Source organism: Mercenaria mercenaria, unplaced genomic scaffold, assembly GCF_021730395.1.
Source record: "Mercenaria mercenaria strain notata unplaced genomic scaffold, MADL_Memer_1 contig_1619, whole genome shotgun sequence".
NCBI classification, from domain to species: Eukaryota; Metazoa; Mollusca; class Bivalvia; order Venerida; family Veneridae; genus Mercenaria; species Mercenaria mercenaria.
In genome coordinates, this window is record NW_026459609.1 from 1 (window position 1) to 50467 (window position 50467).

The 50467-nt window shown below is 34.8% G+C and overlaps 2 protein-coding genes across 2 annotated transcripts; both read right to left on the bottom strand.

Annotated features, from left to right (window-relative positions):
• Positions 1-1315: 1315 nt before the first annotated feature.
• Positions 1316-5033, bottom strand: LOC123542071 (ficolin-1-like; the record flags this gene model as incomplete). Its single annotated transcript, XM_053532658.1, has 3 exons — positions 4761-5033; positions 1980-2076; positions 1316-1474 (listed from the first exon to the last, which is right to left on the bottom strand). Coding segments are annotated over exons 1-3 (529 nt in total), but the record flags the coding sequence as incomplete, so codon positions are not given.
• Positions 5034-19377: 14344 nt separating this feature from the next.
• On the bottom strand, positions 19378-40330 carry LOC123542368 (SCO-spondin-like; the record flags this gene model as incomplete). Its single annotated transcript, XM_053532659.1, has 8 exons — positions 19378-19778; positions 21351-21515; positions 26073-26243; positions 27114-27284; positions 28363-28485; positions 38190-38319; positions 39107-39169; positions 40252-40330. Coding segments are annotated over 8 exons (1303 nt in total), but the record flags the coding sequence as incomplete, so codon positions are not given.
• Positions 40331-50467: the final 10137 nt, after the last annotated feature.

Below are 50467 nucleotides of genomic sequence, written 5' to 3' on the forward strand. Positions count from 1 at the left end.
ATATATTTACAATTTTTTGTTACTTTAAGATAAATTGTTATAACGACCTTTAAATAGATAAACAACCTCATTTTATTCAGTATAAAAACATAGATGATATATAACATTGAACATTTTAAGAATAGTAAAACAAAAAGGATCTGTTAAACTTTTCAATACAAACATTGTTTCCACGAAAATCCATTACATTGAATCATTTCCCTTTTGTTTTCCACTTTCTTCGCAGCATCATGCTCGATGTTTTCATACACAAATTGCCCGAAAATGCATTATGAATGAGGCCACACGCACCTCTCTCAGCCAGAGCGACATTGCACACAGTACCCGGTATACAATAGTATCCATTTGTAAACCATGATCAGCTTGAAATAATATATTCAGATATGTACAGTAACGTGCGATTTGTACATACAAAGAGAATCTACGGCTCATTAGTTGTGGGCAAAAGCGTCAGATTAAAACATTCTATCTATAAGTTCAACTAAGCAAACGTATATGCAATATTTGGTCCTTAAGAAATTCTAATACAGAAAACATCACATGACCAGCGACTATTTCATTGCTTGATTATTTGGCGGGAGTTTATTTTGAGATCATGCATATTCATTAAATTAATCTCTATACTACATTAGCAAATATTCAACGCACGGGTTAATACTCTATACGAATTATTGTTCCTTGTGGCCCGATGTTTAATTAATTTCGTTTTACAATAAGTTGACTCAAAGACACATGAACACACATTCAGTTTAACTCAGAAGTTATATATAATGAATATGTATAAGTCCAAGATGGAGGCGCCCAACTATTAATCAGATGTCTTTGGGCAGTACCCTTGTGTCCATTGACTGCTCAGTCAAGTGTGAAATGTAATACGTGTTCCTTGAGAAGGAACATTGATACGCATGGTCATGAACTTTAACCTTTAGCCTGCTAAATTTCTAAAATGAACTGGTCCATCATTGAATTTGGGCAATACCATTTATTATTGGAAGAGGTGTTCACTGAAATTTACTTACTGAATAGCGAACAGTGCAGACCATGATCAGCCTGCATTGATCGCAAAGGCAGAATTACTTGCCGCCAGCAGGCCAAAGGTTAAAAATCCACTAGACCATTTCTGTCGCGCATTGTTCGCCATATAGGTAACATGCATACAAGGCACTTTTAGATAATATATCTCAGTCATGCAATGTGTTTAATATCGCAGAGACCCTCTAAATGTTTTAAGCTTTCGTCAAAGTACACAAAGTCCCATAGTCAGTATTGGATGTATTAACAATTACTGTTCCATCAATACAAAAAGTGTTTTTACCTGTTGAACCTGTGCGCGACCCAATGTTGAGTGTATAGCTAGTTCCTGTCAGACTGAAGTCTTGAAATGTTTCATATGCTTCTGTATCGTCTGCTTTGGACATGTCCAGCCTAACCTCCGTTGCCCCATGTGCAGCTAGTTCTTGTATGTATTTAAGACCTACGTGAAAAGAAAACAACAACAAAAAAAAAAAAAAAAAAAAAAAAAAATAGAAATAAAAAAATAATGAAATAGAAAAAAAAATAAATAAAAAAACGTGTTACATCATTTAGTAAGTTTTAGTTTTAGCAAACGATCTTTTTTGTCAATTATTAGATAAGTTCTACATTTTAAAATTATCACTCTCGACACCTCGTGGCAGATTCAATAAAACGTTCTAGTATATTTAGCAATATTCAAACCTTTAAACAATGTTCAAGAAAATAATGATCAGAAATAGGATTTTACTAGAAATTAATGTATTTTATGTTCACAACTGAAAATATGGTAGCCACATTTTAAACAAAGACACTATAAGCCTTATTGTCATTTGATTATTGTAAAGTCAGCGGAGGATTACAGTGTATGGAATAACGCACTTTTGAACGTGCACATGTGCACAAAAAGAGTGCCATATAAATTTAGGAAACCACAAAATCCCTTGAATTTTGCTGAATGGACCTACCTAGCCAGAATTCTCCATCTTTTGCACCAAAACCATTCTCGTATTCCGAAAAGTTTCGATAAAATTCTAACATCCCATCGAATCTCTTCTGAAATACCTGGGATATTAGTATAAATAGTATGTTAGCATACATGTTGCTGAAAAGATCTCTGTATTTTCTAATTGTAGAACCTGATATTTATTTACCTAAATGTGATACTAAGCTTCTGTATAAAATCTGTAAAATGATCTTTTTGGAAGCATAGAGTGCAAACAAAGATACAATAGCGATTTTGTTAAACCAAGTCTGTTCATGAGAGGTAAAGTTATGTGCAACGCCCTTCACCCCTCTTAGCAGAACTCTTTTATAAATTGAATATTTGACGCTAAGATCTTTAACCCTTAGCCTGCTGGCGACAAGTAATTATGCCTTTGCGTCCAGTGCAGACCAAGATCAGCCTGCACATCTGCACAGGCTGGTCATTGTCTGCATTGTTGGCTGTTTAGTCTATAAATTTTCAGTGAACACCCCTTCGAATAATAAATGGTATTGCCCAAATTGAATGATGGACCAGTTCATAATAGAAATTTAGCACGGTAAGGAATAAAGAAATAATAAGAATGTTCCCAAGAACGGGCATTCTAGCCGCCATACAGTTTTTAAATATTGTTGCTGTGACAGTTGAATATATTTTTATGTGTACAATAAAACCAATCAACGTAGTGGCAGATTTTTTTTCATGAGAGTAAAGTGGAAGTGGTACACTTCCCAAGCCCTTGAGACCGTCCTAGCGGAACTCTATCATAAGTTAACACTGAATATTCTCCCTGATTCTTATTATTCTTTTTAACTCTTACCTTGCTAAATTTCTACAATGAACTTGTCCATCTTTCAATTTGGACAGTACCATGTAGCAACTACACGACACTTTGAGAGTTATAATATCTTGGACTCACTCTTTTCAAAAACGGTAATTGGTATAGGTCAAAAAAGAATTGCGCAGCACGCTTCCTTTGCTCTACATAATCTTTTTTCAATATTCAATAATATAGAACTGCCGATTTTTCAGAAATTGTTTTTTATGTAATAAACATGGTTTATACAGAAATGAAATAAATGGTCATCTGCTTTCATTTTCGATTCCTTAGGTCTACCTCTAGTAAATATAGAACTGAGTCATGTGACTTATAGCTTAATATTCATTGGAAGCGGCACGCATATCATTACACGCGGTTTATTTAACGATTTTGTCAGTTGCATTTCGAACTCAAGAGGCTTGTAATATTAAATTTGCACTTTTCTTATCGATAATCGTAAAGTACAATGTGTTTACTGGATATCTAAACAGTGTTCACTTCAATAAATAGTTAATTGTATATCTATATACTTAATTTCGGAATATTTGTGTTTCATTATAAACGATACCGAGTCAAAGGAATGTGTCTCGTAGCAGAAACAAAACAATAAAGGAACTTAGTAAATGAAAAACAAGGAGAAAATTCTATGTATTTACATGTGCTCCTTGTCTTCACCAAAATATTCGCACGAAATGTTGGATAGCGGAGTAGAAATATGTTCATCTTGTAGATGATTTGTTTACTGCGCAATGCCCGGAATGTAATGGCTACAGCTGGCATACGACAGGTTAGGGACTGAAGCTTATATTCAATAAACTAAAAGTACTTCTTTCAAAATCGAAAAACTGTGGGCCAACTGCAGTATTAGGATATATACTATTACTTGATTCAGTTACGCAGAAAGCAAGAATTTCGAGAGATGAATTGTGTGAATCATTCAGTTCTTAGATGGATTACTAAAAGAAAAATCTTAGAATTATACCATCATGTGCATTTGAGTAAAGAATGTCCAGAAGATCTTTATTATCTGTTTCTATTTCTATACAAGCGGAATGGTGTGTCTATGTTCTATGAACACAAGTTCTCAACGTCTGATGATAGGGAACTTTATCTTCCTGTGATAATGACTCTTAACATTTTGAACAAAGGTCAATCCAAGTGTCTCAAAATCATGCAGCTTGTGAGAAAATTAACTTGGGTAGCATTCAAAAATAATTTCACCTTGAAATCGAAACATTCCGTGAAAAATAACGTAATAGCAGAGGCCCTTTACTTATTTACAGTATTTGATGCAGCTGAGACAAAGCACCGGCCCACTTGTTAAACGTTGACATGAGAACCGTAATGACCGTAAAGTTAATCATTCTTCGTTTCTTCTCTCTTAGCTATTTCTATGATCAATTACCATTATCATACATATGCATTTTTCTTTCACTAAAGTTAACAATTGTTCGCAATTTCATGAAGATATACCTGTATCTTATATTTGTATATATTGGGATGTAGCGTATATTACTATTTCATTTATCTCAGCAATCAGATATTTAGTTTATTTATTTATTTATCTATTTACTTATCTTAGTTGACTTCTGTGTCCGTTGGCTCTCACTGTTCCCGCTAAAATAGTTATTTCTACCAAATCAGTTGTCTGCTGTGATATTAATACAACTTTAGAGTGTTCCCTATGCAACTGCTTACTCAAAGCCTGGAATTATATGGTTATGCATATACACATCAGTCTGTCGCTAACATGTCTGCATCCGCTAGCCGTTGTCTGCCCTCGTCGGCTTTACAATCAAGTCTTCCACTGTGGACTACCAGTTGACTTTCTAATCAGCTCTGCCTCCGCAGCCTGGCATCGTCTGCAATGAAGTCTCAGCACTACCTTTTGCATCCGTTGCTCGCAGCCTGTCACATAAGGCTTAACATGGAAGTCTGCCATACTTTGTCACCGTTGAATGTATTGCCTGTATAATTGGCCAGCAGCCTGCCATCGTCCGCTTCTTCAATGGTGTTTGTCTGTCGTAAACATCGTAGATAGTCCGCTACTTTATGCATATTTTTGGGAGTCTTAATCTGCCATCGTAGACTGTAGACTTTACCATCAATTGGACGCAGCTTGCAGTCATAAGCTATTTCGGTAGGTCTGCCATTGTAGACCTCTGCATCCCTTGTCCTTAGCCTGCCACCGTAGGCTATTTCAACCAAGTCTGCCATCGTAGACTTGCATCCGTTGCCCGCAGCCTGTCTTTGTAGGCTTTTACAACCAGGTCTGTGATCGTAGACTAGATTATGAATCCGTTGCCCGCAGTCTACTACCGTAGGTTTTTGAAATCTGTAATAGTCTGTCACCGAAGACTGTAGACTTCAACATCATTTGCCCGCAACCTGCCATAGTAGACTTTTTAATAAGGTTTGCTGCTGTAGACATTTGCATCAGTTGCCCACAGCCTGTCATTGTAGGCTAATACAATCTAGTCTGCCATCTTAGACTTTGCATCCGTTGCCCCAGCCTGACATCGTAGGCTATAACGACGTAGTCTGCCATCGTAGACTTTGCATCTGTTGTCCACAGCCTGGAACCGCATGCTTTTGAAGTATGACATATCCTGCCACCTTGAACTGTAGACTTCAACTTCATTTGCCTGCAGCCTGCCATCGTAGGCTTTTTTAGTATGGTCTGCTATCGTAGATCTATGCATCCGTTGCCTGCAGACCGTCATCGTAGGCTATAACAACTAAGTCTGCTATTGTAGACTTTGCATCCATTGCCCGCAGCATGTCACCGTAGGCTTATTAAAGTCTTCCATAGTCTGTCACCGTGGACCGTGGACTGTAGATTTCAACATCATTTGCCCGCAACCTGTCATGCTATAACAACCAAGTCTGTCAGTGTAGACTTTTACATCCGTTGCCCGCAGCCTGCCATAAAAGGCTATTACTTTTAAGTCTGCTATCAGAGACTTTTGCATCCGTTGTCCGCAGTCTGCCGTGGAATGTAGACTTCAACATCATTTGTCCGAAGCCTGTCATCGTACGCTTGTTCGATAAGGTCTGCCATTGTAGATCTCTGCATCCGTTGCCTGCAGTCTGCCATCGTAGGCTATAACAACCAAGTCTGCCAAAGTAGACTTTTGCATCCGTTGCCCGCAACCTGCCATCGAAGGCTATAACTACAAAGTCTGCCACCAGAGATTTTTTGCATCCGTTGCCCGCAGCCTGCTACCGTGGGCTTTTTGAAGTCTGTCATAGTCTGCCATCGTAGACTTCTACATCATTTGCCCGCAGTTTTCAATCGTGGGCTTTTTCACTAAGGTTTGCTATCGTAGACCTATGCATCTTTTGCCCGTACCTGCCATCGTAGGCTATTACAATTAAGTCTGCTATCGTCGACTTTGCATCCGTTGCCCGCAGCCTGTCATCGTCGGCCTTTTTTAAGTCTGCCATAGTCTGGCACCGTGGACAGTGGACTGTAGGCTTCAACATCATTTGCCCGAAGCCTCCCATCGGAGGCTGGTTCGATAAGGTCTGCCATCCTAGACCTCTGGATCCGTTGCCCATAGCCTGCCATTCATAGCTATAACAGCCAAGTCTGCCATCGTAGACTTTTGCACCGTTGCCCCCAGCCTGCCATCGTAGGCTATTACTACCATGTCTGACATCGTAGACTTTTGCATCCGTTGCCCCAAGCCTGCCACCGTAGGCTTTTTGAAGTTTGCCATAGTCTGCCATCGTAGACTGTAGACTTCAACATCATTTGCCCGCAGCCTGCCATCGAAGGCTTTTTCAGTAAGTTCTGCTATCGTAGACCTATGCATCCGGTGCCCGCAGCTTGCCATCGTAAGCTGTTACAACTTAGTCTGCCGTCGTAGACTTTTGCATCCGTTGCCCGCAGCCTGACAGCTGTAGGCTCTTGGAAGTCAGCCATAGTCTGCCATCGTAGACTGTAGACTTCAACATCATTTGCCCGCAGCCTGCCATCGTAGGATTTTTTTAGTAAGGTCTGCCATAGTAGACCTCTGCATCCGTACCCGCAGCCTGCCGTCGTAGGCTATAACAACCAAGTCTGCCATCGTAGACTTTTGCATCCGTTGCCCGCACCGTGCCACAGTAGGGTATAACAACCAAGTCTGCCATCGCAGACTTTTTCATCCGTTGTCCGCAGCCTGGCATCGTAGGCTTTTGGAAGTCAGCCATAGTCTGCCATCGTAGACTGTAGACTTCAACATCATTTGCTCGCAGCCTGCCATCGTAGGTTTTTTTCAGTAAGGTCTGCCATAGCAGACCTCTGCATCCGTTACCCGCAGCCTGTCATCGTAGGCTATAATAACCAAGTCTGCCATCGTAGACTTTTGCATCCGTTTCACGCAGCCAGCCACCGTAGGCTATAACAACCAAGTCTGCCATCGTAGACTTCTGCATCCGTTGCCCGCAGCCTGCCATCGTAGGCTATAACAACCAAGTCTGCCATCGTAGACTTTTGCTTCCGTTGCCCGCAGCCTGCCACCGTAGGTTTTCTGATGTCTGCCATAGTCTGCCATCGTAGACTGTAGACTTTAACATCATTTGCCCGCAGCCTGCCATCGTAGGCTTTTTAGTAAGGTCTGCCATCGTAGACCTATGCATCCTTTGCCCGCAGCCTGCCATCGTAGGCAATAACAACCAAGTCTGCCATCGTAGACTTTTGCATCCGTTTCCCGCAGCCTGCCACCGTAGGCTTGTTGATTTCTGCGATAGTCTACCATCGCAGACTGTAGACTTCAACATCAAGTCTGTCATCGTAGACCTATGCATCCGTTGCCCGCAGCCTGCCATCGTAGGCTATAACAACCAAGTCTGCCATCGTAGACTTTTGCATCCGTTGCCCGCTGCCTGCCACTGTAGGCTTGTTGATTTCTGCCATAGTCTGCCATCGTAGACTGTAGACTTCAACATCAGGTCTGCCATCGTAAACCTATGCATCCGTTGCCCGCAGCCTGCCATCGTAGGCTATAACAACCAAGTCTGCCATCGTAGACGTTTGCATCCGTTGTCCGCAGCCTGCCACCGTAGGCTTTTTGATGTCTGCTATAGTCTGCCATCGTAGACTGTAGACTTCAACTTCATTTGCCTGCAGCCCGCCACCGTAGGCTTTTTGATGTATGCCATAGTCTGCCATCGTAGACTGTAGACTTCAACATCATTTGCTTGCACAGAGTCTGGCTTATCAATGTAGACTTTTTGCATAATTAGCACTATTTATATTGTTACATATGCTTTGTTATGTAAATAATTTTGAGATAAATTACAATTCAAAAAGCTCTCAGGAATTTGCAAGTTTATTAAAATTGATTTGCATTCCTTTTATATTGCCATATTGCAATAACTATCAGGAGTTCTCCTGGTAATATTTCTCAGTTTATATACATGTAGTTTTATCTTTTAAAAGGAGAAAAAGGAGTAATGATAATTGCTATTTAAGAGAACAAAATTTATAACAATGTACGTATGGCTAAAATTATGAAACCTCTAATAATTTAATCATTCCATCCACTGTAGTATAGAAGCACATAGTAAATAAACCGAAATGGCCATTGCCAAAAAAAACCTTAAATGTTCGGACTGCCAGATGAAAATTTTGGTAGCCCAATGGGCTACCAATAAATTTGCAGATTTCTGAAACCCTGTATGTTATTCTTCTTTTGTATTGCTCAGTGGGGTCTTAGCAACCTTTCTTGGGGCTGAACTTCCTGTCGCTTCCAACTGCAGTTGGATGAGGCCACGGAGGTTCTTTTTGGGCATTCGGCTTTTCATTTATAGCCTCGTACCCAAGAAAGATTGCAGCAAACTGGCTCGATTACACCAGACTTATACTTTCAATTACTTCAATTTATGTTACCTGCAATGAAATTTAGCATATTGTTTTAGTCATGGTGTTTTGCCAAATAAATAAGTTAGAATTACTCGTGTTTTGGTTATTCCTCGCCTGCTTATGTAGTTTGAGTATAAATTGTTGTTTATGTAATAAACATGGTTTATACAAAAATGAAATAAATGGTCATCTGCCTTTAGTTTCGATTCCTTAGATCTACCTCTAGTAAATAAAGAAGTGAGTCATGTGACTTATAGCTTAATATTCATTGGAAGCGGCACGCATATCATTACACGCGGTTTAACGATTTTGTCAGTTGCATTTCGAACTCCAGAGGCTTGTAACCTCCATCCATCCCCACCACCTTACCTCATTGAGCAATGCCATACTGGCTGTCACGGGTTGGTCTGCACTTTCTGCGGGCATTCGGTTATTCATTAATAGCCTCGTCCCCAAGAAAGATTGCAGCAGACTGGCTCGATTACACCAGACTTATACTTTCAATTACTTCGTTTTATGTTACCTGCAATGAAATTTAGCATATTGTTTTAGTCATGGTGTATCAAGCCAGTTTTGCCAAATAAATAAGAGTAAATTATCCGATTCACTTGTGGGATCAATATTTAATTTCAGTTCTGAAGTATGGGGCAATCACGAAGCCACCGATATCGAACTAATTCATACAAAGTTTTTACGACGAGTTTTAGGAGTTAAAAAATCGACAAATCTAGCATCTTTATATGGAGAATTGGGACGTTTTCCCCTTTTTGTATATCGTAAAATAACATTAATCAAATACTGGGTAAAGATATTAAACCAAGAAGAGTCATCATTAATTAAAAAGATATATCAACTTTTAAAATTAGATGCTGATTCCAATAGAACTTATAGCGGTAAAAAGTGGGCGTCTGAAATCAAAAGCATTTTATCAGACTATGGAATTTTGTATGTCTGGCAAGAACAAGCTTCTATGGATATCCCTATAAACGCAATTAAACAAAGAATTATTGATACTTATCTTCAGAAGTGGTATTCAGATATATGTAACTCTAATCGACTACAGTCGCTATACATTTTTAAATATAATTTTGATTTTGAAAAGTATTTACAAATAATCCAAGAGAATAAGTATAGAATTGCATTACCTCGCTTTCGTGTTTCTTCTCATAGTTTGTTTATTGAAACAGGAAGGTATAATAATACTCCTCGAGAACAAAGACTTTGTAAATCATGCAATTTACTACAAGTGGAAAATGAGTACCATTTTTATTGGTTTGTCCCCATTATCGTGATTTAAGAACAAAGTTTTTTAAACCTTATTACTGTCACTGGCCCACATTGAATAAATTTGAATCTATGATGTGTGCAAAAACAAAAAAAGTTATTTGCAACCTGGCTAAATTCATATATTTTGCTAACAAACTTCTAATTTCTTAGGGTTTTCCAAAATAGTAATAATTCTGATATAGATCTTGTTGTCTTGTTAAGCATTGAAACATATTGCTATTGTATTACTAGTAATGTTTCACTGAATATATCTCTCCTGAAAATTCCCTTTGTACCATCTAGTTCCAGATTTTGGTAGATCTATGTTTACACAGTACATATTTTTACATAGGCTATAAAAATTGTACTAAGCATTTAGGAGTGACCTGTCGCTTTTATTAATAGATTTCAAAGGTTATTGGAATAAACCACTTCAGTAAGGGGGTACCCTACCTTTTTATAACTTATTTCTATAATAAATATTTAAATGACTGCCTTCTTCGGCAATTAGACGCCGTGGTGCAGTGGTAAGCGTGACGGCTCTAGAATCTAACTTTTGTTAGTTCGAATTCCAACGGAGATCAATATATATTTTTTTCATTTTATATTTTGCTAACATACATTTTAAAATGATGATAATGTTAAACATGTATTTGAATCGCATTATTTGTATCCTTTTGCTATTTTCGCATATAACATAGGTTTTTCAAATATCTTCTTGATTATGAATTATTCAACATGGTTGACATAGCCTTGACAATTTTGTCATTCAACTAGCTGATGACACTGATTCTTAGGAAACCGACACCGCTAGCGAGTGTGAGGATGCTCCACTGGGTGTTTGAAATGTATTGAATTTATTGAAATTGTACGAATGAAATTAAAAATGAAATTGAAATAATGAAATAAAAAAATCATGAAAAATGTAAATAAAACAAATTCAATCATAAAACAAATCGCTCTGTGTGGGATTCGAACCCACAGCCTCCTAATCGCAAAAGTTGAATCACTAACAAGATTCCTCAATTGTACCAACTGAACTACCGATGCAATTTTAATCTTTTTATTTCCTAATTCGATTCTCTCAAACGGAAATAAATCATTTATCCCCTATTTAATAAATCATTTGTAGAAATAACAACAAAACACAGTGGTTAAATAGGAACAGTCTCGTATTGTGTAATATATCGAAATTTTGTATTACAACATAACAATATTTCATTACATATATATCAATAGCAGTGTCATTATATCATAAGAAAAATAATCAACTTTTTTATATAAAGTTATTCAGTCTGTGTATTAAACACTCAATGTCATTCAATCTAATCGTGAGTTAACCTTTCAATGTTCATTCCCAGTGCATTACACAAACACATTTATAACAGTAAAACTGTCGTTACTCCTAGTATATTGTCCAACATAAACGAACCATCATTTGTTTTTCTAGTTAATATAAACAATCACTTCAATCATTTTAAAGTTCAATGACTATCACTGATTATTCTAATTACTGATATCATCCATATTATTATTTCCAATAATAAACAATGTTTATTCTATTCCATTCAACAATACTACCAGTCCCCTTAAAATAACAAAAATGAGATGTTAAGACTAATATACTAGAAGATAAAAAACGAATTTCTAAAGTAGATATGGGAGGGAGGGTAGGGTATCTCTATGTACGTAACGTTTAACACAATACGAAGACTTCAAATGAATAGAAAACCAATATTTGGAGTATATAAACCTTATATGCACGATAATCTCGTGCAAAATACTACCTGAATGATTTAATAAACCTGGGATAAATACATTTATTTCCTAATTCGATTCTCTCAAACGGAAATAAATCATTTATCCCCTATTTAACAAATCATTTGTAGAAATAACAACAAAACACAGTGGTTAAATAGGAACAGTCTCGTATTGTGTAATATATCGACCAACAAAGAACGGGCTGTATACTAAGGCATAAGCAATTAAGAACGCTAATAATTAAATCAATACTGAACTAAAAAAAAAAATTAAGACTACTTTAACTTTCGAAAATATTAATTCTAAAAACATTTCAAATATAACGAATAATGCACGCTTTGTGAGAAAATGACAACATTAAAGTGAAAACTTTCATTCAAGAGAAGTCATTAAGTTATACTTAAATTCCCAAAGACTTAGAAACTAATAATCTCTTACAAATATCATCTTTCACGTAACCATCTTTGGCCTTTTCGCTCCTCCACCTACCATGTCTTTTAAACAACCTATCCGGTACCCCCATATTTGCCGCTGCCGAAGCCCCTCCTGCGCGTAAACTATGAAGACCAAAATGCTTCGTGTTTAGACCAATAGATTCAAGCAATTCATGTAAAAGTTCCCTAGAACGGGTATACGATAAAGAGCTTGAACCTCTTAGCTTATAACTTTTAGTGCGCTTGCAGTATGACAATGAACGAAAAACAAATTCTTCTGAATCTGGCTTGATGTTTGCGCTATTCAGATATCTTTCTAACATGTTTACTGGACAAGACTCGCACCCTGTCTTAGCAATCAAACACCAGTTACTATCCCGGTAAACATCAGTCTTACTCTTAGCAATGAAAACAGCAATATGATCTGCATTAAAAACGATATCAGATCTTCTTATATTAACCAACTCAGAAAAACGAAGAAAACCCGCATAAGCCAATAAACACATTGATATACTTCTTAATTTATAACAATCTGCGTTCTCAAATCCATAAATAGAGACTAGTTGTTTCAGTATTTCTGGAGTAATCGGTTCCTTTTTAGAAACAGAAATACCTAGTATCCTGCGAGCTGCCTCCCTGACTGACTGAACGAAGAACGACGTACAAGGATTGTTTTTAGAAAAACCAGCTAGATCATGGGCCCATTTAATGCCATAAAATGCTTCGTCCACACTTGAAATTGAGTTACACTTTTGAATTAAAGAAACTAGGTAAATCGAAAGATCAGATTCTGATGCCGGAAGTGGCGAAATACCATACTTAGACGCCCAACGTCTCCAAACAAGGAAGGCTCTTTCATAATTTTTCTTAGTGTTCGGTGCTTTCGACTGTAGCACTATATCAGAAACTGTGGCAGCCAGGGAAGACAACTCCGGATTCTGGTATTTGCTTGTATGTAACGTTGAATCAACCAGATCTGCAAAACGTAAAATAAAGAGAAAAATGTATTCGGTTTTTCAACAATAAGGAAATAATAAACTAGCCATTCGGCTCACAAAAATCATGCCATTCGGCTTAAACAGAAAACTTGCCATTCGGCTCACATAAAACTTGCCATTCGGCTCACATAAAACTTGCCATTCGGCATAAACAGAACTTGCCATTCGGCTCATAACAAACTACAAATCAGCTCAAATACAAAAAGAAAAAACTTGTCATTCTGCTCAAACGTAATTTACCATTCGGCACTTAACAACATTTGTCATTCAGTTTTAACAAGACTGCCATCCGGCTTTAACAAAACTTGCCATACGGCTCAAAACAAAAACACCAAGTATTGCCATCTGGCTTAAACTTTCAATTCAACTTATCTATCCAACCAAGTGTAACTGGCCATTTGGTTCAAAACAAAAAACTTGCCATTCGTTTAAAACAAGATTTCCATTCATCTCAAACAAAACACTTGTCATTCGGCTAAGAAAGAACTTGCAATTAAACTTATATAGAACTGTGTCATTCATCGCATACACAAAGTCGGATCAGCACAAAAAAAAAAAGAACTTGCCATTCCGCTCAAGCGTAACTTGCCATTCAGATCATAACGAAAACTTGCCATTCGGCTTAAGCAAAAACTTACTATTCGACTAATAAATAAAGTTGTTCTATAGCAAACTAACAAATCAACTAAAAAAATTAATAGAACTTTTACATTTAAACTTCTGTAAATAATCAAAATGGAATGTATTCAGATAATACCTAATACATAAAACATCTTGTGTCATTCCCCTTTTCATCAAATAGAGGAATTTTAGTAAGGAAAAACATAATGAGAAACATCTATAATAGTATTCAAAATAATGATGTATATCAATAATCAATCATAAAATGATTTAATCCCCGTGTCTAGCATTACGATACATTGTCAACTGAAATACCATCCATTGATAAAATGAACTCGTAGTAAAAATCACGTGACGTTTGTAAATAACCAGATGTTAATCAGCCGGGCGGAAAAAAAATGAATAATCCGAATAAGAATTTGATAACACTTCCGACAAGAGACTTTTGATAGCTTAATTGCTCTACTGTGTCAGAACTTTAAATTTACTACAAATTTAACTTTCACAATCAAATCTAATAGCCAAAACCTTACTACAAAAATCTGGCCCAAAAATCGTTCTCTTGTTGGAATGCTGAATAAAAATGTTTTGCCCTGCTGAGAAAAGCAGAATATCCAAAATAAAAGATTTTTGGATGCTACTTTCTCCAAAAATCATAGGCCAGAAAGGTGCCGACGGCCAGTTTGGAACGATTAAAGTGCCTTTAGCTTTGCACTTCACCAAGTGGTTGATTACACGTGGAACTAGACTAACAGGTGGCACTAACCAGTTATTTTCTCCCTTCCAAGAACAGGAAAAAGCGTCTACTTTTTCACTATTTGGAACCCAGAATCTAGAATTGAACCTAGCTATCTTGTTATTGTAGTGATTAGCGAACCTATCCACTGTGTAGGGTTCCCAGAGAGAATCCATAAATGAGAAAAATTCATCTGAAACACCCCAATCATCTAAATAAAAAAATTTGCTGATAGAATCTGCAATCTCGTTTTGTTTTCTTGGAACCCACTCAATGTCTAAAGAAATAGTTTCTTTAACACATAAACTGAAAATCTGAAGGGCAGTTTTATGTAAACTAGACTTAACACTCCCCCCCTTCTACAATACGTACACAATTCTGGTTGTCCGTACACCAATGTACAATTTTCCCCCTTAACAAGGGCAGAAAACTCTGTAGAGCAAAATATATACAAGTCAGTTCTCTCCAAGTAGAACTCTCTTTTTGTTCTGCGAAAGACCAATTTTTATGACAAACTTGATCCTTATGGCTTTCAATAAAGGCGCCACAGGCCAAGTTGCTAGCATCAGAAAATATAGTGAGAACATCCGGGTTAGTTTTAAACAAATGTTTTACAGGATTCTTACAAAGGTGATTTTCCCAGAACAGTAATTCTTCATAACAGCCAGCAATTTTTGAAATATCTATCGCAGCATCCCAATTTTTCCTAGACTCACTAGCCCTATGTAAATTCTTAGTCATTAATTTGCAAATGTTTCCAAAAACTGGCATCATGGAAACTACCTTTCCTGTAAAGCTAGCAATTTCCCTTGCGGACAAAAAAGGCAATTTGACTTTGTAAGACTTTAACAAATCCAAGGCGCTGTGTAAGCGTCTCTCTGGAATACTGAGAAAACTTTCTAATAAATTCCAGATTAAACCCAGCCATTCAAGTATTTGAGTAGGTACAAGCACTGACTTTTTAATATTTATAAGAAATCCTGCCTGTACCAGAACTGACTTTACAAACTCTGCATCCCTGAACGCAAGGTCGTACGTTTTGTTAACACCCCACCCATCATCTAAAAACAGCACAAGCCTGACACCATTTTCCCTAATGTATTTTACAAGGCACCTCAGGCATTTTGTAAAAATAAAAGGGGAAGTTGATAAACCGAACGGGAGGACTGTGAAAAACATAGTATTTTTGAACATTATTTTCAATCAATGAAAAACCCAGAAAACTATGCTGAGAGGGCGAAATGTCAATGTGATGATATGCTGAAGTAATATCAAATTTAAACATAAACCCCTTTTCAATCAAAAGTACTTGAGCAACTTTCCAATCCTCAAATTTGAAATGATCTTTCCAAATATATCTATTTAAAGTACTTAAGTCTAAAATAAGTCTCTTTTTTCCAACACTGTTAACTGCTACTGACAAAGGACTTACAATGTAAGGTGCAAATGGAACTTCCAATACCGCACCGGAAGTGACTAAATCTTTTATAGCCTCAGTGACAAAATCAGAATGACACATTGCCGACTTATTGTTTTTCATGAAATAACTATTCGGAATCTGAAGGAATGGAATTTTATACCCATTCTTTATAACGTCTAAAATATAACTGGACACCTTTAGTGTATTTTCCCAAAATTCAGCGTGATCATGTAAACGACCTTTAACAAAAGTAGAATTGCTTACAGAATGAGCATCATGAAAACGTATTTTCTGGTATTCAAAGTATCTACTCTGAAATAAAATGTTTTCTAAATTATTCTCCATATCTGTGCAAAATAAGTCAATAAACAAATACTCATCTTTGAACTCATTATTTTGCGGCAGACTTCTGTTCATTATCTGTCTTGAATGACACAAACTGGGGCGGTTGCTGCTGTAGGGATTGTTGCTGCAATAGCTGTTGCTGTCTGTGCCACTGGTTGCCGGAGACTCCGGAAACGGAATTAAAGGCAGTTCCTGGGCCTGAGTATTGAAGTGGACATTCTGGTCTAGTGTGTCCCCATCCGCCGCAGGCGAAGCACTGAACGATTTTATTGTTGGATCTCTTGAAGCCACGAAAAAAGGGTGTAGCGTTGTTCGGGTCTGAAGCTTGTGTACCGAAAGGAACAACAGGAGAGTAATTCCCGCTAAAGCCGGCGGGAGTAGGACTCGGCGAAGGAACCGGTTTCCTGCCCTGTCGGCGAGTTTTCTGTTTGGCGAGTGCTCTACTCTCCGCTCGTTTGAGTCGTTTATCATCGTCGCTGTCACTTGCCAGGTCGTCCGATTCGTATTCGTTTACAGTGTCCCACCCTCCGGCGGACTTGTCGGCAATTCTAATCAATTTATTCCTATGGGCAACTTTCTTGCTGACAGAACTCACGACTTCTAAGGATTTCAACTGTTCGCCACGACTGACTGAGTCCTTTATTTCGTCAAGTCCTTCAATGACTTCTAAATTAAAGTTAAATTGCTTTTTGTTGCCAGAGTAACGAAAATCCTTCGAATAAGTAACGTCCTTGAATCTTTTGAGTGTGGACGACGAAGTTGAGTGTACTTCTTCTCGTAACTCGCGTTTCAATGATTTAAACTGCTGGTCGAAATAAGATCTCATAAACTGAAATTGTTCAATATCTCTATCATCTCTAGAGCCATCAGAATTCACAGTATTAGAATTATTTGAAAAAGTCCGACCACGTGCTCTTTCTTCTACTAATTCCTCCGATTCAGCCATTTATCTCTATGTACGTAACGTTTAACACAATACGAAGACTTCAAATGAATAGAAAACCAATATTTGGAGTATATAAACCTTATATGCACGATAATCTCGTGCAAAATACTACCTGAATGATTTAATAAACCTGGGATAAATACATACATTATTTGAAATATATTTATAGTTTTAAAAACGTCAAATATCTTTCAAACCCTTATTTAATAAATGGAACAGTCTGGAAATCCAAATCTAAAAATAAAAGCGACAGGTTACTCCTAATTGCTAATAATGATTGTTTTATTCTGATACGGCAAAACATACTACGAATTAGATTGCATGTAAAATGAAACAAAAAGAGGTTATTATGGAAGAAACAAGACGTAGATACTCGGTGTCCATCTGCACTGGAAGCATTTTAAAAATAAGAATTGAAATTCTTAATACACGATTTTTCTCCCGTTAATGCATGGGCGGATTCAGTGAAAAAGTAGTACTTATGCAAGAATTTAATGATAATTATAATATAATTAGCATGTAATCTGAGTTTGTTTTCAGTAACATAACAAAAACGACGTGACATGGGTCACATAGTATAACCTCGCTTATTATGAAAATTCAGTTTTAAATATTCCTAGACAATTGGAAAACTATCTGAAGATAATCCATGATAAAAAGTTAAAATGATGGAAAAATAATGTCATCACTTGTCCTCGTACCTGTAACAATTTTCTGTTAAAATACGCTAACGTTGACTGACATCACGTTAAAGGTCAAGGAAGTCAATGTTTTTGTTGCGACAAAGAAAGAAAGCTTCTTTATTTTATTTTCTCTTTTGATAAAGGGCACTTACGCTAGAAGATAGCATTTACACTGTCTCACCTAACATGTTGAACTAAAGGTAAGTATAAGTAAACATTGCCCACAAACGCATGTAAGTTATTAAGCCCGTCATGACAATCGGTAATTTACGTGCAATTTCGTACTCTCGAAGCCTCCGCTGGTCTAGTCACATGTAGTCCAAATAGAAATAGTACTAATCGTTTTTTTCATTTCCTAGTGCATTTTCTCGACAGCAACATGCTTACTTTTACCCTACCGCGTTTCAGTATGTTTCACTTTGCATTCTATTGAAATCGGCATGTTCCTATCGCATGCTAGGTAGAAATGGCGGCGTAAGAATTTAATGTCTCGAAAAGAGAAATTGAAAGAAGCGAAAAGTAGTAAATTCTGCGGGTTGTATTTAACGAGCTGTAGTTTTCTTATATAAAAGTTAACATCCCCTTTTCTTTTGGTTTTTCTAAAGTAGCGATCTAGTTCTTTATGGGAATATAAGTCTCTGAAAATCTGATATACTAGAAAATGTCGAAAAAGTGTTATGAAGTAAGTGGATTTTATATGAAATAAAGAACAGCTGGATTTAGTGGTATTCAGCCTCGAGCAACTGTTATGATAATAACAGGAGAATGACGCAATCACATACTGAAAGAAATGTATTTGAACGGAAATTACTGATAGTCATCACTAGTTTTCTACCTTAAACTCAGAGGTCCTTTGGCAAATGTGTCTGACCATTTCTAAGCCGTAGAAAATATCATCACTTCAATTTGTTTTGTTTGTTCTGTTTGACGTTTTTTTTTTTAATTTATCGAAAGTGTTTACGTTTTCTGTGCTATGTGGTTCAAGTGATTCTGTTTTTATTTTGTTATATTTCAAAATAATGCATTTGTGAAAAATATGATTTCGTTTGCGTCGAATATTTCTTAAATCACTTAAATTTCTGTTTAAAACATTTATAAATTACATGAATAATTCTTACTGCATAATCTGTCTTTGCTGCATTAAAAAAAAAAAAAAACTCACACACACAAATAAATAAACAACAACACATTTTTCGATATTGTCATTATTATCGATTTTTACAATGAAGCGAAGACATTTTTTTTGCCATAAAATTGACATCCTATAAGATATTGTAAACAATATGTAAAAGTCCTTGCTACCACACTCGAAGACTTTAAGAATAACTGTGGTTTAATTCTAGATCTTGGAAATTAAGGCCGCAATTTGCGAAAAAAAAAAAAAAAAAAAAAAAAAAAAAAAAAAAAAAAAACTGCTGCGAAGAAGTGTATCAGTTGTTTTATTTTATTCTATTGACATATCATGCGTTTAAAATGACAACCTGTAAACATTACAGAAATCTACTGGTGTACAAGATATCCCGAGAAGGAGTTCATAAATTCACTATTTTCAAAGACAGCGTTTCCTGAAGTAGTTTCAGTAGACTTGACCCAGACTTTTGATTGTGCATGAAGCACAGCAACTGTATCTGCTGTATCACATGCGACCGCGTCTGTTTTATATAAGAATATAGTAGCATAGGTAACTCCATCTACTATAATAGCTATGTACAATCCTTTTCGATTATAAGCACACATTTGTGCACTGAAAGAGTAAGTGCCATTGACAGGCGCTGTGAAGATTCCAGTCGATGTGTTGTAGGCGTGTCCCTCATTCACGAGTGTAGTTCCAAAGATCATAGTCTGTCCACTGGTAGGTGTTATATCGGTGACGCCTTTAGCTTTGAACACGATATTCGGAACTGAAATTATTTAAATGAATTGAACGAATTTTACTTTAATATACTAAAATATGAACAACTTCGAAACAAATGACATGATTTGCTTCCTGGATTTTACATAGCTCTTATCTGAGCCATATGTATCAGACATCAAAATACTCGTATAAGCTAAATATAAAGTTGGCAATCAAATCATATAATATAGGTTATAAAAGACATGTCTTCATTGGTTTGCTAAAAATGCATGTTCTCTATTATATCATGAATTGATATCCTTTTTGGTGAATTGAACATGTAGATACAAATGTATGCTATTTAGGTCATACAAACGTAAATATAAATATCCATTACAATCTATTTAAATGAATATCAATTTTTTTATGTTATGCTGTACTTAAATAAAAGAAAAGAATTGCCCGATGAGACAACGTAACACAAATAACGCAGTAACAAACACCAAACTGACGTCAGGCACTCGATATGTATACGTTATAGATCATTTATTGACTGTCTAATGTAATTAAGTTTGCCGGAACGGAGCGCAGCGTAGTGAAGGCAAAACTTAATGCCTTTTCGTCAGTCAGCAACATCTCCGTCTCACATAAGGAACCCTTCTTTGAAACTATCTTAAATTAGTAGAAAGATATTCTTTTAAATATGCACATTTGTACATAGTGACTTTTTACAATATCTTATTAAAATCGGTTTCTGTTTTATTTTGCAAAGGTGAATTGTGAAAAAAAGTTTAAGATTTGAGCTTGAATTTCCCTGGGAGGTGTGGCCAACATTGTCTATACACAAAATCATGCGGATGACCTAGATCTAATTATAAATATAGTAGACGACTCACTTATCGAGTAGTTTGTAGAACACAATATCACATTCTTATTCAATGAAAATAAATATGCAGGTTTAACTTTATGCACTCTGGTTTATTTTAGACCAGTAGAGGTTAATTGACCTCCGATTTACATTTGAATTTAATGAACAATAGGAAAATTTGGATATATATCAATAGTAACAATTAGTGCACTTCCAGGTCAATGCTGTATTTAAATCTTGGAGTTAATACAAAGGGTAAAAGGCGCAGAAAAGTAAAACTTGAACTGCGAAAGTACAGCTTGCATTTATAAAGACAAAAGAAGAAAAAACAAAACAATTTGATATGTATACTGATAAAGACATATCATTTCTTGAATACAGTCCCTGTTTTGGCAGTTGCTCCGCCTCCCTGAATAAGGGAAATCCATAATAGGCGGAACAATGGATACTCATTAATTTTGTACCACTTCGTGATTAAGTAGAACATTTTTTTCAGTTATGAAATAATATGAAAATAAGTTGGTAACATTTTTGAAAATCCCTGGCTTGTCATTGGATAAAAAAGATGTTTGAACTATAAAAAAACTCGGTGGTCAATATGAAAAAATATTAACTTTTCCGGTTTCACTGCAATCTAACGAAGGGAAAAACGAATATGTTATAATCATAATCATAATCATAAGCATTATGAAAGCATTAAATAGACTGGCGCTGTACCGAGTAGGATAGGACATCTTATTATTTGTATAGTCGATTGCAACGGATACATACTACAGGTATCTTTCCTACACGAAACATTTTCTAACGGGTCTCCCTCACAGTTTTTCCCCAGAGGCGAGGGGCGAGGATTTGTACATGTTCGTGATCTAGACTGTATACCGTCTCCACATGTCACTGTACACGTGCTCCACTGTCCCCAGTCAGACCAGCCGCCATCTTTGATGAAAAACAACATTACATTGAATACAGTTCCATAAGTTTCAATACTTGCTGTTTATTACTTTTATGTTTATATGTGCTCATCAAATAAACAGGTTCAGAAAAATACAGTCGTTGAATAAATCTTCATTTGAAGTTCAGATGCGAAAGAATTTTGACGTACAAACTGTGTGTTATCATGCAACAGATGCACAGTTTGTACGTCATAGCGTCAAACGTCATAGCGGCAAACTGGAAAAACAAAACACACAAAATAGGTAAATATGTGATGTGTATCTTCAAAAACATAGATGATAATTATTGAGTTCTTGATATCGTGTTAGGATCGAAATGATTTATAACATACAAGAAATGCTCTTGAATGAAATCATTGTTTGTCTTGCGCACCAATGATATAATTCTTTCGCATCTGAACTTTAAACGAAGATTTATTCAACGACTGTTTTTGGATATATTATGTCTTCATTAACCATTTACTACAAGGTAACCTACTCAAATTAACTATGCTCGAGTCGCGATATTGTGATAATTTTGCACAGGCTGATATCTCTCCTTCACGTACAACATAGGAAGGACCTTCCTGTGGCGATTCTACGCTGCGATTTTTAAATCTCATTTAACCACTAGAAACAAAAAAATATTAGTGGAATTTTAAAAAACCTGGAAAGAATATCCATTTTTTTCTTTCCATTCAATTGATGTTTATTTTAATAAACGGCAAAACATGAGTTAGTCACTGTTTTAAACAACGCACCCTAAAGTTTACACATATTCTACATGTCTCCGCTTTGTGTCACGTCATTGATAACGAACACCGCACTGTCAGCTGTACTGAGTGTAATGGCGGACATGTAAATACAGCGAGGTAGCCAAATGAAACATATAGAGTTTACGCCTTATTAACGTGTTTTACTGTTATGTTTAAACCATAAAATGATTCAGTTTTATTTTGTTTTACGATTTCATCGTTTAAGTATATTGCCTGGTCATGTTTTTACCTAAATCTATTATCATCACAGAAAAGCTCTTTACTGGTTTTGACGTAAAGAGAGGGATTCTGCCAAATCACAAAAATATCTCAGAATCAGTTCTGACGTCAAATTATTTGGACTACAAGGTAACCATAACATTTTAAATACTGCAAACTTAGCACTCACTCGTAAAATATACTTGCGGAATTTTTCAAATATCTGTTGAGTAAATTATCTAATTATAATGGTATTTTGAGTTTGTTACAACCAACCATTTCTTTTGAAAAAGCATGATTTTGGACTTCTGATCTTTTGATTTCTGGGTCACATATTGTAAAGTGGGAAATGTGCTTCTTTTCACGTGCCCTCACTGTTATAGGTAATAGAAAATCAAAACACATTTAACTTATATTTTGTGGATAATCCCTATAAGTTTTGCTCCTTTGTTTCGAAAAAGTAATTTAAAACAGTGGCAAAAATGTCTTGTCTTTTACAACTATGCGCCTCTCAGACAGTTAGACTGTGTGTATAACATGAACCATCATTGACAAAAAGATCAACAGGTGTTTTATCAATTTGATGATGCAAAGATTGCATGATATAATTAGATAAAATGGCGGTCATACACACCATTAAATGTCAAATTTATTAACAATTCTAACCAGATTTTTCTAATTTTGACGCCATGAGTCTTCTTACGGATCGTTCGTTGATTGTACCATTGTTAGCACTGACATTTAAAGGTGGTCAATCACATTTAAACAACATTTAATGACATTTTTTACTTTTTGTATATTCTGGTAGAGAATTATTTAAGGAACAAAAAGACCGATTACATAGCGTTAGATTCCTATTTGAAATGTATATTTTATTTTTTTTATAAAATTTTGTAATTACTCCCCTTTAATATGAAAGTATATAAAAAGCTGGGTATTTCTTTTTATTTCGATACAATGTGTAGTTTTACATTTGCATTTGATAGACATATCAACTATTGAACAGTCTGAACCAAAAAATGCAAGTTTAAAAGCTGTGTGTAGCTTCTGAATTCATTTATTTCCAATCTATCTTGGTTGCGCAACCAAGATAGGCAAAGGGAGGTAATAATAATTTTTCAAACTTGCGTTTCTAATGAAATCCATCTAAATACATAATTTTTAATGCAAATATTTTACAAATATATTGCAATATGTCTAATATTTATACATTTCCTTAGGCAAAGTATGTTTATCAAATTTATACTTATGATAAAATAACTTTATCTTGGTTGGGCAACCAGGATAGGAAAATGAAATTTTAAAAACACCTCCAGTGAAAATCTAATTTGTATTAAGTGTTAAGTGAACATAAATGAGTGTAAATGATCAGATGCTAAAGTTTCGAACAAATCCGTTACATGGCCAAAATCTGATTATCCACCTTTAAAGAATGTGAGTCAACTACTTTAGTCTTTTAAGCTAAATCTTCAGGAAATCTGCCTGCCATATGTTTCGCTTACTTTATAAAAAAGGGCCTAGTTAGAAAGCCAACAAGAAAACTTGTTTTATAGATTTGTTCATAATTTTATTGATAAAATTGATAAAAAACATTATCGATCCATTGTTACATCTTTACATTCTGTCTTTGCATAAAGAACCACAAATTAAATAAAATTTGTGAAAAGATCCGTTGGAAGCATAAAACACAACCAAGCAACCAAATAACAGATTACGTCTGTCATGGTAGGTAATGAAATGTGCAAAACTCTCACGCCCCTAGCATTGGCTTAAGCGGAATTCTGTTATACCAAAAAAATAAATATACTCCATGATTCCAAAAGACCAGTATATATAATAACACTGAATCCAAGTATGGCGATACTTTTACAGCCGCCGCGCGGCACTTAAAGACTGCCGTATCGGTAGCTGGTAAAATATGTGCAAATGTAACACCTGACCATGCTCCAGAAATGTATACTTTCCGTTTGATATTCTTCAAAACATTATAGCCAATGCATTATTATTTGAAACATACTAATGTAAATTCCGATTATATAAAACTACTTTAGAGAGATACTTAAGAAAACAGTTACAGTGCAACCTCTGCAGAGCAACACCCTTTGGGAGATGCAGATATTGGCCTCTGTTGAGAGGTTGTTGCTCTATAGAGGTTAAATTGATAGTAAATTTCAACTATGGGAAATTTTGATGATGCTGTTGGGGAGAGGTTTTTGTTATAGAGAGGGTCGCTATGGAGAGGTTGCACTGTATATCTGTCTTATCATTCCATACACAGGCTATTACTTCCTTGTGTATAGTGACCAGCTCGGAAGTCTTGCACATAGACCGACCATATACGCACTTATTGTTCCTTCTTGTGACTTGGAAAGAAATGCCAATATTCGTAGAACCTACAAACCAGGTACAGAGATTAATCAGTTATGTCTTTCTATGCCATCACAACTTCCGTTTGTTTCATTGATCGCCTCCGATGAGGCCGCGATCATATTGAATAGGACAAGTATTTGCACGATGGGGAAAATATTTCATGATGGACCTGTCAGTTCTTTACTTATGGGTGAAACAGGTCTCATAAGCGTAAATACGACTAGCTTCTACTGATTATAAAACATACCGTACGATTTGTTGTGAATCAACTGTTGTTGTACTTTTAGTAGTTCAACCGCCACCCTTGTTTAAGAGCAACATTTAAAAAACACGTTTTTTTTCATCCTCAAGTAATAAGTAAGTAGACTCGCCCAGTTTAATCAATCTAGACGCATAATCTACATAGAGCGCTTACTTCACCCGATTTACATTCGGAACATTTTCACGCGTTTCGGGCTTTATCGTATGTTTAACATGGGATTTTTGAACCGTCCAAAGATGTTGGAAATGTTTGTCTCATTGTTTATTTTTTTTTAGTAAAAATGTTACTGCTTTCATTGTCTACCACTTTTTTTCCACCCTTGCCTGAAAAAACAGTAATGAGTTTGTACACTGTTCAGACAATTGTGCTCTGTTGAAATTTAACCAAACACAAGTTTACCTGCATAAACAGAAACCATGATATGTCACCATGCACGGATCCAGATGGGGGGTGGGGACCGGGGGTCCGGACCCCCTCTGGAAAATCTTTAAAAAAGGAAAGAAGACAAGAAGGAAATAAAATGTTTTTCGAAAAAGGTAACATTAGGACTGCATGTAAAGTATATGCGGCTGCTGTTACATACGACCCCGACATAATTCATATTATTTATCTAAAAGAAACTAAGAATTTTACCTTCAAGAAAGCTTGATTTTATCATTTTCGCAAATTTAACAGGTTAGCCCATAAAACTGTTCCAGAATGCAATAAATGAAGTGCCAAATTGCAAAATTTCCAGGGCAGGTGGGGGGTGGGGGCAGGGGATCGGACCCCCTCTGAGAAAATTGGCTGTGTCCGTGCATGGTCACTATACCTGTCCAGTACTGGACATTATGGTAAACGCTTCATTCCTGCACAAATGACAATTTCGCAACTTCTGTCCGGTTTGTACAAATTTCTGGCCGCGATAAACCATTTGACTTGTTTATACTTAAATCTATATCAGATATAAACCTACTTGCACATGGACCTGGTAAACATATTCTGTCATCTAATGTATCACCAAAACATGGGTACCCGTTCCTGTCTGGTACAGGGTTCGAGCAGTTCCGGTGCCGTTTTTCTATTCCAACACCACATGTCACAGAACAAGTGTCCCAGTTCGACCATTTAGACCATCCTCCGTGTACTACAAAATGAACAGCGTCTTTCAATTTCTATGTTCCAATTATAATCAAGTCACGTATTCATCAACGTTTTAATTAAAAAATAGAAGACTAAATTTAAATTTCAGACTTAAAACGTTGATGAATACAGGTAGCAGTATATATCTTGGTTTAGATATGTATTAATAATGAGCGAGCTGACAGACCAGCTAAAGAACCCTAAATGGGACTAAACACATGCATTGAACGCGTTTGTTCGGTAAGGAAGGAGCTTTAATGAAGTAGGTGAAAGTCTTCTCCTTTCGCGACATTTATTATTGTTAATTGTAATAACATAAAATATAGGTACTATCATAGTATTTAAGATCAAAAATGCAAACAATACTTATAACAAGTGTTATATTTTTCTCAGGTCCATAACCAGTATTGCTCTAGGGTTATACCTGGATAAAGTTGCTTTAAGCATGGTTTAGAGAGTTATACCTGGACGAAGTTTAAGTGAGTTATACCTGGACAAAGTTGCTTTAAGCATGGTTTAGTGAGTTATACCTGGACGAAGTTTAAGTGAGTTATACCTGGACAAAGTTGCTTTAAGCATGGTTTAGTGAATTATACCTGGACAAAGCTGCTTTAAGCATGGTTTAGTGAATTATACCTGGACAAAGTTGCTTTAAGCATGGTTTAGTGAGTTATACCTGGACGAAGTTTAAGTGAGTTATACCTGGACAAAGTTGCTTTAAGCATGGTTTAGTGAGTTATACCTGGACGAAGTTGCTTTAAGCATGGTTTAGTGAGTTATACCTGGACGAAGTTTAAGTGAGTTATACCTGGACAAAGTTGCTTTAAGCATGGTTTAGTGAGTTATACCTGGACGAAGTTTAAGTGAGTTATACCTGGACAAAGTTGCTTTAAGCATGGTTTAGTGTCCGTACTAGATCCGATGCAGTCAAGTCCGCCATCCGCAGGGGCAGGGTCAGTACATGTTCGTGTTCTAGTCTGAGTCCCGTTTTCACATGTTACATCACAAGTCGACCAGGGAGACCAGCTACCCCAATTTCCATCAACTACATCGAAAGACAAATATCGTCTTTTTAAGATACGATGATTAAAATGTTTTCTTCACTTTATCAGTTTTCTAAATATTTCATTTCGAGTGATATAGTAATCTTCTTTGTAATAACTTTTACTGATAGTGGTATCAAGTAAATATCCATGGACTAGGCTTAATAAAACGTTAACACTCGGTCACATACGGGACATATACATAATTTAGTAGACAACTGTCCACTTGAAACAAAATCGATTATTCAAAATATAGAAACGGCATTGCTCAACTAACAATCGTGTACATGATTATTTGAATTACCCTTCACAAAAGAAAGAATCAATTATATATTATGTATGCTCAGCTTGAAAAAGCTCCAAAGCTCATAAAGAATGGCACGCAAATGTACAAACCATATACGCAAAGTACAGTTGATTACATCGACCCTAGGTTCAAGTAACAATATTAACAGCAAAAATAACTGTCGCCAAAAATGAATGTACACACCCAGAGAGAAAAGAGCACAGAACTTATGAAAGATGAATTTTGCACAATGAATATCGTTTCATATCATGAAAAAATATTCATCTAAAATGACTGTACACACCCAATGAGCAAAAAGCACATACCTTGGCACAGATGAATTTTGCACGATAAATATCGTTTCATATCATGAAAAAATATTCATCAAAAATGACTGTACACACCCAATGAGCAGTACACAGAACTTGGGACAGATGCATTTTGAATGATAAAAAGCCTTGCATATATCGAAAACCGTATTCATAAAAAAATTACTGTACTCATCAAGTGCGCTGAGAACACACGACTAGGAACAGATGAATTTTGAATTGTGAATATCCTTGCATATATAGAAAACATATTCATCAAAAATGAATGTACATATCTAACGGATGGGACAGATGAATTTTGCTTGATGAACGTCCTTGCATACATTGAAAAAAGTATTCATCAAAAATGACTGAACACAACCAGTGAGCTGAGAACACAGAACATGGGATAGATGAATTTTGAATGATGAATAGTTTTACACATATTGAAAAATGTATGTATTCATCAAAAATGAATGTACATACCCAATGAGCAGAGAGAACAGAATTTGGGACAGATGAACTTTGCATGATGAATATCCTTGCATATATTGAGAAAAGAATTCATCCAAGCACAATCAACTTTCACGTCGTCAATGCATCTTCCAGCTGAAACGATAACAACAGATTACGGGTAATCTCTGTTTTTTCTTTAAAGTGTAATACGTGTACAAAAACTGACTGCAAGTGTGTTAACCATCGGTTTCGTCAAGGTTAAGTCAAGAATGGCCATCTGAAATACTAATATGCTACATATATAGTGTTAAGCACTAATTTATATATCATGATTAGCACCGCTAATGTATATTACTTTTTGTTAACGTCTGCTAAGTATAATACAGATTCAGTTACACCCCCCCCATCCCCACACACACGCACCGGCTATAGACATCGATTAAAACGTTCATGAGCTTGATATATAAATATTGCATTCCTGAGAGGGTGATATGAAAAATGTTTACCGTGAGATATATGAATATCGACCGAGGCGCCAGGTGAGGCGCCAGCCGAGGTCTATATTCATATTTCGAGGGGTGAACATTTTTCATATCACCCTCTCTAGAATGCAATATTTATTTTATTATACCGAAATCTTATAAAGGTCAAAACATTTACTGGAAAATCAACATATTATTTATTTAATATTAACAAGTAATTACAGATTCAGATTTCAGATTCAGATTCAGATTTATTGGCATATCGGCATATACAATATACCTTTGGCCATTTACAGAAATAAAAAGGATGGCCAAGATATCACAAAATATATAGTAAAAAACAACTATAGGTTCTAAATATATATATTAATCATTAAGAAGCAGCAATATCTGTAAGTTTTTCCTTTCTTAATTGCATAGCATAATATACATATTTGGCTGTATTTCTAATATTTTTATTATTACTTGAAGATAATGTCCTTGTAAATTTATTTATACATGTACATGCAAATGACTGATCAATACCATACTTTTGACGAAGATTTCTATAAATTGGACAGCATAACAGAAAATGATATTCTGATTCTACATTTTGTGTACACAGTTTACAAACACGTAAGTTTCTTTCAACTCCAGAAAATCTTCCACTTTCAATTTCAAGATAATGAGAACAAAGCCTAAAACGAGACGTTTCTTTTCTATGTAAATCATTACCTACTACATCTAGATATTTTTCAAATTTGTACACCGTTTTAAACTTTCTATAATAAAACAATTTGGACTGGTTACTTATCACATCATTCCAGTCTTGTACATACTGATCACGTAATCTCTGTTTTAACATTGGCATATAATTAATATCATAGTTCTGATTATTCCACAAATAACTATATCCTAAGATATCCAGTTGTCTTTTAACAGCTGAAGCCCAAGTAGATTCAATATTGTTATTTAACAAATCACACTGTTCTATAAAAATTTTGTGTACAAGTGTCTGGGGAGTTTTCATTATATTTAACCAATACTTTAGAGAGCGCTCTTTACATATAACAGAAAGAGGGAAAGACCAAGCTCACCAAGAACAGCCGCATTGGAAGTATGAGGACGAAGCCCTAGAATGATTTTACAGAACCTGAGATGAATTTTGTCGATTTCCTTGTAGTTATATATTCCCCATACTTCTGAACCATACAGAATTATTGGAGTTACAAGAGAATCGAACAAAGACAATTTTGTTTTAATGTCCATCTTAATTCGATTAAATACTGACAACAGGTTATTATATGCTTTCAGAGCCTGGTCATTTAGCGTTTTAACTGCATTTAACATAGTACCTGTGTAATTAAATTTCACTCCAAGATAGCAAAAAGAATCTATTATTTCGACATGTTCTCCATTTATAAACCATCTATAATTATTTCTAGATTTTCTCTTTTCAAATATACAAATTTTAGTTTTATTAACATTTATTTTCAATCCCCATTTGCGTGAATATTCAAAAAGATTACTGAGTTGGAGTTGAAGAGTATCAGGATTGGTAGTAAATAATGCAATATCATCAGCAAATAGTAACATATACATAGATAACAAGTTTATGTCGTCATTTGTAAGTTGTGAGAAATCAACTATACTATTTATATCATTCACAAAGAGGATAAAGAGCAGAGGAGAGAGTGGCTCCCCTTGTTTCAAACCTAGTGATATATCAAAATAATGTGAATATGACATTGTATGCAAGTCTTTTATACAGGATTTAACATTTTGATAAATGGCTTTAATCATTTTGATCATTTTACAACTTATTCCAGACTGCACTAGTTTTATCCATAAAGCGTCATGTATAATTGTATCGAAGGCTTTTTCGTAGTCAACAAAGACACAGTAGAGTTTGGCCTTGTTTAACAATACCTTTTGAATAATTGCATGTAGAAGAAAGATACAATATGTGGTACTACGTTTATCTCTAAACCCGTATTTTACATCATTTAACACATTCTCATTTTCACAAAAAAATATTGATACGATTACGTAGAGCAAGAGAAAAATCTTAGCAACAACATTTACAAGAGTTATCCCTCTATAACTAGAAGGATCTTTATGGTCACCTTTTTTATAAATAGCAACTATTGCTCCCTTACTCCATGCTTCCGGATATTCCCCTTTATCATAAATAATATTGAATATCTGATCAAGATAAGGTGATATAAATTTTTTCGAGTCAATAAAGAAATCCGCCACATTTTTGTCAACATCACAGCTCTTATGTCTATTTAAATTTGAAATTGTCTTGCGTATTTCCTCTACAGAGAAAGGACGATCAAGGTTACCAATAAATAGTGATTCGTCCCTATTAACAAAATCATTTTGATTGAAAGTGTTCTCATGTTGTATATTAGAAACATTGCAAAAATAATCTACAAAATCATTTAAATCAACATCACTACTAGTCCTATTCGATTTACACTTATACTTTTTGATATACAAACCAAATAAAGAAGACAGAATTAAAGAGTCTTTACATTTGGCGACCATGTTATGTAAGACTTTTTAGATAGATTTAGCCGAGACGTTTACATATCGCTGACTCCTATATTTATTCAAATATTTCAAAATTGCGTCAATCAGTAACATTCGAAAAACGATGATAACTTTCTTTTTTCTTAACGAAACATATAAGTGTGAGCACTCATTTTCTTAGTTAGACCATTTCCAATCTCATGGTGGTAGTTTCGATTCAATATTGGATAAAAAGTTGTTTTCGAAATATTTGGCACGTACAGCAAACCGTAAAACAGAAATTTCGGCCGGGTTCGCACATACAAGAGCATTAGAAAAGGGTAATTTAATCCTAACGTATAATTATATAAGCGCCTCGTCTGAAAATTTATCGACTCAGTCTTTTAATCAATGCGAAAAATAATATCACATGCGCAGAAAATTGAAATAATGCTGTTGCGCATTTGATAGGAAATTATGGATCATATCACCTGCGCAGAAATTGAAAATAACGATTTTCCGCATGAGTTATAAAATTACTGGTGAATATGATATATTATTCAAGTTAAACTAATGGGAAATTTGCATTGGACATTTATCAAGGGGGGTATTCGATCTACTCCTTACCATGGAAAAAAAATGGCGGCCAAAACTGAAAATGTGAGTTTTTCTTACATTTTTTCTTTTTCAAGGATATCTAGACAATAACACATGTCTATCAACCTGCTCCACTGTTTTCTCTATCTACCGGTACCTTTCACTTTGGAAACAGTACTGTAATTTGTCTGGAATGCTGGTCATGAGATTCGAATCGATGGAAAATTCTCCGGTAAACACGGGATAAGGAATAGTGCGACTTGCAAAAATGGTCTTTTTTACCTAAGATACCGCAGGTTGTAAGCTGTTTTCCGAGTTGAAGGAATATTTCCACATACTTATCTAATACTGTTGGTTTTGAGCAGATCACAATTCGTATTTTCAAAAAAACACAATTTTTGTCTGATGATAAGGAACAGTGTGCGAAAATTAGAGGATAAGGTGCAGAGCAAATTTTTTTCAAACGGAATTTTACAGTTTTCTCTCATCGTTCTGAGTTAACCAATCGACATTTCTCTACCATGTAATAATTAAAGAAGTCTAAATCGTGACCCTTGCTGTTAAACTACATTAATACTGCAGGTGAACCATAGTGTAAACCATTCCCTCGTTAAAAGTCATGACAAACAATCGAGTGTTCATTATTGTGGTCGTTTAAAAATAGGCTCCAAAAGCAATTAAACATACTATAATTTCAATGAATATGTGTTTATACTTGTTACCTAATGTCAAATGGATTTATCTGATCCATAATCCAAAACATGTACTAGTCTAGAGACAATTTAAAATAATACATACGTTACTGATGCCATGCGCAAGTTTTGTACAAAACTTCTCAACGCTCGATCGCTTTTATAGTTAATGACGGATTTTTTTAGTAAATGCAAAGAATACATATTCCCTAATTACTAATAACTGCATCATAATATGTATGTTTGTGTTATTACGATCCCTAAACAATAAAATAGATATGACGCCGATGAAGGGATACGTATGTTATGGATCTAATTCCTACTATGAATATATGAGCTTGACATACAAAGAATAGCGTTTTTATGTCTTTAGAGGTTATTTCTAGTTTTGTTTCAACTACATGTTATAACATTTGATACAAGATACACTTAGTAGTGATATATTTTTCACTTAAACCTGCCTTAAAGATTCCACTTTCTGTGATACAAATGTTACCTTTATTCTAAGACATTGAAAATCACAGCAATTCATGTTGAGCTAAGAGTAGTTTTTTTGGCATAAGAAATGGCAAAATGAACGTGATCGATACAAGCGTTACCAGTCTTATTTAAAATAACATAAACAAGAAAGTGTCAGTCAGTTTTAATTGACAGTGTCATCAGTTTGTATCGTCTACGTCATAAGATGCAGATTTCACACATGTAAAGTCGCACATTTGTCCCTGAAGACGTGTTTTCTATTTCTGAAAATGTTCAACGGGCTCCGCTGGTAATGTTTGGTTTATATAGGAAGCTAATTTGATATTTACAAATATATTTTAAACCTATAAAACCTATTTGTGATTATATGACAATTATATTTTTTTTTTCAATTAAATTTATGTTGTTATACATTTTGAGTACGCCATGAACACAGTACAAACTATGATACATACGTTACGTATGGTAACGTATGTATCCTTTCATACTTGATATCTTACTGACAGACCATTTTATACAACATGAGGCTTCTTTTATTTTTGAAGTCAAGGTTCCAAGATAAAACGCTCGGGCATTTTAATTTGCTGAAAAGTTTTGTTTTTATCACTATTTTTCTTCAAAACGGCATGCAAATTCTATTTTTAAAATCTGATAATATATGCTTTAATATTAATTTTTTGTTAAAAGGTTTTGTTTACAGAATTGGTCGTAGGTCATAGCATTTTTATCATAAAGATAGATGTTTGACATTTTTTTAAATACAAAATGAATGGAAACAGCATACCCGTGGTACCCATAGCACAGTGATCGGTAACGTATGTATCAATAAAAAGGTTATTGGTGGATGTGTGCGTATATCAGTAATAATAACTCACTGTTGACCTGGGGTTATTGTTAAGGTAAAAATCTAACAGTTAAAGGGCATAAAATTTTGTTCCAACCGTGATATATCTTGAAATATTTTTTACAAGACTGTAAATATATTTGAAAAAGTCTTTACAGTAAAGACAGACTTAATAGAACTGTTAATTCTGAATGAAATTTTATAATGTAGAATTGTCGGTTTCTGTTGATGCTTGGTTCTTGAATGTGGTTGTACTCAAATAAAATGATCTTTTTTTATTTTTTTTTGAAAAGTTCCGACACGGTGACTTGTGGTTACATTTCATTTTTAATATTTGAATAAGCACTTTATCTTCTTATATACAGCTTAATGTTGTGTGATTCATGGATTCAATGACAAAAGCACTTGTTATAAGGGCTGCCACCTTACAAATATACAAGAGACGAGATTATCAACGCCGCCTTTGAAATTACGAATAATTAACTTGACAATCGTAAGAAATAATTAATTTGAATAATTAAGTAGTTGTGGCTTTTGATTTACAATGGTCGGCTTCAATTTGATGGCAATCTTGAACACGAATTTGGTGCCCGAAAATGAATTGATTCGTTATTCTTAATTTGGGATACATACGTTACCATCAGCATATTTCTGATCAGATGGTTACCAAGATTGTATAGCCATATTGTGCATAAGATTATGCTGATTACATGTCAACGGTTTTACTGCAAAGGAATAATCACAATATTTGTTGTTTAAAAGTATTATTGTAAAGTTGCAATATTTTATGTTTTGACAAGTTTAATACATGTTCTAGTTGATTGACATAAATGTTTCCAAGAAAAGCTTGATGATTAAATGAACTTAAATTCGTGGTATAAGATGCATAATGTTGGTAAATAACAATCATATTTGCCACATATTAAGCCTTACTTGAATGTATTTTTTCTCATACCCATGTAATTCAGTGTAATGATACGTTTCTTTGGTAGTGCAGCTTAAGATACAAGCAGGACACATAAAATGTTCAAATTGCTCTTCCAAATGTATATGTTAATGGCATCATAAGAGTATATATATGATTTTATGAGCTAATTATGTTTGCGATTTGCCTTTTGTCAATTTTTTTAAATATGTATTGTAACTGTTAAATGTTCGTTTAATAATCTACTAGCGAAACGTGCGAGGTAATATCCCGTAATAACTCTAAGCCAACGTTAACTTATAATGTAAGAGTTAACCATAATTATGAAAAATCGTATGCATAGTTAAAGCTTCAACCACGAATAATTTCTTGTCTGTATGTATCCATAAAATCGTGAATTAGTGCGCCTAAATGTCGCATAACGTATGTATCTTAACGCAAAATTACAAAAAAGAGCGGTATATTTCAACAATGCATAATGCCTAAACAAGTTAAGTGGTGTTGCTCATTTTTTACTATCTTTAGTAGAACACATTGTATTTTAAGTAGGTTTAACTTTTTAAGACAAAAATATTTCAACATTTTTGTAAGGCAATTGCTTGTTATTAACGACTTTGGGCGCTATACCAAACAGAAATTTATAGTTACTTAAATGTTGGCGAGGGATACTATATTAAGTACTTGCTAAACTTTTGGCTTTCAGTACATCACGTGTCTGATAGACAGGCGTAACCTTTTAAATCTTCCTACATTGAGCAAGAGATAGTTATAAATGATCACCAAAATATTATTGTAACAGAATTTTACTTGATTGTCTCTGAAAAGAGCGAAGAAAAAAGTCGCTTGAAGAAGTGAACTGCACCTTATCTTCTTATTTTTGTACACTGTTCCTTACCATCAGACAAAAAACTGTGTAATTTAAAATTATGACTTTTAATCGGCTCCAGACTAACCATGATGGAAATATATATTGAAATTTTACTTCTTATCAGAAAACTAGCTCACAACTATTTGAATAATTAGGGAAAAAGACCATTTTTGCTAATCGCACTATTCCTTATCCCGTGTTTTCAGGAATATTTTCTATCGATTCAAATCCCATGACCAGCATTCCAGACAAATTACAGCACTGTTTCCAAAGTTAAAGGTACTGATAGATAGAAAAAACAGTGGAGCAGGTTGATAGCCATGTGTCATGGTCTAGAAATCTTTGAAAAAGATAAAAAGTAAGAAAAACTCACATTTTCAGTTTTGGCCGCCATTTTGTTTCGGTGGTAAGGAGTAGATCGAATACCCCCCTTGATTTATGTGAGGTATAATAATAAGAAAATTTTAGATACGATGCCCTACATGTATAAGGGTAACGTGTGCGTTGGACTTGCATAATATGACTAACGTTAAAACATGTTTCTCCTTCGTCCATTTTTTTATATAAAAGTAGCATCTGACCGAAAAGCAATACGTTTTGGCAGTATTTATATCCCTCTAATGTGGATTTAAGGAGGAACCACACTATAACTTTTTTTCAGATCCCACGTTATTGAGTGGTACCAACAAAAACTGGAAGATATTTCTGATTTAGATCTGTGTATATTTTTACGTTTAATGCATCAGTGACGTTTCCATGACGTCGCAAACATTACCACTTCGCGCACTTTTGGCGTCATATATACGGGGACAAAATCTGCCTTGAAATTATTGTACCGGCAATATTTTTTAACGTAAACCCATAAATTATACATGAAATGAAAGCTGACACGAAACTCCAGACGATGATTTAATCGGAATTGCTCTACGTTTTCGCGTAATAAAATGAGAGCCAAAAAACGAGTTTTCTTTTTACTTAAATTTTCCACACAAAAATAGCTTCGCACAGCATTAAAAAAAATCCATCCGTAATTTTTTTACCAAAATTGAATATGTTTTACACTAATACGTCCTGTAAATATGTAGTAAAAAAACAGAAAGTTTTACCGTGCCGTTTTGTGGCTATAAGAACTTTTTAAGCATCACTACAGTAACATTTTTCGACGCTGAAAAAAAAAATGACGTGAATGTGAAGATATGGCCCTTAAGGTTAGGCAAAAAAAGTTTGTTTCTGGTAACATGCTAAACAAATAGGGTAGGTAGCTAAAGTGCCGCCAGTTGTTATTTACACAGTTACAATCAACTATAAAAGATTTTTATTTAATGATGATTTAATCGGAATTGCTCTACGATTTCGTTTAATAAAATGAGAGCCAAAAAAACGAGTTTTGTTTTTACTTTAATTTTCCACAAAAATAGCTTTAAAAAATATCCACCCGTATTTTTTTTACCAATATAAAATATGTTTTACACTAATACGTCCTGTAAATATATAGTAAAAAACAGAAAGTTTTTCCGTGCCGTTTTGTGAACTTTTTAAGCATCACTACAGTAACATTTTTCGACGCTGAAAAAATGACGTGAATGTGAAGTAAAGTGCCGCCAGTTTTTATTTACACAGTTACAATTAACTGTAATTTATTTATTATTAGGTATAAGGCCATGTCACGGCAACGAAGTAGATTTGAAATGGCTTTTTTGACCATGTCTGGAAGGTTTTCAACCCATATGGCGTCAAAAGTGTGCGAAGTGGTCATGTTTGCGACGTCATGGAAACGTCACTGATGCATTAAACGTAAAAATATACACAGATCTAAATCAGAAATATCTTCCAGTTTTTGTTGGTACCACTCAATAACGTGGGCTCTGAAAAAAAGTTATAGTGTGGTTCCTCCTTAAAAGTGTAGTATCAACTATCAATGAATGTTCCTTTGTTCAAGTGCGTGAGTCAGGGTCTTATTGAATTTAACAATGCCCCAAAACCAGGCTCAAACAAGTATTGAAATAGCATTGTTTTTAGGGATTTTTAAGTGTTTTATTTTACAACTATGTTGGTATGATTAACTCTAGACAAAAATTGGAATAAAATTAATATACTGTTGATGCCTGAGTGAAAATGTCAGGGAAGGTGTAAAATCAAATTATGTTTATAAATAAAAACAAAGGTAAATATTTAACAGGAAGCACCGTGTTCCTCAAAACGGAGCATCCTTAAACCACAACTCAGTAGAAGAGTATGCACGGATGTTTGTACATAAATACACAAACGAAGTTAAGTATCCAGAAAATAATAATATATAAGGGAAAACTGAGAGGCATCTCTTTAAAATGGCCAGGTAACCAAAGCGGATTTTAAACCTGTTTATGCTGCGAATATAATCTCACTCTTTACCCGTATGTACCAAAGTCAGAGAAAAGTGTAAATAAAAGTAATCCCCGCATGGTGAAAATTTGTAAGAATGTCAACTACTTACGTTTCAGGTGTTCACAGAGGTTCTTGTTACAGGTATCTGTACTACAACATTCATGACAGTCAGGTGCTTGCCTTCCACTAAGGTCTCGACCAACAAAACTACCAGCGACATTTCCGGTAACACCACATTGCTGTCATAAAGTAGAAATTAGTAGAAAGTTATGTTTGTTCTACATATCATATGAATAATACTGACCAGCGATCTTCGAAAAGAAATAAGGACATCGATTGTTATTACTTTGCGAAGGTTGACTATATACAATATCTCCCAGCCAGGCATTAGATATTTCATCATAATAACAAACATGTTTGTCAGTACGGGCTTCGGAAATGAATAACACCTTGAATTTATTCGAACAAGCGTTCTGTCTGTCACTTTCTCAGATCATTGGAACGTATTTTAAACAAGCAGATATTTAAAACAATTATCACACATTTTTTTTGGCGAAATCTAGTATTCAAAATAAATCCCTGTTTGCTCAATGGGAATTTTATATCGAGTGTTTACTTTAGGTATAACAAGGCCCGTTTGTTATGCTAATGCTAAAAATTTCTAAAACTGAAAATTCCACAAAGTACACATATTACTATACCACGCATTTAGACAAACAGAAAATAATTGATCATTTAGATAGTGTCTCTTTGGTTTAGTATATTGCAATAGCTGGTTCTCACCTTGCAAATGCATTTGTACTTGCTCGCAAAAAACAAATCGAGGTTAAGAAGCTTCCATGAGATTTTAAAACTTTGTAAGTTTTTCTTGTTTTTAAACAAAAATCTTATCGCCGACACGTGTGGGAATAATTGCATTATCTTTAGGCAGTTCTCGGCTTACCCTGCAAAACTCGGTGTGATATATTCGACCTTAATACTCCAAACTGACGTGAGTCAACATGAAGGATATGAGGTTCTACGTACCTGATTATCTGTACAGCCTAGGGTGTTTGCTTGTCCAGATGCTTTAGATTCCATGTAACAAGACTTAAAATATATTGTATGTGATGTTAGTTCAATGTACATAAAGGAAAAAAAACTACATTGTATATAACTAGTTAATACAATCACAAACTTAAGGTATCAGCTACAATCAGAGATATCCGTCGGGAATACACAATATTTTTACAGTCTAATTAAAAATGTTTGATTTAAAATGCATTCTTTTCCTATGGCCTATCAAATTTCACACTTAATAATACGTAAAAGGTTCCTAGCCATTTCTATTATTGTTTTAAAAAGAAATGCTTTCCTTTCAATTCTAGTCTTAAAAACTTTCATGACCGGTACGAAACATGGTAACCAATGGACTATCTGGTCTAGTCAGGTAATAGGACATTTTTCCCACACGAGATGAACACAGCGGTATGCGTAAGAGACATTCGTATTTAAATTTTAATGTTAGTAGTTTTGTGACATTTTCGTAGAAAAATAATAGAGAGAATATAGTATAACTCAGTTTCATTACGAAAAGTAGTGCCAGGTTACTTTACATTAATTTTGATGTAAGTATCTGTACTGACCAAATGTGACAGGAAAAATTGCTCTACCATACATGTATCTTACAGACACATTTACCTGACCGGAACGGCACTCTATTATAGTCAAACATTTATCTGACAAACATTTACAGGCACGACGTTTCTGTTATTGTCATCGATAATTACTTGACAGGCACAAACTTTCATTGTCAAATTGTTTACCTGACTGGCAGGGAAGTCAGTTATTGTCAAAGGTTTATCTTGCCGGCATTGTATTTTGTTATTGCAATACGTTAAATTCTGAGCGACATGGTAATTTGTTATTGTCAAAAACATACAAAATGGCATGGCAATTTGTTATTGTCGAAAACATACAAAACCGGCGTGGCAATTTGTTATTGACCGGCACTGAAATCTGTTATTGTCGAAGACTTGCCTGACAGGCATGGCAATCTGTTAATGTCAAACATTTACCTGACTGGGATGGCATTTTGCTATTTTCGAGCATTCAACTGACTGGCATAGTACTTTAATATAGTCAAACATTTATCTCACCGACATGGCACCATATAATTCTTTAACATTTACCTGCCCAGCACGGCACTCTGTTATTGTCAAACATTCGTCAGCATCAGCAATGCTAGAGCAATTATAGCACTGAAGGCATCTGAAGAACATATAAAAATCATTTGAAGGAAATAAGAAATTTGAAATATGTGTATAATCTTCAGCATTTAGGCGCTATTGCTATGTATACCACTGCGAAAAAAGGGTCAATATACGGGAGTGTACGGTCCCGTATATTTCGAAAATACGGGCGTATACGGGATGTATAATACAAATATACGGACCTAATATACGATCCCGTATTCGGAACATCTAGTATACGGGAAGTCCGTATATTTGTCATGCATATACGGGATCCCGTATACGCCGAATATACTAAATGTATATTTCCCGTATATATGCAATATACGAACTTTCCTAAAAAATCCCTAGAAATGGTGGTTTATTCGTGTCCTGCTTTAACATAAGTTTCATTTCATGTATTCGAAGGGTCTTGAGACTTTTTTTCCCGTATACTTTCCGTATTTTAGAATATACGGAACACGTATACGAGCCTGTATATTCCGAATATACGTAGTATACGGATCCCGTATTTTTGTCATATACGGACTGTGATTGCATCTAATATACGGGCATATAGTAATTACGGACTTGTATTTTCTAATATACGGGCTTCGGATTTTTTCCGTATACGCATGATATACGTAGTATACGGATCCCGTATTTTTGTCATATACGGACTGTGATTGCATCTATATACGGGGCATATACGGACTTGTATTTTCTAATATACGGATTCGGATTTTTTCCGTATACGCATGATATACTAAGTATACGGATCCCGTACTTTTGTCATATACGGGGCATATACGAAACTGTACTTTTTGATATACTGCTACAGACTAGTCCCGTATATGCATGGTATACGCAATATACGGATCCCGTACTTGTGTCATATACGGGAAAATACGAAACTGTATTTTTTATTATACGGGCTACGGACTAGTCTGTATATGCATGGTATATGCAATATACGGATCCCGTACTTGTGTCATATACGGAATGTATTGCATCTGATATACGGGGATATACGAACCTGTAGTTTTTGATATACGGGCCAGGTTTTTCCCCGTTTATGCAAGATATGCAGAGTATACAGATTCCATATTTGTGTCACATTTAGACTGAATTTGGTTTTCGTATTCGGGAATTCACGGACCAGTATTTCTAAAAGATACATTTACCAGACTTTTCCCGTATATGCATATATAGTATACAAATCCCGTATTTTTCTTTTATGTAAACTGATTTTGTATATGGGCACACACTGAAGATGACAAAATGAATGTCGGTGATACCTACAGCAGAAAACGGTATGTTAGAAAAAGCAAGACAAAGACAGGGTATGAGAAAAAAATCATATTGTTATTAATTGGAGACATGTCAGATTAAACTAACATTTTAATCAACTTAAATACTTTTAAATCAGTTTTTCAAACGGTTATGAATCATTTTCATTTCTTGTCCAAATGAAATAAGCAGAATTAAAATGTGAGTAATCAATAACATCAAGCATTTCTTTATATTATTATATGTTCATTTCTGATTGAAAAACTAGCAATTCGCACATTTAATTCTGCGCGGTTGACTCAACAAATCAGTTGAGTATCACTTCTTTTACTATTGTCTGTACATGTTTTCGTTATTCCCATGAATGCTGATTACCGCTATAGGTTTTTCGATTTGCCGTCTTCTAGAAGTGCAGTACACCCCTTTTAATGTCCGAAGATGTACTTTAAAAAGACGCATGTTGGTTCTGTACTGGAACACGATATGTTAGCAGGTTACAAATGATGAACCACATGAGAAATATTCAGTTTCCTGATCTCAATAAGTATAAGCTTTTATCTGTTGTTACGAATGTCACTGAGAACGAATGGCTCATCCGGGCTGTCTGTCTGCATCTGTTGATCAAACTAGTAGAAACTTCACACATAAGTAATATTCTCTATCGTGAAAATAAATAGTCGTCCCGTTTTCTGATTCCAGTAAAACAACTCTTGTGTCAACCTGGAATAAAAAAAAAATGCACGCATTAAAAAGTTATAAAAAATCGACTCTTGCAATTCATGGATACTGATAATTATACCATTAAATGATGTGCAAATTATGACGAATAAAATGACATGTGGTCGCGCGCGGAAACGAACCCTGACCGCAGCGGCAATAAAGAAGCTTTCCACTGTCGTTACCAATTATAACGCAAGGGAGGTGTAGTGTTTAATGCACGTTAAATATACAATTTTTATCGTAAAAATTAGTTAAAACATCTAATTCTCATGTGTTTCCGCAACATTATAGTCTGTCAGTATACGTAGCATAATTATACACCATTAATATCCATATATCTAAAAAAAATATAATGCCGCGCCATGAGAAAACCAACATAGTGGGTTTGCGACCAGCATGGATCGAGACCAGCCTGCGCATCCGTGCAGTCTGGTCAGGAGCCATGCTGTTCGCTTTCAAAGCCTATTGGAATTAGAAAAACTGTTAGCGAACAGCATGGATCCTGAGCAGACTGCGCGGATGCGCAGGTTGGTCTCGATCCATGCTGTTCGAAAACTAAGACTATGTTGTTTTTCTCATGGCACGGCTCAATTATATATTTTATTTCTGTTCTTGTCGGACGATCTGGAGGCCAGTGCCTTTTTTTTAGTATTCGTTTAAACATTGCGTTATTTCTTAAATTTATTTTAACCCCAAGATTGCATACAGTTACACTAAAAATAAGATAATCTAATTGTGTCAAATGTTAAATCACCCTTTAAATTTCATTGTGTATTACAATATTGCCTGGGGATAAGAAATATCCGGTCAGTGTTGTTTCAAGCTGGGTCATAAAAATATGATAACCCACTTACTACAAGTGATAGGTACTTTAAATTTTATGGTTTTATGGTTAACCTGTTTAGTACATCATTTTGCGCCCTGCTGAAAAAAAAAGACGTTTGTGGTCATATTTGAAGATTTACAGCTGTAAAATGGCGTAAAACAGAGAACTGAAAAAATACCAGTCAATCGGAAATATCGTCAACTTTAATTTGTTAAAATGTCAAAATGGTCCGTTGAAATCGATTTAAAAATAACAGACTAAGCTGAGCAATTACTTATTGTTTGTACATGTATGGTCCTGAAAGTAAATGTTTTTTAGATGATAATATGTAACGATTTTAAATATGTTAGATACATATTCATATTACTAAATATTACTTTTATTTTGACAATAAATAAAGTATTATATACATATTCGACTTGTTCCGCATTTCACTTTAATATTAATTTAAACTTCATTCAAGTACATCGTTAGTAAACCGTTTGCCTGTAAATGCATCAGATAAAAAAATATAATGACCAAAGCTATTAGTTATCGATTCACCCCACCCCCACCCCCGTGTTACAACAACAACACTTTGTACGGAAATCGACAAATTGGATTATTTGTTCTCCCGCTTTATCGGTTTTAAAGATGTTACTAAAAATTGGTAATGCAAAAGATCTATAGTATGTATGTATTTTAGGTCACTATAAAATTCTTATAACTTTCAGATTAATAATCAAATTCTACATAATATAAATTGTTATTATTACCAACCTTTTTTTATATAATACTTTGAAAAAATAAATACGCATGACAATCGCTTACATAGACTTACAAAGTCTGTAGAGATAAAATAATCTGCAATAGTATTAATTTCTTCATACTGACACTGATATTTTCGCAGAGAAAAACATTTTCTCTCTAGACAGAGGCAAGAGATGTTGTAATTTTTTGCAAAAGTGCCATCTAGAAAAAAGCGTTATTTTGTCAGATTACCGGTACCCATTTTCTAAAAATAAAAGATTGTAATTATTAACTTTATTAATGCTTTTCCGAGATTCCAGTTTTAATCGAATGAATGAACGTGCGTGCCGCCTTATTCATTCTTAAAGCTAGCCTCGGCTACCTAGCTTCTACGAAATAAAACTATCTGGAGTTGTTTTTGTCCTTTCAACTTTAATCTCGTTTAAACCCAAATGGTATTCATCAAATGATTGTTGCACGATATTTTTTTTATTTCAAACACTTGCAACATCAACATTTGGTGACTGACATCCTTGTAGACTATCGGATGAAAGAATGAATGAAATAATAGTTAAATGATTAGTTGTGAAGAAATGATCAATCGAATGAATGAATGAATGAACTACTTAACGGCTATTCTGAATTTCTTTTTTATATTAAGATTACAAAATTAAACTGACCTTTTTGACGCTTCTGAATTTGTTAAAGCAATAAAAAGCAACCCATGTTTCCGATTAATTGAAATATAATTCATGGTCTGGTTTGTCACAAAAAAAAATCAGTTTATAAAAAATTAAAACATATAAATCAAATAAGTACTTACTCGTGACTTCCTTTCCCTCTGAAATATGCAATATACAGATTATCGCGTGCGGTCACTTGAGCCAGATGTTATCGCTTCGGGATATACGAACGCGCGAAGCGTGACGAAGCGTGTTCTCAACTGATTGGATACCTAATATCTGTATGCATTAAAGATCCCAATTAATTTGCGCTAATTTGTGTTAATTGGCATTCATCGAGTTTCTGATATTGTCAATTTGCAGGTAGAAAAATATTAGAAATTGTCAGACTGGGTTACCAGGCTTAGGGTACATGGGCTATCTATCTGATTTAGTTAATATACATACAATTATTATCAATTAATGTTGCAGTAAAACTGTTCGGCAGAAATTATATGTACAGTTTATTTTCCTGGAGATGGGTAAATCAGTGTAAATGCTTATATCATTTGATTTAATGAAAGACCCTCATTAATCTTTGCCAATATTTTTCGAGCGTTTTCGTTAATTTTAAGCAATATTTGTATTTTATACAGTCAATCAGTGTCACGCCATCAACGTTACCACGGTTATCATTGCTTTAAAGTAAAGTATGTGATGTTATCGCTACCTGTTTTATCTTTATAAATTTTATTTTTTCTCTTAAAGTATTATTTTTTTACTACGCTTGTGACTGGTAATGTGTCGTTCTTGTTGTCTACAATATTTTTAAATAATTGACTTTTTTACAACGGGTGAATATGAATAACTTTTAATAAATGGACTATAAATATCACGGTGCGTTTGACAAATAAGTGGAAAGTTTGTAAATAAATTTAGGGGAAAAGGTATGGCCAAAGCTCAAAACCCACTACCCTGATATTGGCAGCTAAACGCTTTGCCGCCCAGCTACCTGCACATGCGATAGTATAATATCAACTAAGAATTATATATGTAATATTTGTATCGCTATTTATGTTTGGACATTGAAAATGATTTAGGAAATATACGAAATATTCACATGTGCTAGGTCAATACTAAAGACCCTACATCCACGAGAAATAAAATAGTCTGCCACAGTGTATACTACAGTGGAATAAGAGGGGACATAGGAAACATTTTATTTATCACGTGCACACGTGTTAGCACCACATTCGCACATGTTAGATACCACGTGCGAATGTGTTGATTAACACGTGCGCACGTAATAACTATCTTAGCTAACACGTGCGAACGTGAAATATTACCAACGAAACTAATCGAGATATCAGCCTTTTTTTTCATAAACAAGAAACACTTTCTTCGTAAATTACAGCTAACTATAAATAACACTTCCTTATGAAAGACATCCATTTAGAAAAATTGCAGATCTTTCACGCTTTTTCATTGATCAGCTAACACGTGCGCACGTGTTAGTTATCACATGGGCACATGGTAGTATAACGTGCTGTCACTTGCGCACGTGATAGTTATCACCCGCACACGTGTGAATTACCACATACGCACGTGGTAGCTAACTCGTGCGCACAGAAAAAGTAAAATATTTCATATGAAAGGCGTTTGTTCGAATCTTTTGGACGCAGACACATTATATCGATTAATTTTCGTCTGTAAAATATTAGAATTGATTTCATAAGTAAAGTATCATACATGTCTTATATACTTTTCAGTACAAAATATAAATGGATTATTTCCTCTTTTTTCTATAAATATTTGCATTGTATGCACAAGCGTTGGAAATGTGCAGAAAAACAGTTAATTTATGCTTGCATTAGATTTTTACAATGGCGATGATCAACGGATGTATTTATCACTACAAATAAATAGGGATGAATTGATCAATCATTTTCTTTTCTCAATCGGCTATTTAGATTAAATGTTAAAATAAATCGGGAACGCGCTAGATGAAATGATGGATTCATTCATGTTTGATTTTAAATTTATACCTGTTTTGGTCCGTGAATGCTTTTTTCAGTTCATGTCATATTAGTATTAAACATTCTTTCTTTCAATATTTGCATTCATTCTACATACCGTACAAGTTCGAAACATGCGAAACGTTGACCTTTGAAATGGCCGGAGAATATAATTTTTCACTACACATATTGATTGCATCCCGTATTTTTGAAATATATAAGTTATTTAAACCCCGTATTTCCGGCATATACGTGAAATATACGGAGTTGTATACCAAGCATATACGGACATATACGTGCCGTATTTTCGAAATATACAAATTATTTAAATCCCGTATTTCCGGCATATACGGGAAATATACGGAGTTGTATACGAAGAATATACGGAAATTTAATCCCTGTATTTTCAAAATATACAAACTATACATACCCCGTATATTCAGAAATATACGGAAATATACGGAGTTGTATACAAAGAATATACGGGAAATATAAGTCCCGTATTTTTAAAATATACAATTATTTAAATCCCGTATTTCTGGCATATACGGGAAATATACGGAGTTGTACACCAAGCATATACGGGACATATACGTGCCGTATTTTCGAAATATACAAATTATTTAAATCCCGTATTTCCGGCATATACGGGAAATATACGGAGTTGTATACGAAGAATATACGGGAAATTTAATCCCTGTATTTTCGAAATATACAAACTATACATATCCCGTATATCCAGAATATACGGGAAATATACGGGTTGTATATGAAACATATACGGGAAATATACTCCCGTATTTTCGTAATATACGGATTTATGTATTCCCGTACACCAGACATATACGGGAATATACGGTGTTGTATACGATCAGAATAACCCTTTTTAGAATTTCCCGTATTTCAATAATATACGGGGTATCGTATACTAAGAATTCCGTATTTCATAGTATACGGAAATCCGTATTTTATTAGTATACGGACTTTTAAATATACAAGCCCCGTACACGCCCGTATTTTAGTTTTCCCGTATTTCTTCCCGTATATGGGTAATATACGGGATCCCGTACACTCCCGTATATTATCTCTTTTTTCGCAGTGTACTTCAGTTAAAGTGGTGTTTACTATGAGTAGTAGCTCTTATTTTTTTGTTACACGCTAGCGGTGATTTAGCTTCGGATTACTTGTCGGTACTCAGAAATTGGGTTACCATTGTTGATTTACCACTTTACGTATAAAACATATAAAAATAACGGAAGCGTGTTTTAATTAATATAAACACTCTCAATCGGTTTTACACTGCATGGAATAATTCCCTGAAGCTGTGCCTTCTTGAAATCATTCCGCGAAACGTATAACCTCTTTACCGCGTGTAAGTTAGTTCAAACACACTTTTTCTATTCTATTTTTTTTTAATAAAAGCAAACTTTAAAAACGATTAGCAAGACGAAACTATACTTATCAGAATCACTTACGTGTGGTTGCAGTCAGAGAAAGTTGCAGAAGTATGGGCAGACCTATAACAGATATGACGTCATAAAATTACAATATAAAAACAAATACATCCGCAACGACACTCACCATGTTTTGACATATAAGCTGAGTAAGAATTGTTGCATAACGACATAGGTCTATAAAGTTTTTTTTATCTAAAATTTAAATTTAAAATTTTAGCAAACGAAATTCTTTTAATTATATACTTGTATTTAATTTAGTGATATACAAAGTCAAATGTACTTAGTGACAGCGCAATCATTTTGTTAAGTGGCGTTTATTCCCAGCTAGAATCACATAAATTATGGAACTTCAGATATGATATCCGCCATCCATCGTACCAAAACTTCAAATGGAACCAGATTTGTTCTCGTCTGGGACAAAACACGCCACTGATAAGACAAAAATACGACATAAATGGCTTGACCGACTGTCCCGTTTTGTATTATCAATAATGAACTTTTGAAGATAGAACATCGAAACCACCATATTAATTGTAATGCAAGTAATGTAAGCAATGATCCCGGAACCTATCAGGTACAGGGTTTGAATAGTTTCGGTGACTTCTCTTTATGCCTACACCACATGTCTGCATCTAAACGATTTCACTCCCTGTTCTTGTGCTTTCTGTCGCTCTGTCCCTCTGGTTAGATCTTTTTATGTTTCTATACTGGTAGAGGATAAATTTGGGCCTTGAGTGGCTGCCTTGATGTGTAAATGCTTCTGAACATGTTTGTCATAAAAAGAACGCTATATAAATCTGGTATAATATAGCCTTTAGCCCGCTGATGGCGAGTGATTCAGAAAAAAAAAAAAATCTGCGGAAAATGTAGAATAGACCTAAAAGATAAATATGATGAAATATGATGTAACAGCATTAAACCGTTATCATGCTGGACACGATTGATTCTACCTTTGAGACTAGTGCAGATCATGATCAGACTGCACACCTTTGCACTGTTTGCCATTTAGTCAGTATCTTTTGGTATGCAACCCTATTAACAGTGAATGGTACTGTCCAATTTGAAAGACGGACGAATTCATAATATAAATTTAGAGTTATTAGAAGATTAATGGTAACTACAACGGATTTGACAAACTTTTGATACAAAAAAGAATTATAATTGTTACATAATAACACATTATGTTTTAATTTATATCTTAAATCATTCGATTTAGCGAACGCATTAAAATGACAGCTTTTAAATCATATACTTATCTCTTGTACTTTGATAAAGTCATATGAAATGTCTATGTACTGTTGAAAAACGTAGCTTCGGGTGAGGGGGTTTATACTCCATTGATAAAATAACTTTTAATCCAGTTTTCAATGTTAGTTTATTATGACATTTTGTCTAAGATGGAAATAAAGTCGTCAAAATTATAATTCTCTCATTCCTCTGGTCTAAAGTCACTTATAATTATAACTGTAAAATATTTCATTTCTTATTTCTATGATCTGTCATTTTCAAAGTCCAAGCCAAAAGTAAAGAATTCCCCTCCCTAGTTCTGACCTAGGTTTATATACAAAAGCAAGTACCCTCCCATATTTGGAGTGTATCATAGTGATGAAAGACAAAGATTACCCCTAATATTTATGAGGATAACCGTCGACTGATGGTACCATCCCAAATATGGAGCCACCTCTAACTCTAACAAATCAGACATGTTTACGATGGTACATGATGACAACATACCCTGATAAAATGATACAAAATGATACACACTCCAGTCCCAAGCAATTTATGAGGGTAACTGGTGAATGACATCTCTAGTAGCAGAGGCCAAAGTTTCACATCAGTAGAATCAATTAATAAATCAACTTTAGTAAGACTGCTAAATTTACAACAGTACTTAGTGTCAGTGCAATCATTGTGCCATTCGGTGTTCATTCCCTGCTAGTGTTCAAATTAAAAAAAGAATAATATTTAACTGGTTTAGGACAAGAGATAAAATTGATAAGGCAGTTTAACCCTTACCCTGCTAAATTTCAAAAGTGGACTTGTCAGTCTTTTAATGTGAACAGTACCATTAACTGTTAAAAGGGATGTTTACAAAAAAGGTACTGACTGAATAGCGAACAGTGCAGATCATGACCGGACTGCATGGATGTGCAGGTTGATCATGATGTACACTGGTCTTAAAGGCAGAATCAATTGTGTTCAGCATGATTAGGGTTAAAAATAGTCATTAACTGCTTGATCTACTGTAAAGCTTTTCATAATCAAGGGATGAACTTGTTTACAGAGAAACCTTCATGTTAAGTGGTCTCTATCTAGGGATACTATTAAGCAAAGGGGCTTGATTGTGATATAAAAGATTTATCACAAGATAATAAAAAGTCACTGTCATAATGTGTAAAACAAATTGTGTGAACGATTTGTTATGTTGTCATATATCTCCAAGTTACGATTTTTTTTCAGCACATCGTATACATGGAC